This window comes from Triticum dicoccoides, chromosome 2A (genome assembly GCF_002162155.2).
Source record: "Triticum dicoccoides isolate Atlit2015 ecotype Zavitan chromosome 2A, WEW_v2.0, whole genome shotgun sequence".
NCBI lineage: Eukaryota > Viridiplantae > Streptophyta > Magnoliopsida > Poales > Poaceae > Triticum > Triticum dicoccoides.
The window spans coordinates 694,742,473-694,803,966 of NC_041382.1; the positions used below are offsets into that span (position 1 = coordinate 694,742,473).

The 61,494-nt window shown below is 44.0% G+C and overlaps 4 protein-coding genes and 1 pseudogene across 4 annotated transcripts; 2 read left to right on the forward strand and 3 right to left on the reverse strand.

The window, feature by feature from the left end:
- Positions 1 to 1,868: 1,868 nt before the first annotated feature.
- On the forward strand, positions 1,869 to 4,096 carry LOC119351930. Its single transcript, XM_037618701.1, has 3 exons — positions 1,869 to 2,010; positions 2,276 to 2,366; positions 3,678 to 4,096. Exons 1-3 carry the CDS (start codon positions 1,941 to 1,943, stop codon positions 3,814 to 3,816), a joined length of 300 nt encoding a protein of 99 aa, XP_037474598.1. The 5' UTR covers positions 1,869 to 1,940; the 3' UTR covers positions 3,817 to 4,096.
- A 650-nt stretch (positions 4,097 to 4,746) lies between these two features.
- LOC119351929 (flavonoid O-methyltransferase-like protein Os11g0303600) lies at positions 4,747 to 6,588 on the reverse strand. The gene is made up of 2 exons (XM_037618700.1): positions 5,752 to 6,588; positions 4,747 to 5,257 (listed from the first exon to the last, which is right to left on the reverse strand). The coding sequence occupies exons 1-2, from the start codon at positions 6,544 to 6,546 to the stop codon at positions 4,955 to 4,957; spliced, it is 1,098 nt and encodes a 365-aa protein (XP_037474597.1). The 5' UTR covers positions 6,547 to 6,588; the 3' UTR covers positions 4,747 to 4,954.
- A 29,565-nt stretch (positions 6,589 to 36,153) lies between these two features.
- On the reverse strand, positions 36,154 to 37,851 carry LOC119351931 (flavonoid O-methyltransferase-like protein Os11g0303600). The gene is made up of 2 exons (XM_037618702.1): positions 36,936 to 37,851; positions 36,154 to 36,627 (listed from the first exon to the last, which is right to left on the reverse strand). Exons 1-2 carry the CDS (start codon positions 37,743 to 37,745, stop codon positions 36,325 to 36,327), a joined length of 1,113 nt encoding a protein of 370 aa, XP_037474599.1. The 5' UTR covers positions 37,746 to 37,851; the 3' UTR covers positions 36,154 to 36,324.
- Positions 37,852 to 38,376: 525 nt separating this feature from the next.
- LOC119356337 lies at positions 38,377 to 52,387 on the reverse strand. The gene is made up of 16 exons (XM_037623282.1): positions 52,132 to 52,387; positions 51,312 to 51,378; positions 51,116 to 51,165; positions 49,855 to 50,994; positions 48,967 to 49,774; positions 48,279 to 48,774; positions 47,431 to 47,582; positions 44,028 to 47,342; positions 43,674 to 43,886; positions 43,056 to 43,259; positions 42,764 to 42,967; positions 42,192 to 42,341; positions 39,712 to 40,062; positions 39,163 to 39,571; positions 38,978 to 39,059; positions 38,377 to 38,892 (listed from the first exon to the last, which is right to left on the reverse strand). Exons 3-16 carry the CDS (start codon positions 51,163 to 51,165, stop codon positions 38,673 to 38,675), a joined length of 7,794 nt encoding a protein of 2,597 aa, XP_037479179.1. The 5' UTR covers positions 51,312 to 51,378; positions 52,132 to 52,387; the 3' UTR covers positions 38,377 to 38,672.
- A 4,233-nt stretch (positions 52,388 to 56,620) lies between these two features.
- On the forward strand, positions 56,621 to 59,105 carry LOC119356338 (annotated as a pseudogene).
- The last annotated feature ends 2,389 nt before the right edge of the window (positions 59,106 to 61,494 follow it).

A 61,494-nucleotide genomic window follows, 5' to 3' on the forward strand; every position in this document is an offset into this window, starting at 1 on the left:
AACCCACTCCTAAGAACCAGAGCAGACTAGATACAAGTATGAGTGTTGAAATATCTTATTCACCCTTATTCATTATTTTTTTACTTTTTGATAAATTGTTTGGTGCGTGAAGTAAATACAAAATGAGGGCTGATGGCCCCATGAGGCAGAAGGGCAAAAGGACATTGACCGGAGAAGGAGATAAAGAAACATGCTTAGTCCAACAGTAAATAGAACAAAGAAATCCGATAAAAAAAACAAGCTTTAGTGTTAGATACATCCGCATCTACACAATTAATCTGGAACGGAGGGAATTTTTTTATAACAAAGTTAAATAAATATTGAGTATATAATGAAAAATATACAAATTGGTCAGTTTTAAATAAAATAGAAAGTGGCATTGTCAGCCAATACATTTTATATGTAGCAAATATATAACTTTTGAAGTATTATCGAATTATTAATCATCAATCTATGAAAACATAAGAGCATATCTACAGCCGGGGGGCCCAAACCCTTCTAAAACGTTCGGGTGGCCCGCTCGGTCACTGGCCGGTCACGATTTTTTGACCCAGATGGACGCCTCAAACAGGCCTTAGACAACCGGGCTGACCGACACCCCTCATATCCCTTCAAATACTGGGCAGATATAGGGACGTCCCAGCACGCCCGCCACGTCGAACCCGACCAATGCTGGGCCGACCCACATATATTCGGCCCCATCCACTCACCAGACCAAACCCCTAACCACTTCACTCCACTCCCCTTCGCCATCCGAGCTCACCTTCGGCCTTCTTCGGTACGGCAGGCAGCGGATCTGACTCCGACCAGCCCGGATTCGTCGACTGAGGCGTCATCCAGTGCGGCTTGGAGGAGGCAATGGCAGTCCGGATTGCACTTCGCCGCTCCCGGGAGGACAACGTCCCGCTGATGGACGAATCGGTCCGCCGCGACTCCATAGTGTCGGCTCAACGGGCGCTCGTGTCCTTTCGCAGTCCCGGCAGCCAGAACCACTCTCCTTCCCCATCACCGGCCGCGCAGACTATGAGTCCCACCGGGAACGGGCGGCCCACCGTGAGAAGGAGAGGGGGCCGCTGAGGCCCGTATCACAGCGAAGAATGGTGGCGGCAGAAGCGGCTGATGCGGCGGTGCGGGTGTCCGCAGAGGAGGAAGCCATCCGCGCCCATATTGTGAAGAAACGGCAGCGAAGGAACACGCACGCCCGCACCCGAGAGCATAATCGGGCGGTCCGTGACATGGGCGGACTGCCACCGAAGGAGGAAAAGGCGGACAGTGACAATGACGAGCAGATCCGGCTCGATCCATACTGCGTCTTCGACCGTTACTTCCGCGAGAAGGACGGCAAGGTCACCGGGAAGGGCAAAGGCAGCCATGGATGAACTCCACCATAGCCAAACGTGCCAAATTTGGTAGTTTGATGTCATGTAGTTAGTAGTGATGGGGTAGCCGAACGATGTGTGTGCATCGACATAGTTGCATGAGTTTATATGGATTTCTGATATGATAATTGAGGTGTCCGGATGTGATTGCATTATTTGAGGGGTGCCTGGTCAGTGCCTGCGGATACACCCGTACGTGTCCGTTTGACATTTGAGGGGCTGGATTTGCCCATCATGCTCTAATTACACCGGAACCAATTTAGACGCGGAGAAGCAGACACATTTTGAGAGAGAAAACGTACACCACCCTTTCTTCCGTTGCAAGAAAACGAGCCCGACATGTCACATGTCACATGTCACATGTGAAACGGATCCAAACCATGTGCGGGTACTAAACGAATTCCAGATTTCTCCGGGGGCCAAACCAGCAAACAGGCCCACCTATATAAAGCAGAGGCCGACGAACCTCCCAGATTAAATCGAGAAAACAGAGAGGGAGAGAGAAAGCGAGCGCCTAATAAACTTCGAACGCGAACAGCGGAAACAGAGGCGGCGAAGCAAATGGCGGAGGCCCCGAGCAAGATCGAATCCATGCGGAAGTGGGTGGTCGATCACAAGCTCCGAGCCGTAGGTAATCCCCTCCAAATTTCTCCGTGGGGATCTGGTTTTCTTGGTCCGGATCTACATATTTCGAGTTTGTTTCCTTGTATGCCGATGTTTCGATCGTCGGCCGAATCCCGGCGGCGATTATTCCGAGTTTCACCGCATCTGATTTGATCTCGCGATTATGCTTCAATGTATTCATTCGGTGGCTCTAGCGGGGGACTCCTTTTGCCCCCAAATTCAGGCCTATGTATTTTCTAATCTATGACATCCTTCTTTTCCGGCGAGGGCAGGTTGCCTGTGGCTTAGCGGGATCTCCAGCTCCATCGCGTACAACTGGTCGCGGCCCAACATGAAGACTAGCGTCAAGCTCATCCACGCAAGGTTTGCCCATCTGTCATTTATTTACGTTTCACCCCATTCTTTTTATGCTTCTTTTGATTTGAGATTGGTAGTTTCAGTCTCATTTGTGGGAGAATTACCGGCTATCTTGATTTTCATCTTGACCAATTTGCCTTTGTTACTAATTTGGTGCATGGTTGTGCTTGTACGACGCAAACTGTATACTTAAGTTAGGTGGCCTCTTATTTCTAATTTTGCTAAGGCTAAAAGAGGATCATGTTGTTGCTTGTTTTTGCAAGTTTTTAGGTTTCAAATATATCTCTGTCATTTGTGCATCAGTATGTGGGTGGTAGTATCACAACCAATTTCATCTGAAGAAATGGTGTTTGTTTCAAAATTCGACCATTCTTTCCCCATGTGATTCCCCCTGTTGCTGCCAAGTATTTTGTGTTCTAGTTGTAGCCCCATCTTGCCGCATGCCTTTGGTTGCAGCCTAATCTCCCTTGGCAGTGTATTGGTAATTGATACGTGATCACATATGTATGGGCTTCGCGTTGTATACGAGTTTTTTTTTTGGCTGACAGCGAGCTCTGCTTCGACATGTCCTACACTGCCACTATTGCAGAGTAGGCAACATTATATAGAACATATTGAAATACAGGTCGCTGTCAGCCACCAATCGAGCCTTCGCTTCTGGATCAGCCTAACATTGTAAACATTTTCTTGTAAACCTCTCATGTTAGGATGACCATAAGCAAAGGCTCAATTGGTGGCTGACATCCAGCTCTGTTTCAACGTGTCCTATACTGTCACAATTGCAGAGTAGGCAACATTATAGAACATATCAAGATATGGATCGTGTCAGCTACTAATTGAGCCTTTGCTTCTGGACCAGCCTAACATTGTAAACATTTTTTCATAAACCCTCATGTTAGGGTGACCATAAGGGAAGACTCAATTGGTGGCTGACAGCGAGCTCTGTTTCGATATGTCCTATACTGTCACTACTGCAGAGTAGGCAACATTATAGAACATATTGAAATACAGGTTGCTGTCAGCCACCAATTGAGCCTTTGCTTCTGGATCAGCCTAATATCTTGAGTATTGCAGTGACTTTCCCTAGGACTCATGCTTAGTCGATGATGTTTGTCTGCCAGTTGCAATTAGGTTTGACTAGAGTTTGAAACCCTAGACAGTATTTTTACCTTGCAACTATATAGACGCTGGTTGTGTTTAAAACTCTACATGGGTTTGGCTAGATTCCAGAGGACTGTATCTATGAATCTGATTTGCACAATGCCATAATTCAAGAAGTTGCAATCATATCATCTAAAACTCTGTTTGACCTTGCAGGTTGCACGCGCAAGCTCTAACGATCGCTGCCTTAGGTAGTTGTGCATTAGTAGAGTACTATGACCAGAACTACGGCTCTTCAGGACCAAAGGTGGACAAATATACAAGGCATTACATGTCACACTCGCATAAAGATTAATTATCTGCATGGTCGGTGCTGGATCCTGGATTAGTTTTAGGTTCTTTCCTGGGCTCCATCAAAGGGGTCTCCCAGGATTGTTCCTTTAAGTCTTCTTTATTGCGAAACGAAATGATACTTGCCAGGTCCTGTCCTGAGCAATGAGGGTGTTATACACAATTGCATATATGATCTGCATAACGTGAATGTAAGATTCATTCTGTAACATTATGTTGTATCTTTATATGATGTTGCACTGGACATAACAACAGTGTTCCGATGTTGCACTGGATTACCTGAGATCCTGTCATGTGGTACCTCATGTTCATGGCTCACACATGATGTGCCTCTTTCTTTCTCTGCGAAATTGCTAATGAGCAATGAAAGGCAGTTTTGTGTCTAATGGTTGGACCAAATTTATACGAAAGAGTACCAACACCAAATAAGCACCCACTAATTTTGTGTCCCAAAATTTGACAACAAAGAAAAATAACTAGAAAGCGATATTAAAAAGATCACAACCTTCTCAAAGTTTCGAACACTGGAGGCATCCAGAACTTAATGTGGCTGCATCAATCAACTGAAAACCGGCCTGGAGTACACATTCATACCAGGAGTTGCTCGTGATGCACATTGAACAATCCAACAGAGAGATAAAAACAGAGTTGTTGGCTATGTATCCACCTGGAGTGACCATACACGGCCAGAAACAAAGGTCCATGAGAGAGACTCAGAGGCTCAAGTGACCAAGAAGATGAAGACCATGAGGGCGAAGAGGAACATAATAAGAGTGTGCATGAAAATAATGGATATGATGATGAAGAAAGTGTAATGGTGACTAAAACGAACTATTATATGCATTTTTAACTTCAAAAACATCTCTAGTCTTATGGTCCTACCTTTCAGGGTCCTAAACATGATATTGTTGTTGAAATATATTTGTCCGTTCTTTTGAATGAAGTACATAACTATTACATATCGCTGTCGAATTCGGACTTTTGAATGAAGTACATAATAAATTTAATAATTATTACATATCGCTGTCGCATTTGAATCTTTTGAATGAAATACACAAATTTAATAATTATTACGTATCACCTTGGAAGCGGAAAGTATATATAAATGGAAAGTATATATAAAATGGATAGTGCAATATGAGCTATGGGTAGAGTTGGATGATGGATCGCATCCCTAGGACGGGCTGTATTTTGTAATGACTAAACCCTGCTTCCATGAATATCTTTTGCCAGCTGAGTTCCTCACGTTCTTTGCTCATGAATAGCATCATCATTTGCATATCCATCAAGACTTGAGCTTGAAGTACTTGCTGTGAGTGTGAAGGAGATCCAACAACAGCATCGATGATTATCACCTTCCCTGCTTTCGCTCCTTGGGCAATGGCCTCTCTGCATTTTGTCAGGATCTTCACGCAATCCTCGTCGCTCCAGTTGTGTAGCACACACTGCCAATCGAGCAAGTCAAAAATATCAGTAATAAATCAGGCAATACATTTATACGTTAATATTTATTTTTTTCTTTTTGTCGGATGCATCCGTTTATTCTCGTTAGGCGCTCACTTGTTTTGTGGGGCTGGTTGTAATAGGAAGTACTATCATATACTAGTATCATGCATATGATATTAGTGTACGATACTATCTTCCGAATGCATAGTATCATATATTAGTATCATGTAATATTATATTTCATTGCCATGCATGACACATAGTAATATAGCATTTATTATGATACGGTATCATGATATGATATGATACTCAACCCTCTATTTCTTCATTTAATTATATGATATCTTATCAAAATTGGCTAGTTGGCATGCATGATATTAGCTATGATACTATTATTACGACCAACATGAGGAATCGGTATAAATGTGAACGGGAAGTTGCTAGAATGTGCCTTTCTTACTACTGTAAATAAATTTTTAAAAATAAATTATACCTTAAGCAGAACTGCATCAGCTGGTGGAACGTATTCCATCATGTCGCCGGCAGCAAACTCAACCGACTCATGTGTCGAGACGACGCCTTGTACAACATGCGGGAGGTCCAGCACCGAACACTTGACATGCGGGAAGGCCTTGGCGATGGCCGTCGCCATGGTGCCGTTCCCGCCGCCGACGCCGACCAGCGACGTCACGCCCGTGAACACCTCGCCGCACTCGCGGACGACGAGCTCCGCCATGTGTCGGCTGTCGGACCCCATCGCCTCGTTCACCAGCGCGTTGAACTCCGTGTCATAGCCGGCCGCGCCGTAGGGGCTCTCGCCGTGCGCCATGGCGAACGCCGGCTGATCACCCTGGCCGTCCCTCTGGAACCACTGGTGCAGCCGGAGGGAGGCCTCCAGGAACAGCGGCGAGGTGCCCATGAGCACGCACGGCGACAGGCACGCGCCGCTGCCGCTGACAAGAAGGCGAGACACCGGGTTGAGGCCGTACCGGACGCTGCCCTCGCCGCCGCTGGCGGTAGGAACGTCCACATCCACAGCCACGGCCGTGAAGATTCCTTCCACGGCTAGCATCTTCATGAGCCGGGACAGGTACGGTCGTTTGCTGCAAGGGAGGGCGAGGGTGGAGGACAGGTCGGGCAAGGAGGCCGCGCCGCCGCAGCGGTGGAGAGCGTCGGGGATTCCGAGCTTTACCGCGCTGTGCAACGCCATGGACTTGAGGTAGCCTAAGGAGTGGCGCACGAGCTCTGCCTCAGCTTGCAGAAGCTCCGCGCTTGAGGTGGTGGCCATTTTGGCCCTGCTTTCTTCTCCTATTATGATCTTTACTAAGAGTTTGAGTAATACTGGTGTGGTCTGAGAATCAAATCTCAGCTAGGGATGATTTATAGGTCCGATACCAGCAACGGTGCACGTGTTACGAGGAGAGGGTCTGGTACCATGCCATGTTTAATGTCTTCAAATCAAAATAAAACAGGGTATCCACTCATAAGAGCATCTCCAACGCCGACCTCAAACCGTCCAGACCCATTTTGCCATCAAACACGATACTCCGCAAACCGGAGACAATTTGTGAGGAGAGAGGGGCTTTGCCGCAGTCCGGACCGCCGCCACGTAGGACTCCAACACCTCAGGCCAACTCAAATCCCCTCTCGATCCACTTTTCTTCCAATCCACCTCTGCTTTCCTCTTGCTTTGCATATGCACCTTCCTCGTCTGATGTCGCCGCGGCTGTACATCTCCGGCCGCCGTCCAGGTATCATAGGACGTCCACAACCCCACCAATGCGCATGCCCTCCTTGGACTACGCCACCGTCCACCCAGGATCCCTCCGCCCCTCTGCCGACGATGTCCATGGCGGATACCACGCCCGACAGGTGTTCGGTCAAATTTCATTGAGCTTTTTTGTCGAACTTCTTGTTGTTTTCTAGAGTAAAGCACGATGACGAGGTACTCGGTGACCGACGATGAGTTGTCACGTGATGCGTGGTCGGCCGTATCTGCGGACTTCGTAGGAAGGAACTCTAGGGGCTCGATCTTTTGGCAGCAGGTGCATGCTTTCAGGATCCTGAAAATTGTAGCCGGGATCCAAAGGGTCAATAGCTAGGACAAACAAGTTCCTCGAGCACCAATGTAGCATTGATATTGTTTGTTGAAATATATTGTCCGTTTTTTTGAATGAGGTACACAAGTTTATTAATTAATACATGTCCCTCCCGAATTCAGACTTTTGAATGAAGTACCAAATTTAATAATTATTACATATCCCTGGCGAATTTGGATCCTTTGAATGAAATGCATAAATTTAATGACTATTACGTATCCCCGTGGTAGCGGAAAGTATAAAATGGATAGCGCAATATGAGGAAAAAGGACTATCCATGGATAGGTGGAAAAGCCGCAAGCTGGAACTTTGGCAAAAAAAACCCGGGGGCTCCCGCGATCGCTATGGCGATCTGGCGACCACGGAGACAGTGCGTGAGGGATCCCTGGCAGGTGAGTTCCTTCCTACTATTGATGCGGGAGTTTCGATCCGGTCAAGTAAGACAAAGATACCAAAGGATCTGGTGTTGGGCGCTTCTTTGGAAGCCGTTGATTCAGACTCTGCGGACTGCCATATGGAGCCGGTGCCTTTGGCAGGATATCCAATTTTCTTAGGAAATAGGGAGAGGAATCAGGGGGGAGCGATTGTAGCTTCGGATTTGATCGGGGGAGATGTTGATTTTAATTGTAATGGCAAAAAAAGAGGGAGTTCCATTGGAATTGTTAGGAAACGGACTAATCAAGGGCATTTAATTTTTGTTAATTGTATCAATTATGGATTGGAGGATTTGAGGGTGGGGGACAAGAGGTGCTATATCTATGGCAACAGGGGACACCCATGTTCCTCGCATACGTAGTTTCTCGAATCAGTCTTCTCTGCATACAGTTTCCTCGCACTTGAGCTCGGGTTCAGTGGTGAACACCATGGCTGATGGGGGTGAGATGAAAGAGAGGTCAGTGGAGGCGGTGATGGAGGGTATGGTGAGCGCGGGAGGGGTGCTTGCCGCGGTAGAGGAGCTGTGATCTCAACCGGCAATGATCGGGGCTGGGGTCTCCCTGATCCAGCCTTCTCCGGATCGGCTAGGGAAGATGGTGTCGAGGCGCTCCCATGGCAACAGCACGCCTCTCGTCATCGACATGGAGGCGGCTCGCAAGGCCGTCAGCGGTTTTCTGGTGGTCAGGCGCCTCCTCTCCCCCTTCAAGGTTAATCCAAAGGGTCATTGTCGACGACCTTCGGAACACGACTTGGAAGAACCAAGGGGTCATCATCATCCAAGAGGTGGCCAGCGACGATGGGAGGTTCATTCTCAACTTAGCCGCTGAGAGTGACTGCCGGTTTGTGCTTAAAGCGCAGCCATGGCACTTCAAGCGGGACGGCCTCATCTTCGCCGAGTTCGACGGCAAGGGCGACCCGACGGAGGATGACCTTGGCGTCATGACCATGTGGTTCCAGGTACGCGACCTCCCGTTCGAGCTCAAGACGGAGAATGTAGGGTGGTCTCCTGAGGATCAACTGGGAGAGGTGCTGGAGGTATCGCATCGTAACCATATTATTGTTGAAAAACATTTGCGTGTGCGGGTGAAGATTTTATTGCATGAACCTCTGAAGAGCTCTGTAGTGATTACCCCTTTAGGCAGCTCGAAGATTCTTAAATTTGATGTAAAGTATGAGAAGCAACCTTTGTACTATGAGTGTTGTGGGATAGTAGGTCATACTTCTGAGAGATTTTGTAAAATCCCAAGTGAGGAGAGAGTAGTTTGCTTCTCAAAAAACCTTAGTGTTGAGCCTTACTGGAAGAGCCAAGTGGTGTCTACTACATAACCTTCTTCTTGTAGACGTTATTGTGCCTCCAAATGCAGAGGTTTGTAGGACAGTAGCAAATTTCTCTCAAGTGAATGACCTAAGGTTTTTCAATCCGTGGGAGGTGTAGGATGAAGATGGTCTCTCTTAAACAACTCTGCAACCAAATAACAAAGAGTCTCTTGTGTCCCCAACACACCCAATACAATGGTAAATTGTATAGGTGCACTAGTTCGGCGAAGAGATGGTGATACAAGTGCAATATGCATGGTAGATATAGGTTTTTGTAATTTGAAAATATAAAAATAGCAAGGTAACTAATCTATACCAATATAAAAAGACCCAAAGGGGCAGATCCGACGTATCTCGACCATCGAACTAAGTTAATCCAACGACCTTGACTGCTCCAATGGTGAGCGTTAAACGTGTTTAACGTGCAATTAATATCATACCAAATATCACACTAATCACAAGATTAACACACAACTAGCATACCTTATATCCGCGTGGAATTAATATATTGCCTAAATATTAACGTGCATTGCCCATGCGCATTTACTAGTGATAAAAGTGAGCGAAAACGGTATTGTAATGCGTTGAAACAAAGCCTAGGGTTCATACTTTCACTAGTGCAAGTTCTCTCAACATAATTGGATCATATAACAATCCCTCAACATGCAACAAAGAGTCACTTCAAAGTCACTAATAGCATAGAACAAACGAAGAGATTATTGTAGGGTACGAAACCACCTCAAAGTTATCCTTTCTGATCGATCTATTTCAAGAGTCTGTAGTAAAATAACACGAAGCTATTCTTTCCATTCAATCTATCCTAGAGTTCATACTAGAATAACATCTTAAGACACAAATCAACGAAAACCCTAATGTCACCTAGATACTCCAATGTCACCTCAAGTATCCGTGGGTATGATTATACGATATGAATCACACAATCTTAGATTCATCTATTCAACCAACACAAAGAACTTCAAAGAGTGCCCCAAAGCTTGTACCGAAGAGTCAAGACGAAAACGTGTGCCAACCCCTATGCATAAGTTCACGAGGTCACCGAACTCGCAAGTTGATCACCAAAACATACATCAAGTGGATCATGTGATATCCAATTGTCACCACAGATAAGCACATGCAAGACATACATCAAGTGTTCTCAAATCCTTAAAGACTCAATCCGATAAGATAACTTCAAAGGGAAAACTCAATTCATCACAAGAGAGTAGAGGGGGAGAAACATCATAAGATTCAACTATAATAACAAAGCTCGTGATGCATCAAGATCGTGTCGAATCAAGAACACAAGAGAGAGAGAGAGAGAGAGATCAAACACATAGCTACTGGTACATACCCTCAGCCCCGAGGGTGAACTACTCTCTCCTCGTCATGGAGAGCGTTGGGATGATGAAGATGGCCACCAGAGAGGGATTCCCCCCTTCGGCAGGGTGCCGGAATGGGTCTAGATTGGTTTTCGATGGCTACAGAGGCTTGCGACGGCGGAACTCCCGATTTAGGTTTCTTTCTAGAAGTTTGGGGTTAAATAAGAGGTGTTGGAGTCAGGAAAAAATCAGGGGGGTCCTCGAGTTGGCCACGAGGTAGGGGGTGCGCCCAGTGGGGTTGGGCGCGCCCCCACCCTCGTGGTGGCCTCGGGACTCTTTTGGCCCATCGCCGATACTCCGTGGGCTTCTTCTGGTCCAAAAATGATCTCCGTGAAATTTCAGGTCAATTGGACTCCGTTTGATTTTTCTTTTCTGCGATACTCAAAAATAAGGAAAAAACAGAAACTGGCACTAGGCTCTCGGTTAATAGGTTAGTCCCAAAAATCATATAAAATAGCATATAAATGCATATAAAACATCCAAGGTTGATAATATAATAGCATGGAACAATCAAAAACTATAGATACGTTGGAGACGTATCACCAAGGTACTAGTAGGAGGGGTCTCCTCTTCAGGAACTACTCTCGCGGTGGCAAGCATATGTCTACAGGCATCGTCGACAAGAACACCGCCAAACCCGCCGACGTCGTCAAGGTGGCCACTGCCGTGGGTGGTCTCACGATCTCCGATAAGGAGGTCGGCTCTTCCGTCAAGACGACCACCGGCCAGGAGGGCCGAGCTTGGGGGTCTTACCGCCCGCATTGGAAGGCGCGTCACTTGGTTAGGAGGACCAGGAGGGCGCGATGGCTGCTCTTGCCGGGCGGGACCATGAGGTCCAGGGCCAAGTAGCCGCGGAGGACTTGCGCCAGGAGGGGATGCAAGACCAGTAGCTGCAGGCTACTGTCGACTCGGTCCAAGCCCTCCTGGCGGGTCAGATGGTCACTTGCACTCAATCACAGGGGATGCCCAGCCAGGTCCCAGCGCCTGGGGGTGATAATGGCAGCCTCCTCTTTCGGCCGGGGGTGCTTGATACGTCCATTTTGCATCATGCTTTTATATCGATATTTATTGCATTATGGGATGTTACTACACATTATGTCACTATACTTATGCCTATTCTCTCTTCTTTTACAAGGTTTACATGAAGAGGGAGAATGCCGGCAGCTGGAATTCTGGGCTAGAAAAGGAGCAAATATTAGAGACCTATTCTGCACAACTCCAAAAGTCTTGAAACTTCACGGGAGCATGTTTTGGAATATATAAAAAATATTGGTGAAAGAATTAACCAGAGGGGGCCCACACCCTGGCCACGAGGGTGGGGCGCGCCCTACTGATAACCCACAAGTATAGGGGATCGCAACAGTTTTCGAGGGTAGAGTATTCAACCCAAATTTATTGATTCGACACAAGGGGAGCCAAAGAATATTCTCAAGTATTCGCAGCTGAGTTGTCAATTCAACCACACCTGGAAACTTAATATCTGCAGCAAAGTGTTTAGTAGCAAGGTAATATGATAGTAGTGGTAACGATAGCAAAAGGTAACAGTAGTAAAAGTAGTGTTTTTGGTATTTTGTAGTGATGATAGCAATAGCAACGGAAAAGTAAATAAGCAAAGAACAATATATGGAATTCTCGTAGGCAATGGATCAGTGATTGAGAATTATGCCGGATGCGGTTCATCATGTAACAGTCATAACCTAGGGTGACACAGAACTAGCTCCAATTCATCAATGTAATGTAGGCATGTATTCCGAATATAGTCATACGTGCTTATGGAAAAGAACTTGCATGACATATTTTGTCCTACCCTCCCGTGGCAGCGGGGTCCTAATGGAAACTAAGGGATATTAAGGCCTCCTTTTAATAGAGTACCGGAACAAAGCATTAGCACATAGTGAATACATGAACTCCTCAAACTATGGTCATCACCGGTAAGTATCCCGATTATTGTCACTTCGGGGTTAACGGATCATAACACATAATAGGTGACTATAGACTTGCAAGATAGGATCAAGAACTCTCATATATTGATGAAAACATAATAGGTTCAGATCTGAAATCATGGCACTCGGACCCTAGTGACAAGCATTAAGCATAGCAAAGTCATAGCAACATCAATCTCAGAACATAGTGGATACTAGGGATCAAACCCTAACAAAACTAACTCGATTACATGATAAATCTCATCCAACCCATCACCATCCAGCAAGCCTACGATGGAATTACTCACGCACGGCGGTGAGCATCATGAAATTGGTGATGGAGGATGGTTGATGATGACGATGGCGACGAATTCCCCTCTCCGGAGCCCCGAACGGACTCCAGATCAGCCCTCCCGAGAGCTTTTAGGGCTTGGCGGCGGCTCCGTATCATAAAACACGATGAATCCTTCTCTCTGATTTTTTTCTCCCCGAAACCAAATATATAGAGTTGGAGTTGAGGTCGGAGGAGCTCCAGGAGGCCCACGAGGTAGGGGGCGCCCCCCCCCCCCCACCCTCGTGGACAGGTGGTGGGCCACCTGGCCTTCATCTTTTGCGAGGATTTTTTATTATTTCTGAAAATTTGTTCCGTGAAGTTTCAGGTTATTCCGAGAACGTTTGTTTCTGCACATAAATAACACCATAGCAATTCTGCTGAAAACAGCGTCAGTCCGGGTTAGTTCCATTCAAATCATGCAAGTTAGAGTCCAAAACAAGGGCAAAAGTGTTTGGAAAAGTAGATACGACGGAGACGTATCAACTCCCCCAAGTTTAAACCTTTGCTTGTCCTCAAGCAATTCAGTTGATAAACTGAAAGTGATAAAGAAAAACTTATACAAACTCTGTCTGCTCTTGTTGTTGTAAATATGTAAAGCCATCATTCAAGTTTTCAGCAAAGATTATGACTAACCACATTCACAATAACGCTTAGGTCTCAAGTTTACTCATATCAATGGCATAATCAACTAGCGAGCAATAATAATAAATCTGGATGACAACACTCTCAAAACAATCATAATATGATATAACAGGATGGTATCTTGCTAGCCCTTTCTGAGACCACAAAACATAAATGCAGAGCACCTTTAAAGATCAATGACTGACTAGACATTATAATTCATGGTAAAAGAGATTCAGTCAAGTCATACTCAATGTAAACTAACAATAATGAATGCAAATGACAGTGGTGCTCTCCAACTGGTGCTTTTTAATAAGAGGATGACGACTCAACATGAAAGTAAATAGATAGGCCCTTCGTAGAGGGAAGTAGGGATTTGTAGAGGTGCCAGAGCTCGATTTTGAAATAGAGGTGAATAATATTTTGAGCGGTATACTTCCATTGTCAACATAACAACCAAGAGATGGCAATATCTTCCATGCTACACACATTATAGGCGGTTCCCAAACAGAATGGTAAAGTTTATACTACCCCTTCCACCAACAAGCATCAATCCATGACTTACTCGAAACAACGAGTGCCTCCAACTAACAAGAGTCCTAGGGGGAGTTTTGTTTGCAATTATTTTAATTTGATTTGCATAAAGCATGGGACTGGGCATCCCGGTGACTAGCCATTTATCTCGTGAGTGAGGAGCGGAGTCCACTCCTCTTGAGAATAACCCGCCTAACATGGAAGATACGGACATCCCTAGTTGATACACGAGCTATTCGAGCATACAAAACAAGATATTTATTTGAAGGTTTAGAGTTTGGCACATACAAATTTACTTGGAACGGGCAGGTAGATACCGTATATAGGTAGGTATGGTGGACTCATATGGAATAACTTTGGGGTTTATGGAGTTGGATGCGCAAGCAGTATTCCCGCTTAGTACAGGTGAAGGCTAGCAAAAGACTGGGAAGCGACCAGTTAGAGAGCGACAACAGTCATGAACATGCATTAAAATTAATCAACACCGAATGCAAGCATGAGTAGGATATAATCCACCATGAACATAAATATCGTGAAGGCTATGTTGATTTTGTTTCAACTACATGCGTGAACATGCGCCAAGTCAAGTCACTTAAATTATTCAGAGGAGGATACCACCCTATCATACCACATCATAACCATTTTAATAGCATGTTAGCACGCAAGGTAAACCATTATAAGCTCCTAGCTAATCAAGCATGGCACAAGAAACTATGATCTCTAGTTGTCATTGCAAACATGTTTATCCATAATAGGCTGAATCAGGAACGATGAACTAATCATATTTACAAAAACAAGAGAGGTTGAGTTCATTCCAGCTTTTCTCATCTCAGTCAGTCCATCATATATCGTCATAATTGCCTTTCACTTGCATGACCGAACGATGTGGATAATAATAATAGTGCACGTGCATTGGACTAAGCTGAAATCTGCAAGCATTCAATAAACAGGAGAAGACAAGGCAATATGGGCTCTTTTGTCAGATCAACAATAATGCATATAAGAGCTACTTCAACAATTTAATTATGATCTTCTCCTATCGACCCCCAAAGAAAAGAAAAAAAATAAAACTATTTACACGGAAAAGCTCCCAACAAGCAAAAGAAGAACAGGAAATCTTTTTGGGTTTTATTTTTAATTACTACTACAAGCATGGAAATTAAACTAATTAAAAGCTACAACCATTTTTTTGGTTTTTCTTAAGGTTTATTAAACACACAAGAAGAAAGCATAAAAAGGAAAATAAACTAGCATGGATGATACAATTAAAAAGTGTGAGCACCGACATCTAGCGATGAGTGTGTGAACATGAATGTAATGCCAGTGAGAAATACGTACTCCCCCAAGCTTAGGCTTTTGGCCTAAGTTGGTCTATGGCCATGGCTGGCCTGGCTGATATCCATAGTAGAAGTTGGGGTCGCACTGAGATGCAGCGGCTATCGCCTCCTGAGCTACAGCATGGCGGCGAGCGGCCTCCGCCCTCCTGTCGTACTCATCTGCCTCCTCTCTGGTAATAACGTATCTTCCATTTGCCTGATAATCAAAGAAGGCAGGAGCGGGGAGAGTAATACGGACAACACGACGTCTGCCAAACATTAGGCGATACTTGAGAGGTGATTCATTCCTCTCGACAAACTGGTGGTGAACCATAGCATTAAAGTCTAGATAAGCAGGGGGTAATTCAATATCATCTTCGCGTATGGCTACACCAAGAAAATTAGCTATGTGGGTTGCATAAATTCCACCAAAGAAATCTTCATTAAATCTATTAAGATGCAACCTACATGCAACAATGGCTCCCAAATTATAAGATTTGTCTCCTAACACAGCACTCCTAAGAATACTGAGGTCAGGGACACACATGTGACATGCCTCATCCTTACCATTAATGCATCTACCTATGAAGAGAGCAAAATAATGTATAGCAGGAAAGTGAATGCTCCCTATGATAGCTTGTGTTATATCTCTAGATTCTCCCACAGTTATACTAGCAACAAAATCTCTAAATTTAGATTTGCGAGGATCCCTGATACTACCCCATTGTGGAAGTTTGCAAGCAGTGATAAAGTCCTCTAAGTCCATAGTGTAAGAATTTTCATAAAGATCGAACAGGACAGTTGGAGAATTACGTGAAGATGAAAATTCAAACCTCCTCACAAAGGAACCAGTGAGATGGTGATACTGGCTGCACTTCTCTTCCTCGAAGTTCACAAGATCAGCGTTACGCAAATATGCATTAAACTCTTCCTTAATCCCCGCTCGATCCATGAAGTCTTCTGAAGGCCATTCACAAGGATGCACTGGAGCGTCTCTTGGTGGTTCTTCATCTGCATCACGCATTGCAAGCCTGGGTCCTTGCTTCCTTGAAGAACCACCTTGGAACATTTTCCTAAGCGTATTTCTTCCTCTGAAAAATTTCTGAAATTTTTAGTAACTTCAAAATAAAAGTAAGCCAAACTCAATAATATTGATAGCAACTACTCCTACAAGTGCCTAGAGCCTATATCATGCATCAAAACTACTTTTGACCATATAAATTTGACATGCAAGCTAAAAAACATGGTCACCTAGGCAGCATAAATTTGCAATGAATAAAGCACTAGAACAAAAACTAATTGGACCAATGGAGGAGTCACATACCAAGGAACAATCTCCCAAAGCAGTTTTGTGAGAGGTGCTTTGAGCAAGGAGATCGAAAATGGCAGCAAAATGAGCTAGAACTCGTGCTTGAGCTGGATATTCGTGTTTGTGGGAGGAAAAAGGAGTGTGTGGGTGAAAGGATAAGTGGAGGGGGGCCACCGTGGGCCCATGAGGCAGGGGGCGCGCCCAGGGGGGTAGGGCGCGCCCTCCACCCTCGTGGCCAGGTGGATGACCCCCCTACTGTGTTCTGGGTGCCAAATATTCTCAAATATTCTAGAAAAAATCATATTTAAATTTCAGGGCATTTGGAGAACTTTTATTTTCGGGTATTTTTATATTGCACGGATAATTCAGATAACAGACAAAAAAATACTATTTTAATTTTATTTAATATAAATAATAGAAAGTAAAAGGAGGGTGCAGGAGGTTGTGCCTTCTAGTTTCATCTATCTCATGATCATCAAAAGGAATCCACTAACAAGGTTGATCAAGTCTTGTTAAAGAACTCATTCCGAATAACATGGAACCGGAGAAATTTTGAATAACACTATGTTACCTCAACGGGGATATGCACATCCCCAATAATAAGAATATCATATATCTTCTTGACAGTAGGAAGAGGAAATTCAAAACCTCCAAATATAATCGATGGAATTTTTCCAATAGAGTTGATACTATGAACTTGAGGTTGTTTCCTCGGAAAGTGTACCGTATGCTCATTACCATTAACATGAAAAGTGACATTGCCTTTAGTGCAATCAATAACAGACCCTGCAGTATTCAAAAAGGGTCTTCCAAGAATAATAGACATACTATCGTCCTCAGGAATATCAAGAATAACAAAGTCCATTAAAATAGTAATGTTTGCAACTACAATAGACACATCCTCACAAATATCGACATGTATAGCAGTTGATTTATCAGCCATTTGCAAAGATAGTTCAGTAGGTGTCAACTTATCCAAATCAAGTCTACGATATAAAGAGAGAGGCATAACACTAAGACCGGCTCCAAGATCACATAAAGCAGTTTTAACATAGTTTCTTTTAATAGAGCATGGTATAGTAGGTACTCCTGGATCTCCAAGTTTCTTTGGTCTTCCACCCTTAAAAGTATAATTAGCAAGCATGGTGGAAATTTCAGCTTCCGATATCTTTCTTTTATTTGTAATAATATCTTTCATGTACTTGGCATAAGGATTGGTTTTGAGCATATCAGTTAATCGCATACGCAAAAAGATAGGTCTAATCATTTCAACAAAGCGCTCAAAAACCTCATCATCCTTTTTCTTGGATGGTTTGGGAGGAAAAGGCATGGGTTTCTGAACCCAAGGCTCTCTTTCCTTACCGTGTTTCCTAGCAACAAAGTCTTTCTTATCATAACGTTGATTCTTTGATTGTGGGTTATCAAGATGAACAAAAGGTTCAATTTCTATATCATTATCATTACTAGGTTGAGCATCATCATGAACATTATTACTAGTTTCAGGTTCATTACCAGATTGTGTTTCAGCATCAGAAATAGAAATATCATTTGGATTCTCAGGTGTTTCAGCAATAGGTTCACTAGAAGTATGCAAAGTTCTATCATTGTTCTTTTTCTTCCTTTTAGAAGGACTAGGTGCATCTATATTATTTCTCTGAGAATCTTGCTCAATTCTCTTAGGGTGGCCTTCAGGATACAAAGGTTCCTGAGTCATTCTACCACCTCTAGTCATAACTCTAACAGCATTATCATTATCCTTACTATTTAATTCACTGAGCAAATCATTTTGAGCTTTAAGTACTTGTTCTACTTGAGTGGTAACCATAGAAGCATGTTTACTAATAAGTTTAAGTTCACATTTAACATTAGCCATATAATCACCCAAGTGTTCAAGCATATTTGAATTGTATTTCAATTGTCTACCAAAATAAGCATTAAAATCTTCTTGCTTAGCCATAAATTTATCAAACTCATCTAAGCATGGGCTAGCAAACTTGGTAAATGAGATTTCAGCTTTATCATATCTATAGAGAGAATTTACCTTTACTACATGTGTTGGGTTATCAAGATCATGTACTTCTTCAATAGGTAATGGAGTAAGATCATATGTTTCTTCAACAGGCGGTAAATTAAGACTGTGTATTTCTTCAACAGGAGGTAAATTCTTAACATCTTCAGCTTCATTACCTTTTTCTTTCGTAGATTTCTTTGCCTCTTGCATATCTTCAGGACTGAGAAATAGAATACCCCTCTTCTTCGGAGTTGGTTTAGGAATAGGCTCAGGAGCTGGCTCAGGAAGTGTCCAATTATTTTCATTTGCCAACATATTATTCAATATAATTTCAGCTTCATCCGGTGTTCTTTCCCTAAAAACAGAACCAGCACAACTATCCAGGTAATCTCTGGAGGCATCGGTTAGTCCATTATAAAAGATATCAAGTATTTCATTTTTCTTAAGAGGATGATCAGGCAAAGCATTAAGTAATTGGAGAAGCCTACCCCAAGCTTGTGGGAGACTCTCTTCTTCAATTTGCACAAAATTATATATATCCCTTAAAGCAACTTGTTTCTTATGAGCAGGGAAATATTTAGCAGAGAAGTAATAAATCATATCCTGGGGACTACGCACACAACCAGGATCAAGAGAATTAAATCATATCTTAGCATCACCCTTTAATGAGAACGGGAATATTTTAAGGATATAAAAGTAACGAGTTCTCTCATCATTAGTGAGCAGGATGGCTATATCATTTAATTTAGTAAGATGTGCCACAACAGTTTCAGATTCATAGCCATGAAAAGGATCAGATTCAACCAAAGTAATTATATCAGGATCAACAGAGAATTCATAATCCTTATTAGTAACAAAGATAGGTGAAGTAGCAAAAGCAGGGTCAGGTTTCATCCTAACATTTAGAGATTGCTTATTCCATTTAGCTAATAACCTCTTGAGTTCATATCTATCTTTGCAAGCTAAAATAGCTAAAGAAGCTTCTTTATCAAAAACATAACCCTTAGGAATAACAGGTGATTCTTCATCATCACTTTCATCAGTATTATCAGATTCAATATTTTCATTCTCTCTAGCCCTAACAAGTTGTTCATCAAGAAATTCACCAAGTGGCACAGTAGTATCAAGCATAGAAGTAGTTTCATCATAAGTATCATGCATAGCAGAAGTGGCATCATCAATAACATGTGACATATCAGAACGAATAGCAGAAGCAGGTTTAGGTGTCGCAAGCTTACTCAAAACAGAAGGTGAATCAAGTGCAGAGCTAGATGGCAGTTCCTTACCTCCCCTCGTAGTTGAGGGATAAATCTTGGTTTTTGTATCTCTCAAGTTCTTCATAATGATAAGCAGATATAAATCCCAAGTGACTCAAAGAATAGAGCTATGCTCCCCGGCAACGGCGCCAGAAAATAGTCTTGATAACCCACAAGTATAGGGGATCGCAACAGTTTTCGAGGGTAGAGTATTCAACCCAAATTTATTGATTCGACACAAGGGGAGCCAAAGAATATTCTCAAGTATTAGCAGCTGAGTTGTCAATTCAACCACACCTGGAAACTTAATATATGCAGCAAAGTGTTTAGTAGCAAGGTAATATGATAGTAGTGGTAACGATAGCAAAAGGTGACAGTAGTAAAAGTAGTGTTTTTGGTATTTTGTAGTGATGATAGCAATAGCAACGGAAAAGTAAATAAGCGAAGAACAATATATGGAAAGCTCGTAGGCAATGGATCAGTGATGGAGAATTATGCCGGATGTGGTTCATCATGTAACAGTCGTAACCTAGGGTGACACAGAACTAGCTCCAATTCATCAATGTAATGTAGGCATGTATTCCGAATATAGTCATACGTGCTTATGGAATATAACCTGCATGATATCTTTTGTCCTACCCTCCCGTGGCAGCGGGGTCCTAATGGAAACTAAGGGATATTAAGGCCTCCTTTTAATAGAGTACTAGAACAAAGCATTAGCACATAGTGAATAAATGAACTCCTCAAACTATGGTCATCACCGGTAAGTATCCCGATTATTGTCACTTCGGGGTTAACGGATCATAACACATAATAGGTGACTATAGACTTGCAAGATAGGATCAAGAACTCTCATATATTGATGAAAACATAATAGGTTCAGATCTGAAATCATGGCACTCGGGCCCTAGTGACAAGCATTAAGCATAGCAAAGTCATAGCAACATCAATCTCAGAACATAGTGGGTACTAGGGAACAAACCCTAACAAAACTAACTCGATTACATGATAAATCTCATCCAACCCATCACCGTCCAGCAAGCCTATGATGGAATTACTCACGCACGGCGGTGAGCATCATGAAATTGGTGATGGAGGATGGTTGATGATGATGATGGCGACAGATTCCCCTCTCCGGAGCCCCAAACGGACTCCAGATCAGCCCTCCCAAGAGGTTTTAGGGCTTGGCGGCGGCTCCGTATCGTAAAACGCGATGAATCCTTCTCTCTAATTTTTTTCTCCCCAAAACCAAATATATAGAGTTGGAGTTGAGGTCAGAGGAGCTCCAGGGATCCCACAAGGTAGGGGGGCGTGCCCTAGGGGGGCAGGCGCACCCCCACCCTCATGGACAGGTGGTGGGCCCCTGGCCTTCATCTTTTGCGAGGATTTTTTATTATTTCTGAAAATTTGTTCCGTGAAGTTTCAGGTCATTCCGAGAACGTTCGTTTCTGCACATAAATAACACCATAGCAATTCTCTTGAAAACAGCGTCAGTCCGGGTTAGTTCCATTCAAATCATGCAAGTTAGAGTCCAAAACAAGGGCAAAAGTGTTTGGAAAAGTAGATACGACGGAGATGTATCACCTACCCCCTGGGCGCGCCCCCCTGTCTCGTGGGCCCCCTGACAGGCCTCCGGTGCCCATCTTTGGCTATATGAAGTCTTTCGTCCGAGAAAAAAATCATAAGCAAGCTTTCGGGATGAAACTCCGCCGCCACGAGGCGGAACCAATCTAGGGCTCCGGCGGAGCTGTTCTGCCAGGGAAACATCCCTCCGTGAGGGGGAAATCATCACCATCGATCCTCTCAACGGGAGGGGGTCAATCTCCATCAACATCTTCACCAGCACCATCTCATCTCAAACCCTAGTTCATCTCTTGTATCCAATCTTTGTCGCAAAACCTCAGATTGGTACCTGTGGGTTGCTAGTAGTGTTGATTACTCCTTGTAGTTGATGCTAGTTGGTTTACTTGGTGGAAGATCATATGTTCATATCCTTTATGCATATTAATACCCCTCTGATTATGAACATGAATATGATTTGTGAGTAGTTACGTTTGTTCCTGATGACATGAGAGAAGTCTTGCTATAAGTAGTCATGTGAATTTTGTATTCGTTCGATATTTTGATGAGATGTATGTTGTCTTTCCTCTAGTGGTGTCATGTGAACGTAGACTACATGACACTTCGCCATTGCTTGGGACTAGAGGAAGGCATTGGGAAGTAATAAGTAGATGATGGGTTGCTAGAGTGACATAAGCTTAAACCCTAGTTTATGCGTTGCTTCGTAAGGGGCTGATTTGGATCCATATGTTTCATGCTATGGTTAGGTTTACCTTAATACTTCTTTTGTAGTTGCGGATGCTTGCAAGAGGGGTTAATCATAAGTGGGATGCTTGTCCAAGGAAGGGCGGTACCTAAGCACTGGTCCACCCACATATCAAATTATCAAAGTAGCGAACGCAAATCATATGAGCGTGATGAAAACTAGCTTGACGATAATTCCCATGTGTTCTGGGGAGCATTTTCCTTTATATAAGAGTTTGTCCAGGCTTGTCCTTTGCTACAAAAAGGATTGGGCCATCTTGCTGCACCTTATTTACTTTTCTTACTTGTTACCCGTCACAAATTAACTTATCACAAAACTATCTGTTACCGATAATTTCAGTGCTTGCAGAGAATACCTTACTGAAAACTGCTTATCATTTCCTTTTGCTCCTCGTTGGGTTAGACACTCTTACTTATCGAAAGGATTACGATAGATCCCCTATACTTGTGGGTCATCAGTGCTAGAGGCGCTGTCCAACACGGTGGCCGCAAGGATCGATATGGCAGGTGGTGGTACGAAAAATAATGTCGTACGCTTTACATTCAGTGCAACTAAGAACTCTATGCAGGGCAACTCAAAAAAGAAAGACAAAAAAGGGGGGAAAAGAGAGCTGAGGATGCCCACAAGCAAGCACTAGGGGAAAAAAGGGGGGCATTCTTTTGGGATTCAGCCGACGGGTAGTGACTTAGAGTTTTCCTTTGAAAAGGAGATGGATAGCTATGAGCGCATGTTATCTTGTGATGTAACCGTCTCATCCAAACGGGTGTGTACGGGTAGAGTTGTAGCTGTCCAGGACGAGGAGGGCGGGGTTACACACGTCGCAAAGGAGACCGACGAGAAGGAAGAAGAGTACGTTCTGTAGGGAGTGGAATCGGTTGGCGAAGAGAAAGACAAGATTGGCACGTCAGCGGCCTCCGAGGAGGAGGATCGCTAGGACAAATGAAAATCCTAGGATGGAACTTCCGTGGTATGCTCTCCAACACGGTAGTTCGTGAGCTTCTGGACCTACAGGAGCGTACAAGGGCATATTTAATTTTCCTTTCTGAATCCCATTTGAATAATTGTAAAGCCGATGAGCTTCGTCGTAATTTAGGTTTTGATTCTATGTTTGTAGTGGAAAGCGATGGTAAGGCTGGTGGCCTAGTTTTGTTTTATCATAAGTTGGATAAAATCGAGTTGAACTATGTCTTGCCCCACTTTATTGATATTGTTTTTATGAATGAGGAAGTGGTTCACTGGTGGTTCATGGGTTTCTATGGTCGTCCGAAATGGAATGAGCGCCATCTTTCTTAGGACGATATTCGAAATCTATATAGTAAGGGCAATCACCCCTGGCTTGTTTTGGGGGACTTCAATGAAATTTTATACCCGTTGGAAAAAGAGGGTGGTATGGCTAGACCACTTGGTATGATGAGAGAATTTAGTGAATGCCTAATGGATTGCGGGTTGGATGACCATGGTTATACGGGTGACCTGTGTTGGGGAACGTAGTAATTTCAAAAAAATTCCTACGCACACGCAAGATCATGTGATGCATAGCAACGAGAGGGGGGAGTGTGATCTACATACCTAGTAGATCGACAACGGAAGTGTTTGGTTGATGTAGTCGTACGTCTTCACGATCCGACCGATCAAGCACCGAAACTACGGCACCTCCGAGTTCTAGCACACGTTCAGCTCGATGACGATCCCCGGACTCCGATCCAGCAAAGTGTCGGGGAAGAGTTCCATCAGCACGACGGCGTGGTGATGATCTTGATGCACTACAGCAGCAGGGCTTCGCCTAAACTCCGCTACAGTATTATCGAGGACTATGGTGGCTGGGGGCGCCGCACACGGCTAAGGAAAAGATCACGTGGATCAACTTGTGTCTCTCTGGGGTGCCCCTACCTCCGTATATAAAGGACTAGAGGGGTGAGGCGGCCGGCCAAGGAGGGCGCGCCAGGAGAGTCCTACTCCCTCTGGGAGTAGGATTCCCCCCAATCCTAGTTGGAATAGGATTCGCGGAGGGGGGAAAAGAGAGAGAGGGGCTGGCCCCCTCTCCTTGTCCAACTCGGACCAAGGGAGGGGAGGGGCGCGCGGCCCATGTAGGGCTGCCTCTTCTCTTTTCCACTAAGGCCCATCATGGCCCATTTAGCTCCCGGGGGGTTCCGGTAACCTCCCGGTACATCGGTAAAATCCCGATTTCACCTGGAACACTTCTGGTATCCAGACATAGGCTTCCAATATATCAATCCTTATGTCTCGACCATTTCGAGACTCCTCATCATGTCCGTGATCACATCCGGGACTCCGAACAACCTTCGGTACATCAAAATGCATAAACTCATAATATAACTGTCATCGTAACCTTAAGCGTGCGGACCCTATGGGTTCGAGAACAATGTACACATGACCGAGACATGTCTCCAGTCAATAACCAATAGCGGGACCTGGATGCCCATATTGGCTCCTACATATTCTACGAAGATCTTTATCGGTCAGACCGCATAACAACATACGTCGTTCCCTTTGTCATCGGTATGTTACTTGCCCGAGATTCGATCGTCGGTATTCCAATACTTAGTTCAATCTCGTTGTCGGCAAGTCTCTTTACTCGTTCTATAATACATCATCCCGCAACTAACTCATTTAGTTGCAATGCTTGCAAGGCTTAAGTGATGTGCATTACCGAGAGGGCCCAGAGATACCTCTCCGACAATCGGAGTGACAAAACCTAATCTCAAAATACGCCAACCCAACATGTACCTTTGGAGACACCTGTAGTACTCCTTTATAATCACCCAGTTACGTTGTGACGTTTGGTAGTACCCAAAGTGTTCCTCCGGTAAACGGGAATTGCATAATCTCATAGTTATAGGAACATGTATAAGTCATGAAGAAAGCAATATCAACATACTAAACGATCGGGTGCTAAGCTAATGGAATGGGTCATATCAATCAGATCATTCTCTTAATGATGTAATCCCGTTAATCAAATAACAACTCATTGTTCATGGTTAGGAAACATAACCATCTTTGATTAACGAGCTAGTCAAGTAGAGGCATACTAGTGACACTTTGTTTGTCTATGTATTCACACATGTATTATGTTTCCGGTTAATACAATTCTAGCATGAATAATAAACATTTATCATGATATAAGGAAATAAATAATAACTTTATTATTGCCTCTAGGGCATATTTCCTTCATTCTCCCACTTGCACTAGAGTCAATAATCTAGTTCACATCGCCATGTGATTTAACAGCAATAGTTCACATCACCATGTGATTAACACCCATAGTTCACATCGATATGTGATAAACACCCAAAGGGTTTACTAGAGTCAATAATCTAGTTCACATCGCTATGTGATTAACACCCAAAGAGTACTAAGGTGTGATCATGTTTTGCTTGTGAGATAATTTTAGTCAACGGGTCTGTCACATTCAGATCTGTAAGTATTTTTGGGAATTTCTATGTCAACAATGCTCTGCACGGAGCTACTCTAGCTTATTGCTCCCACTTTCAATATGTATCTAGATCGAGACTTAGAGTCATCCAAATCTGTGTCAAAACTTGCATCGACATAACTTTTTACGACGAACCTTTTTGTCACCTCCATAATTGAGAAATATTTCCTTATTCCACTAAGGATAATTTTGACCGCTGTCCAGTGATCTACTCTTAGATCACTATTGTACTCCCTTGCTTAACAAAGTGTAGGGTATATAATAGATCTGGTACACAGCTGGCATACTTTATAGAACCTATGGCTGAGGCATAGGGAATGACTTTCATTCTCTTTCTATCTTCTGCCGTGGTCGGGGTTTGAGTCTTACTCAACTTCACACCTTGTAACACAGGCAAGAAACTTTTCTTTGACTGTTCCATTTTGAACTACTACTTCAAAATCTCGTCAAGGTATGTACTCATTGAAAAACTTATCAAGCATCTTGATCTATCTCTATAGATCTTGATACTCAATATGTAAGCAGCTTTACCGAGGTCTTTCTTTGAAAAACTCCTTTCAAACACTCCTTTATGCTTTACAGAATAATTCTACATTATTTCCGATCAACAATATGTCATACACATATACTTATCAGAAATGATGTAGTGCTCCCACTCACTTTCTTGTAAATACAGGCTTCACCGCAAGTCTGTATAAAACTTATATGCTTTGATCAACTTATCAAAGCGTATATTCCAACTCCGAGATGCTTGCACCAGTCTATAGATGGATCGCTGGAGCTTGCATATTTTGTTAGCACCTTTAGGATTGACAAAATCTTCTGGTTGTATCATATACAACTCTTCTTCAATAAATATATTAAGGAATGCAGTTTTGTTTATCCATTTGCCAGATTTCATAAAATGCGGCAATTGCTAACATGATTCGGACAGACTTAAGCATAGATACGAGTGAGAAACTCTCATCGTAGTCAACACCTTGAACTTTGTCGAAAACCTTTTGCGACAGTTCTATCTTTGTAGATAGTAACACTACTATCAGCGTCCGTCTTCCTCTTGAAGATCCATTTATTTTCTATGGCTTGCCGATCATCGGGCAAATCCATCAAAGTCCATACTTTGTTCTCATACATGGATCATATCTCAGATTTCATGGCCTCAAACCATTTCACGGAATCTGGGCTCACCATCGCTTCCTCATAGTTTGCAAGTTCGTCATGGTCTAGTAACATGACTTTCAGAACAGGATTATCGTACCACTCTGGTGCGGATCTCACTCTGGTTTACCTACGAGATTTGGTAGTAACTTGATCTGAAGTTACATGATCATCATCATTAGCTTCCTCACTAATTGGTGTAGTAGTCACAGGAACAAATTTCTGTGATGAACTACTTTCCAATAAGGGAGCAGGTACAGTTACCTCATCAAGTTCTACTTTCCTCCTACTCACTTCTTTCGAGAGAAACTCCTTCTCTAGAAAAACTCCGAATTTAGCAACAAAAGTCTTGCCTTCGGATTTGTGATAGAAGGTGTACCCAACAGTCTCCTTTGGGTATCCTATGAAGACAGATTTCTCCGATTTGGGTTTAAGCTTATTAGGATGAAATATTTCATATAAGCATCACAATCCCAAACTTTAAGAAACGACAACTTTGGTTTCTTGCCAAACCACAGTTCAGATTGTGTTGTCTCAACGGACTTAGATGGTGCCCTATTTAACGTGAATGCATCTGTCTCTAATGCATAACCCCAAAACGATAGTGGTAGATCGAAAAGAGACATCATAGATCGCACTATATCTAATAAAGTATGGTTATGACGTTCGGACACACCATTACACTATGGTGTTCCAGGTGGCGTGAGCAGTGAAACTATTTCACATTGTTTTAATTGAAGACCAAACTCGTAACTCAAATATTTTACCTCTGCGATCATGTCGTAGAAACTTTTATTTTCTTGTCACGATGTTTTTCCACTTCACTCTGAAATTCTTTGAACTTTTCAAATGTTTCAGACTTATGTTTCATCAAGCAGATATACCCATATCTGCTCAAATCATATGTGAAGGTCAGAAAATAACGATACCCGCCGCGAGCTTCAACACTCATCGGATCGCATACATCAGTATGTATTATTTCCAATAAGTCAGTTGCTCGCTCCATTGTTCCGGAGAACGGAGTCTTTAGTCATCTTGCCCATAAGGCATGGTTCGCAAGCACCAAGTGATTCATAATCAAGTGATTCCAAAATCCCATCAGCATGGAGTTTCTTCATGCGCTTTACACCAATATGACCTAAACGGCAGTGCCACAAATAAGTTGCACTATCATTATTAACTTTGCATCTTTTGGTTTCAATATTATGATTATGTGTATCACTACGATCGAGATCCAACAAACTATTTTCATTGGGTGTGTAACCATATAAGGTTTTATTCATGTAAACAGAACAACAATTTATTCTCTTACTTAGATGAATAACCGTATTACAATAAACATGATCAAATCATATTCATGCTCAACGCAAACACCAAATAACACTTATTCAGGTTCAACACTAATCCCGAAAGTATAGGGAGTGTGCGATGATGATCATATCAATCTTGGAACCACTTCCAACACACATCATCACTTCACCCTTAACTAGTTTCTGTTTATTCTGCAACTCCCGTTTCGAGTTACTAATCTTAGCAACTGAACTAGTATCAAATACTAAGGGGTTGCTATAAACACTAGTAAAGTACACATCAATAACATGTATATCAAATATACTTATGTTCACTTTGCCATCCTTCTTATCTGCCAATCACTTAGGGTAGTTCCGCTTCCAGTGACCATTCCCTTTGCAGTAGAAACACTTAGTCTCAGGCTTAGGACCAGACTTGGGCTTCTTCACTTGAGAAGCAACTTGCTTGCCGTTCTTCTTGAAGTTCCCCTTCTTCCCTTTGCCCTTTTCTTGAAACTAGTGATCTTGTCAACCATCAACACTTGATGCTCTTTTTTGATTTCTACCTTCATCGATTTCATCATCATGAAAAGCTCGGGATTCGTTTTCGTCGTCCCTTGCATACTATAGTTCATCACGAAGTTCTACTAACTTGGTGATGGTGACTAGAGAATTCTGTCAATCACTATCTTATCTGGAAGATTAACTCCCACTTGATTCAAGTGATTGTAGTACCCAGACAATCTGAGCACATGCTCACTAGTTGAGCGATTCTCCTCCATCTTTTAGCTATAGAACTTGTTGGAGACTTCATATCTCTCAACTCGGGTATTTGCTTGAAATATTAACTTCAACTCCTGGAACATCTCATATGGTCCATGACGTTCAAAACGTCTTTGAAGTCCCGATTCTAAGCCGTTAAGCATGGTGCACTAAACTATCAAGTAGTCATCATATTTAGCTAGCCAAACGTTCATACGTTAGCATCTGCTCCTGCAATAGGTCTATCACTTAGCGGTGCATCAAGGACATAATTCCTCTGTGCAGCAATGAGGATAAACCTCATATCACGGATCCAATCCGCATCATTGCTACTAACATCTTTCAACACAATTTTTCTCTAGGAACATATCAAAATAAACACAGGGAAGCAACAACGCGAACTATTGATCTACAACATAATTTGCAAAATACTACCAAGACTAAGTTCATGATAAATTGAAGTTCAATTAATCATATTACTTAAGAACTCCCACTTAGATAGACATCCCTCTAATCCTCTAAGTGATTACGTGATCCAAATCAACTAAACCATGTCCGATCATCACGTGAGATGGAGTAGTTTCATTGGTGAACATCATTATGTTGATCATATCTACTATATGATTCACGCTCGACCTTTCGGTCTCCGTGTTCCGAGGCCATATCTGTATATGCTTGGCTCGTCAAGTATAACCTGAGTATTCCGCGTGTGCAACTGTTTTGCACCCGTTGTATTTGAACGTAGAACCTATCACACCCGATCATCCCGTGGTGTCTCAGCACGAAGAACTTTCGCAACGGTGCATACTCAGGGAGAACACTTCTTGATAATTAGTGAGAGATCATCTTATAATGCTACTGTCAATCAAAGCAAGATAAGATGCATAAAAGATAAACATCACATGCAATCAATATAAGTGATATGATATGGCCATCATCATCTTGTGCTTGTGATCTCCATCTCCGAAGCACCGTCGTGATCACCATCGTCACCGGCGTGACACCTTGATCTCCATCGTAGCATCATTGTCGTCTCGCCAAGCTTGTGCTTCCACGACTATCGCTATCGTTTAGTGATAAAGTAAAGCATTACATCGCGATTGCATTGCATACAATAAAGCGACAACCATATGGCTCCTGCCGGTTGCCGATAACTCGGTTACAAAACATGATCATCTCATACAATAAAATTCAGCATCATGTCTTGACCATATCATATCACAACATGCCCTACAAAAACAAGTTAGACGTCCTCTACTTTGTTTGTTGCAAGTTTTACGTGGCTGCTACGGGCTTAAGTAAGAACCAATCTCACCTACGCATCAAAATCACAACGATAGTTTGTCAATTTGACTCCGTTTTAACCTTCGCAAGGACCGGGCGTAGCCACACTTGGTTCAACTAAAGTTGGAGAAACTGTCACCCACAAGCCACCTCTGTGCAAAGCACGTCGGGAGAACCGGTCTCGCGTAAGCGTACGCGTAATGTCGGTCTGGGCCGCTTCATCCAACAATACCGCCGAACCAAAGTATGACATGCTGGTAGGCAGTATGACTTATATCGCCCACAACTCACTTGTGTTCTACTCATGCATATAACATCAACATATAAAACCTAAGCTCGGATGCCACTGTTGGGGAACGTAGTAATTTCAAAAAAATCCTACGCACACGCAAGATCATGTGATGCATAGCAACGAGAGGGGGGAGTGTGATCTACATACCTAGTAGATCGACAACGGAAGCGTTTGGTTGATGTAGTCGTACGTCTTCACGATCCGACCGATCAAGCACAGAAACTACGGCACCTCCGAGTTCTAGCACACGTTTAGCTCGATGACGATCCCCGGACTCCGATCCAGCAAAGTGTCGGGGAAGAGTTCCGTCAGCACGACGGTGTGGTGATGATCTTGATGCACTACAGCAGCAGGGCTTCGCCTAAACTCCGCTACAGTATTATCGAGGACAATGGTGGCTGGGGGCGCCGCACACGGCTAAGGAAAAGATCACGTGGATCAACTTGTGTCTCTCTGGGGTGCCCCTGCCTCCGTATATAAAGGACTAGAGGGGGGAGGCGGCCGGCCAAGGAGGGCGCGCCAGGAGAGTCCTACTCCCTCTGGGAGTAGGATCCCCCCCCCCCCAATCCTAGTTGGAATAGGATTCGCGGAGGGGGGAAAAGAGAGAGGGGGGCCGGCCCCCTCTCCTTGTCCAATTCGGACCAAGGGAGGGGAGGGGCGCGCGGCCCATGTAGGGCTGCCTCTTCTCTTTTCCACTAAGGCCCATCATGGCCCATTTAGCTCCCGGGGGGTTCCGGTAACCTCCCGGTACTCCGGTAAAATCCCGATTTCACCCGGAACACTTCCGGTATCCAAACATAGCCTTCCAATATATCAATCTTTATGTCTCGACCATTTCGAGACTCCTCGTCATGTCCGTGATCACATCCGGGACTCCGAACAACCTTCGGTACATCAAAATGCATAAACTCATAATATAACTGTCATCGTAACCTTAAGCGTGCGAACCCTACGGGTTCGAGAACAATGTAGACATGACCGAGACATGTCTCCAGTCAATAACCAATAGCGGGACCTGGATGCCCATATTGGCTCCTACATATTCTACGAAGATCTTTATCGGTCAGACCGCATAACAACATACGTCGTTCCCTTTGTCATCAGTATGTTACTTGCCCGAGATTCGATCGTCGGTATTCCAATACTTAGTTCAATCTCGTTGCCGGCAAGTCTCTTTACTCGTTCTGTAATACATCATCCCGCAACTAACTCATTTAGTTGCAATGCTTGCAAGGCTTAAGTGATGTGCATTACCGAGAGGGCCCAGAGATACCTCTCCGACAATCGGAGTGACAAAACCTAATCTCGAAATACGCCAACCCAACATGTACCTTTGGAGACACCTGTAGTACTCCTTTATAATCACCCAGTTACGTTGTGACGTTTGGTAGTACCCAAAGTGTTCCTCCGATAAACGGGAGTTGCATAATCTCATAGTTATAGGAACATGTATAAGTCATGAAGAAAGCAATAGCAACATACTAAACGATCGGGTGCTAAGCTAATGGAATGGGTCATGTCAATCAGATCATTCTCTTAATGATGTAATCCCGTTAATCAAATAACAACTCATTGTTCATGGTTAGGAAACATAACCATCTTTGATTAACGAGCTAGTCAAGTAGAGGCATACTAGTGACACTTTGTTTGTCTATGTATTCACACATGTATTAGCTTTCGTAAATTCCATTCTGTAGCGAACTAGCCCCTGGATCAGCTCTCATAGTGGCTTGATTTGCAATCTTTCAAGACGATTTTCTTGTAGCTGTTTCCGGTTAATACAATTCTAGCATGAATAATAAACATTTATCATGATATAAGGAAATAAATAATAACTTTATTATTGCCTCTAGGGCATATTTCCTTCAACCTGTTCACTTGGAGAGGCGAAATACGTGAACGTCTTGATCGGAGGGTCTGTAATATAGCATGGGCAAACAAATTTCCACGAGCGGTAGTAATCAACAAAGAACATGTTCATTCTGACCACCGCCCAATCGTACTGGATACGGATTACTTGGATGAAAAAAACTTTAAACAACCAGAGGGGCAGGTTAAACAGTTTGAGATGAGGTGGTTGAAGGAAGAGACGGTCACTGAAATTGTTAAGGCATCTTGGGAGAAAGCAAGACTTGCTGGTATTGGACCATCACTTGTTGATCGTACAAGAGCAATACATGCCGATCTACATACCTGGGACCGGGAAACTCTAAAGGGACCAAAGGTGAGAATTAGGAAATTAAAAAAAAGAATTGGAGAGACTAAGGCGGGGCCCATTAAATACGGAGTCTCAAGGTCATCGGAAGGAAATTATTGTGCTAATTGAAAATATCATGGATCAAGAGGAAATTTTCTGATTACAAAGAGGACGAGCGAACTGGTTGATGCACGGGGATCGTAATACGCCTTTTTCCCATAATGCTACCATGGCTAGGAAAAAAGATATAATATAAAGAAACTATTAGATGAGTCTAGAAAATGGTTAACAGAAAAGGATTTGATGAATCACATCACTAAATATTTCACAAAGCTGTTCACATCGGAAGTTCAGCATCCGAATCAAGAAGTTTTATCACTTGTGCGTAAGAGAGTGTCAAACGAAATAAACAATGCTCTACTTGCTCCTTATACCGTGAAAGATGTCTGCAAGGCTTTATTTGATATTGGAGACTTGAAAGCTCCAGGACCAGATGGACTCCACGTTATCTTCTATAAAAGGTTCTGGCCGATGCTAGGGGAAGACCTAATTGAGGAGGTTCTGAAAGAAATCAACACATAAATGGTTGGAATGATATTGCAATCGTGATGATTCCTAAGATTAACACACCAGAAAAGGTATCCCAATTTAGGCCAATTAGCTTATGTAATATGGTATACAAAATAATTGCAAAAATGGTGGCCTCTCGATTGAAGAACCTTCTACCAGAAATTATTAGTCCAACACAAAATGCTTTTGTACCAAGTAGATTGATAACGGATAATATTTTAGTGGCCTACGAATGTTTTCACACAATCAAGAATAAAAGAGAGGGTAGAGAGGGCTTGTGTGCTATAAAACTTGACATGCACAAAGCTTACGATAGAGTCAAGTGGGCTTTTCTAAAGGAGATTATGCTAAAAATGGGTTTCCTTCAAGAGTGGGTTAATTTGATTATGCAATGTGTCACAACAGTAGAATACAAAGTATGGATAAATGCAGAGGAAAGTGAGAGTTTTAAGCCTACTAGAGGGTTGAGACAGGGGGACCCGCTATCACCATACCTATTCCTGTTGTGCACGAAAGGGTTGAATGCCTTGCTCTCGCATCCTAATTCTGTAGAACGGGAACATATCAGGAGTTAAAGTCTGTAGAGATGCCCCACGAGTAACTAATCTCCTCTTTGTGGATGACTCGTTGATCTTGATGAAAGCCAACCAACATAATGCGACGGCCCTAAAATCAGCACTAGATTTATATTGCGGGCGTCGGGACAACTGGTAAGCGTGGAAAAGTGTGGTATTTTCTTTAGCCCCAATACAAAGGTAGAGGTCAGATAACACTTGTGTACAACGCTCAATATAATGATGGAGGCCCTGAATGACAAATACTTGGGCTTGCCAGCAAATGTGGGTGTTGATAAAATAGACTACTTTAAATTTCTAATCGAACATATTGTTAAGAAAATTAGTGGTTGGAAGAAAAAACTACTATCTGCCGGGGGGAGGAGATCCTGCTCAAGGCTGTGATCCAAGCCATACCTACATATGCAATGTCGGTCTTTAAAATTCCTAAAAAACATTGTAAAGGAATCATTGACGCAATAACACATTTCTGATGGGGAGACGAGGAGAACCAGAGGACGATGCACTAGATGGCCTGGTGGAAAATATGTGTACTAAAAACCCAAGGAGGAATGGGATTCCGTGACATCCATTGTTTCAACCTGGCTCTGCTGGCCAAACAGGCATGGCGTCTCCTTGATAATCTTGATTCCTTGTGTGCTACTATTCTAAGGGCCAAGTACTACCCTGATGGCGATTTGCTGAATTCCAAGCCAAAGCATGGTGCTTCCTTCACCTGGCAAAGCATTATGGCAGGCGTTACTACTCTGAAATGTGGCTATATTTGGCGAGTGGGAAATGTACATAACATCAATGAGAGGTGATTTCCTATGCATGGTGATACCTATGCACGCATGGATGGCAACTACACACCCTTTAGCATAAGTGCCTTTTTTATATATGAGGTGTCAGGTTTCTTATGGCATTGGCACAAGTGCATTTTTGTTGTATAGAAATGACTTTTTCTCATTTCTCTTTGTCTTTTTGTTACCTTTTTGACAGTGCCTTATCAATGTGTAGAAAGGGTCTTTTCTCACTTTTCTCAGTCTTTTTGCTTGTCTTTTTGGCATAATTTCCTGTTTGTTTGCCTGGCTGGTCCAAAGTCACGATATTTTTGTCATAGAGTTAATTTTCATAGTCCAAAATAACTAGAGATAAAAATTGGGGTTGTGCGTAGCTACCACCATGGGTAGCAAATTATTTCCGTAACATCAATATTTGAGAAGATACATGGATCCCAAATTGTGCCACTAGGAACAACTCCTAGGATGGACAATTGTTATCAAGAGTGGTTGATCTGATTGACCCTGTTTCCAATAATTGGGATGAGGACCTGATTAGACAAACTATGTAGCCCATTGACGTTGAACGGGTTCTTTCAATCCCACTTTCGCAACATAACATGTCAGATTTCATTGCTTGGAGTTATACAAAAATGGTATGGTCTCTGTACGGTCTGCTTATTCCGTGGAGTGGAATGATCAGTATGGGAGTAAACTATAACACTCCAACGGGACGGGGTGAACCACACCTAACCCTATTTGGTGCCAGATATGGAAGTTATCCTGTCCGGCAAAAGTCAAAAAATTTATATGGCATACGTTACATGGCACTCTCCCATACCGGGCAACACTTGCTAATAGGCACATGAAGACCTCGCCCCTTTGTCCTACTCCCTCTGTTCCAAAATAGATGACCCAACTTTGTACTAAAATTAGTACAAAGTTGAGTCATCTATTTTGGAACGGAGAGAGTACTTGCTATCAGGGTGTAGAAGACACGAAGCACATGTTTTTTCTATGTACTAAAGCAAAGGAGGTTTGGAAGAGGCTAGGGATAGATGAGATTATTGATAGAGCTTGTGAGGTTGATCGTGCTGGATAGGCGATACTGGAATACCTTTTAGTTCTCCCAAATCAAGATTTGCGTATTATGGGGTACCAAAATGTACGAGAAATTATAGCTATTTCAGCTTGGTATCTATGGTGGGAGAGACGAAAATTAATGCACAAGGAAACAATTGAGAATGCAACTCAGATATGAATGAGGATCATAGCCCTCACATACAATTTTGTAAATGCATCATCTTCAAAGGCGTCCATGAAAAAGGAGGGTTGGCATTGTCCCCCTAGGGGTTTCGTGAAACTCAATGTTGACGCCTCTTTTGATCAGGACATACTGAAGGGTACGATGGGGGCGGTTTTGCGAGACGACAAAGGTAGGTTTATTGCAGGAGGAAATGAAAAGATTGACCATTGCGCGGATGTTCTGATGGCAGAAGCTTTAGCCCTCAAATTTGGGCTAACACTAGTGCAAAGGGCGGGGTGCAATCGCCTAATCTTCAACTCAGATAATCTAGAGGTGATTGAGACCATGCAGGACGGAGGACAGTCAACGGGTGCGGCGGCGGCAATTTTCAATGACTGTTTCCACTACGTATGTGATTTCATCATGACTAGATTCGAACATTGTAATAGAGAGGCTAATAGAATAGCACATGAACTTGCTAGATTAGCTAGATTTTCATCAACTTCGGATTGGTTCGAGGAGCCTATCAATGAAATTGTACTCATCCTCGTAAACAATGTATTGGTTATTTCTAATGAATAAAGTTTCATTTAAAAAAAAAAGACTATCCATGGATAGGCTATGGGTAGAGTTGGATAATGGATCGCATTCCTAGGACATGCTGTATTTTGTAATGACTAAATCCTGCTTCGGTGAATATCTTTTGCCAGTTGAGTTCCTCACGTTCTTTGCTCATAAACAGCATCATCATCTGCATATCCATCAAGACTTGAGCTTCAAGTACTTGCTGTGAGTGTGAGGGAGATCCAACAACAGCATCGATGATTATCACCTTCCCTGCTTTCGCTCCTTGGGCAACGGCCTCTTTACATTTTGTCAGGATCTTCACACAATCCTGGTCGCTCCAGTTGTGTAGCACACACTGTCAATCCAACAAGTCAAAAACTATCAATAAGATAGCACTACTCTAACCATGTGACACATGTGGTAAGCAATCTAAACTATTCAAAAAAAAAGCACTACTCCACCCGTTTATTCTTTTCTTTTTGTCGGATCCACTCGTTTATATTCTTGTTAAGCGCTCACATAACATAATCTGCCAATTCATGTCGTGCCTTTCATTCTTTGAGGAATTAGTTTTGTGAGGAATTGGTATAAATGCGAACGGGAAGTAGAGTGTGTCTTTCTTACTGTAAATAAATCTGAAAATAAATAAATTATACGTAGTACCTTAAGCAAAACTGCATCAGCTGGTGGAACGTATTCCATCATGTCGCCGGCAGCAAACTCAACTGACTCATGCGTTGAGACGAGGCCTTGTATAACATGCGGGAGGTCCAACACTGAGCACCTGACATGCGGGAAGGCCTTGGCGATGGCCGCCGCCATGGTGCCGTTCCCGCCGCCGACGTCGACCAGCGACGTTACGCCCGTGAACACCTCGCCGCACTCGCGGACGACGAGCTCCGCCATGTAGCGGCTGTCGGACCCCATCGCCTCGTTCACCAGCGCGTTGAACTCCATGTCATGGCCGGTGGTGGCGTAGGGGCTCTCGCCGTGCGCCATCGCGAACGCCGGCTCGCCCTCGCCGTCCCTCTGGAACCACTGGGGCAGCCGGAGAGAGGCCTCCAGGAACAGCGGCGAGGTGCCCATGAGCACGCACGGGGACACGCCGCCGCCGACGAGAAGGCGGGACACCGGGTTGAGGCCGTACCGGACGCTCGGCGCGGTGGCGGCGCCCTCGCCCTCGCCGGCGGCGGGAACATCCACGGCCGTGAAGATTCCTTCCACGGCTAGCATCTTCATGAGCCGGGACAGGTATGGCCGTTTGCTGCAGGGGAGGGCGAGGGCGGAGGACAGTTCCGGCAACGAGGCCGCGCCGCCGCAGCGGTGGAGAGCGTCGGGGATCCCAAGCTTCACCGCGCTGTGCAGCGCCATGGACTTGAGGTAGCCTAGGGAGTGGCGCACCAGCTCTGACTCAGCTTGCAGAAGCTCCGCGCTTGAGGTGGTGGCCATTTTGGCTCTGCTCTCTTCTGCCATTACCTACTCCGCTAGTGTTATCATCTTACTTTGAGTTTGAGTAATGGTGAAAACTAACAGATCCGAACGATTCGCTAGGGGCACGATCCATCTTCCCCCGAGTTTACCGAGTCGTCCGACCCTCCCGTGGATCGCTGATCGCTGGAGCCGAGGAAGAAAAATAAAGCCCCCGATGATGGGGATCGAACTGAGGCCTACGGACCAAGTCAGAGATCATCAACAAAGGAGTCCATGATCTTCATCGAGCTTCTTATGTTTCTTCTAGTGGAATGGCGATTAACCAAATTCCTACTGGCATGTGTGCCAAAAGGGAGGCAGTTCCACTCTCAGTTCGAAGGCCATGGTGTGCATAAGCTGTGACTACGGCGATTTCGCCATCCCAATTGGTGCGGACCCAACAACGAGGTTCAACCTGGAGATTGTGTTCTTTCTCTTTGGGTCCAGCTGAAAAATGCACTGCCCCACGGCTTTGTCGATGCAGTACTGGGTTCTTCGTGCCGCTTCTTGTGTAAAAAAAAAAAAAAAAACTCCAACTCCTTTGGCAACAGAGATGACCCCAGGAAGCAATCCCAGAAAAAGGAAGGTAATCGCCACAAGTATCAAAATCCAAGTTCAAAGCAGAGAAAATTGCTGAAAACAACCACATTTTTCTTCATCATCTCATCTAAACGCAGATCACAAGCATTTTTCTTCCAAACAGATAGATCAGTCGCACAAGTACATGCACATGTTCAGTTTGGTACATCTAAAACCCAAAATCACCAACTGAACCAGCCATCACTTTTTTAAATAAATATAAATCATACAAACGATGAGCCCGCTGTATAAATTGTTTGATTACCCTCGTGAATTCACTAATTTCTCCAGCCTAGTAGTCAACTTCCCGCAAAAAGAACTAGCCTAGTCAACTGCAAATCAGTCGACGAACTAAGCGCGAGGCTGCTCAACCACCGAGTCTCTTTCCCACTGGAACAGCCCAGACTTCTCAATGTCACCAACTGACAGCACCGGGATACCTGCCGGCAAGCCAGCAGCGCTCAGGGCATTAGAAAACATGATCAACAGGCTTCGGCATGACTGCTCTACTTCCATTCGCTCTGTCGCAGTGTGCTGCAAGGTAGGATCTCTCCAAGGTTGATAATAATGCCTGATACAGAATAAAAAGAAGATTAATAAATCACCTGCTCATGGTCACAAAAAGCATATGCAAATAATAAGACTGCTACACATACCATCTCCATGCAGGATTAGATTCGGCGGGGCAATGTATCTTTGAGCAAAGCGTTTCGATTTGTCCACGGCCATCAACCAAAACTGATTCACAAAAGGTTTGAAAATAGTTAGCAAACTCATATAGCAACTTTGGAGATATAATGAAACATCTTATAGTATCATAACGCAACAGATCCAAGCGTACCTTGTTCGCTGCATCTGTCAAGAAGTAACAAGCTAAGAGCCGTCACGACTGACGGCAAAGTATCACTCTTCTTTTTCATGTGACCTTGTAGGTAAAGTATAATGGCAGCCAGCGCCTCATCCGCAACGTGACTATCCACCATTTCAACGGTTTCAGATGAATGGTTCAAGAAAGACTGAAGAGTTCCGGGACTATTTGTGCTCGTGGCAAGACCTCCCCTCTTTTCAGGAGAGATGCGGGAGATTTTGCCAAGGATTACAGAAGCCACTAACCAACGCAATATCTTTGATAGTAGACATTCGTTGTTTAGCGGCTCTTCACATGACATTTCAACTGCAGACTTTTGTTTACACAACCAGAAGATATTGGAAGTTACCCATGAAACAACCATCACAGCTCTTGACTTATCCTGTCATTGCAAAACAAAAGTAGAAAATGATTATGAAGATTTAGATACTGATCACAAACAGAAGCAATGAACACTTAGATTCAGATTCTGATCGCAATACTAAAGCAGTAATTAAGTGAATTCAGGGCACAAAAAAGTACCGTTTCAGAACTAATTGGCAGAGGACCGTTCATAAGGACGACATCAGTACCAAGTTCCATTGATAGCTTAAGTTCGATGCTTCTTGAATTGCCATCAATAGCTTGGCACAACTTAAATATGCCATTGAGGGACAAAGTAAAATGCGGTTGGTATATCTTCCTTTTCATAGACAACCTCATTGTAGATGCAATAATATTTAGAATTGAACTCAACATGGTGATATCCCCTTTCAATAATTTTCCATCTTCAACTAGCAGATACAGATATTGAGATATTTCCGACAGTTGTTCAAGTGCAGTTTCTTGGAGCCATTCCGTAATGAATCTTGATAAGATCAAAGCATCGAGTACCTGAACAAAGCACACAAAAATTAGAGACAACGAGAGCATAGCTTTCATAAAACTATTGTAAAGCATATATGTCATAGAAGATAGAACATCACAAGAAAAAATCATATAGAAAATGTTAGTTCTCAAAACCATAAGAAACCATGTGCCAAAGCTGGTCATTCACAAAGGATTGTACCCGGAGCAATTTAAGCCTGTTAAGTGTCTAGCTAGCAAAGTAATCCTTGGTAGTTCAAAGCATGTTGGGGAAGATATGATAATATGTATGTGCTAGTAGTATGCGAGTAATTTTGATAGTTGAGGGGTGCCTCCTTACCTGTTTTGGAGTTCAGGGTAAACTCCAGCTATAATTCAGGGGTGTAATGTGAACTTATCTCTCCCAAAAACCTACTCCAATCCGGATATGTAGGGCCAAATTTGTATCTCAAGATTGACTTTGACCATCGGTAAGATGAATATTATATGAAATGTATGCTATAAAAATAACACCGTTGAAAACTCCTTTCAAATATGAATTGAATGGTATATTTTCTGTGGGATACACCTCATACATTATTGCTCTTATTGATGGTCAAAGTAAATCTAGAAATATGTACTAGGCTCTATATATCCGTATAGATGGACTATATCAATTGGAATGGTATTTAATGTAAAGAAACATCATATGGCCAGTACCATATTCAGCCACCAAACTATAAAACTAATTCAAGAACAGGTGGCTGAGATGACACTTTTTTGCCCTTTAACTCTTCCTCTCCTCCTTCACTCTACCATGTGCTCATTCAACCTTGTGTTCCACTCAATCTTTTGTCCCCGAACCTCCAGCCTAATAATCTGCTATAATCCGCCCAGCTATCCTCACACAACCAGGAAAGATTGGCATCCCCTAATCGATTCCCAGCCACTCTCACATAGACGTCAACTCCCGTATGCAGGGTGGGATTATGGGGTCCGTCAGCGCAGCAAGGAACCCGGCAGTGCTGGCGCCCCATGCCCCAACCTCACTAATAGGCCAACCTTACTAATAGGCTCCCTCTTGATACGAGGCAGGCAGCGGACTCCTCTTGCTCAGTACTCCTGTCACCATATCACTCCACTGTCGATCTGCTCTTCTCATGGGCTGTGAAAGACGAAAAAATCTCGTGACAGCCCTGCCCTGCAGGTGCTTGCAGGATGACAAGTCCACGTCAGCCAGATTGTGGCACCGTCGCACCACACAATTAGTCAGAGTATAGTGGGGGCTAGGGGCTAGGGATTAGGGAACTGAAGTCTATTGACTGCTTGATTTTCTAGGACAGACTAGCCCAACTTAGGGGAGTTTAACTTCGACTGTAAACGCAAACCTGTCCAGCTATGAATATGAAACCTATTCAACTAGGAGCTTTTACCAATTAGTCACCACCCTAATATGGTATGACTGAAGGGCTTCCTGCGGGTACCAATCCTTACGCGAGGTAGACTTCCCGGCCACTTGCCCCAGCTTGGCCCTGCCCTCCACTGGAAGGTTATGGCCCCCATAACAGAGGACCTTGAGCGGCAGTTGCCGCAACTCGTTTCGACACTTGCATCAAGAGCTTCAACTTTGATCATTGCCAGCAGCGGATACTTTCACAGTATATGAAATATCGATTGGCAGTTCAAGGCTGCTGCCTGCTAGTTTTGTAATGCTCCTGACTACCAACTTGGAATGTGGAGGGAAGGATGGACCCCGAATCCCATGTTGATGGGGATGAGAGTGAGATGCACGCACCCTGGGGGTTGTCAGGCTATTCTCTCACTGATTTTCCGGTAAGTATTTTTCTATCCAGTAATCGTTTGCAGCATATGATCCCAAAATCATAACGCAACTACGCGTAGTGAAGTTCTTGTGCTGGAGCCGAGGCATTAAACTAGCAGTGTCTAATGAAAAATATACCAGTCGTATTTAACACAGAAAGCAGCACCTAACAATTGGTGTAACAAAAAACTGATGTTATCAATGATTCTCATGTTCACAAACAGAAACCCCGTGATATAATTGATGGATTACGAGTTAGTCAAGATTCACAAGAAAAATGGAAGAGCATATACTGAATTGTTGCTTCTAAGAAAGGTGTGCACCATAGTTGAGATAGTTTAAAACAGTCGCTTACCTCCAATGCTAACCCAACTATTCTGGAACTAGAGCTGTTGTCCAGTCCTTTGCCATGAGTTGAAATAACAGAGGATATCCACGACAGAAGGCCACAATTTTTTACTAAATGCTGAGCTAGAACTGGCAGCTTCACACACTTCTTTAGCACCTACATGCAAAGGGAGCATTCTAAATGGGATAATACTGATTTATTATATTTCAGAAGACAAGAGAAATAGCACATGTCACAGGAAAAGATCATACATGCCAATATGGACACGATCAAATCAAATAACAGTACAAAATATGCATGAAATGTTGCTTAATGTCAAGTGCGGCACAGAAAGGTATACTGATGTTTGGAAACAACTCTATTTATCACACATTGCTATACTTCTTAAGTTCTGTATTTCAGGGTGTGCTTCAGCTCTTGGCACATACAAAAGTAAGACAGGATAGTAAGTATATAAAAGGGTCCTTGTACTGCTGCACACTAACTCCTTAACGTAACGCACATAGTAACTTTGAAGTTTAGTGCATCATCATACACATCCTAAAGTCAAATATATGCTAATAAAAAATTAGTGTTACCTGAAGGATTAAATGCTTTGATTCAGAATCTGAAATAGCTGAAGAACAAAAGGCAAGAGCAAGCTCTAAAATACTTTTGTTCTTGCATATCGTAGCATCATCAGCTAGATTTGATCCAGCGTATAATAAGCGAAGCATCCACAATCGATCAGCTTTGAAATGCACAGAACTACTCTTCAATAATGTTGGAAATAATGGAATGCTCTGCAAAAAAGAAGTGGTAAAGATAAACGTAAAATGATATTCATAGCTCAGGATAGTTAATATGTGCAAGGAAAAATAACCGACCCACCTGCATATCGACAGAGGCTGAATTCATCAAATATTTGCTTATGGTATTGAACTGAGTATGCGAGCTATCCAGCAGTGTCAATGATGCTTCTGCGGCAAAAATAGCAATAATGGAAGGTATCCTCTGCCATGGTTTGGATATTCCATTCTGTAGATATGTCAAAAGAAGCTGGAGCTGCCATTTTTCCTTGCTTTTCTGAGAAGCCTGCACATGTCACAGGTGTACAACATAATATAAAATGGACTTCCCAAATAAAATTACGGGCACAAAATTTGTTCTGTACTCGAGCATTAAATTGCTCCCAGAATGTTGATAAAGATAATCTTTCACAGCAGTTCGAATGCACCAAGAAAATGTGAAGTACTGCTGGAACATGGATATATTGATGCAAGAACATGATTTTGTTTATAAAAGTTAGAGCAATATAACGGCTATAGATTATGAAATTTATATTGGAAACCCAAGCCAAATTTTATACTGATGCTATAGCTGGCAACTAAGCAAGTAGAACATAACTGACAATCACAGGCAGAGCAGGGTAATAATTGATGAGATACTTAGAATCAATAAACAAGTGAACTGATAAATATCAGGATCTTCAAACTAGCACAGCATTACCTCGAGTGATTTTTTGAATGTATTTAGAGATTCATAACCCAGCTTTCTCAATTCTTCATCAGGAGATGATATGCAAACAAGCGTAATGGCAAGCAGACCAACTCGAGAGAACTCAGCAGGCTCAATGTAACCCATGAGAAGAGTATGAATCGAGAAACGCAAGATAAACATAGGATCATAAATCCGAACCATATCCGTGCTTTGAGATGTTGTCTGTCAATCAATGTTAAGAGTGGTTTAGTACCATGAGGTAACATGTGAAGCCGGGTGGACAAAAATAGTGCAACCACGAAAGCATAAAAAGAACAATAATGAAGCCAAAACCCTAATTGGAACCACTATTCAACAAATTACCTTCAAAATATCACCAAATTTGTCCAGACGAAGCTGTTCTAGTGAGAACACACAAGTCCTTGTAGACCTTTTGTAGCAAAATTGCAAGACTGTCATGACACAGAGCTTAGAATCAATTGGTATGTTCTCCCGAAATAGAGCCCTTCGCCTACTATTACTTTCTGTGTTCTCTGTTTTGTGGATTTCTGATATTGAAGAATCTAGTTTCAGTTCTTCTCTATATTTAACAGCTGCACTCCCCCATAGATGATCCATTTCAGCGATAGTTTTGCACTCATGTGACTCTATCTCATTCATAAGATTAAATATCTCCAGATCTGTTTCGCTAAGAGTTGCACCATAAACAGATAAAAGCAAGAAACTTAGCTCTTTTGATTCATTCAATAGGCCATTACTCTGTTGTCTACTCTTAATATCATACAGTATCCTGAGTAATCTGATGATTTCTATTTTTCTCTTTTCTGCTATGCAAATATGGAACTCGTTTTCTTTAGTGAAAAGAGAATCGACTGATTTTAAAATGCCTGGTGCTGGCTGTAGAAGGCTCCCTGTAGCATTAAATGCAGATGAATATTCAGAAACTTCACTGCAGGTTATTGATGACAGAAAATGGGAGTGGCCCAGTATGAGCTCAAGAATTTCATCAGCAGGAAACTTCCCTTCTGATAATACAACAAGAACACATCGAATTGCTTTTAGAGTGACATGATCATTGAACCTGTGCAAGAGAGATGATCTGATGAATTGGTTAAGGAAAGGTATTGACTTCAATTGGTTCAGATGAGTTTGAATCTCTGAAGACAGTTCGATAATATTCTTGAGAACTGTATATTCCAAAGAACGGATGACCCTTTGTTGTTTATCAGAGTGTGATAAGCCATCACAGCGGGGGAAATTCCTGAGTATTTGATCCAAAGTTCTGACCAAGATGCTTATGAAATTCAGCTTAGCATTGCTCACTCTCTTGGACTCCCTGTCTGATGCTGTTGATGCTGTCTCATTAGACGACAATCTTCTGGGAGGAGACAGCAACAACCTAATCAATGATATCTTTGCAAGCAATTCATTAGTAAGCTTCACATGACCTTTGTGAGAGTCAGGATTAATATCATTGACATCAAAATCTAATAGGCCAGAAGATTGTGGACAAAGTGAAGCAACTATTTCCAAGCGTTGCTTCCGGGGCATTTCTTTTAAAGACAAGCAGTAGTGCAACATGGTAACAGACTTCCCCAAGAGAGTGTCACTGAAATGATCCATCATATCTGGAACTGATTCATGTTGAAAGTCACCAAAATTTTCCTCAAAAATGGTCCTAGTAATAAAACTTTTCCAACATGGAAACCCATTATCACCTAACAGCATTTCACAGTAAAATTTTGCAAGTGGCTCAAGGAATTCAGCACACTGCATATGGCCATCACTGTGATGCCTCATGTATGACAAAGCAGCAGGCAGCAGAAGTATAGAGCTATCCGCATGAGCCCATGAAGAATCAGAATTGTAATCCATGCCTTGCAGAATAGAAGTGTCTTCTTCTAGAACTTCCATCAACATCTGGCCAAAAAAGTTCATGTGTATAGGGCTTACTTCCAAAAGCAACCGTAAAACTTTTGCTTTAACCTTAGATGTGGGAAACATACAGTGATGAAGAATTCTAAGGGGAGTGTTGGTGGCCATGGTAGATAACATCATGTGGAATGCAGTATATTCAGTGTTCTGTCCTGCAGATCTTTCTGCATTATGGATACGAATCAACATCTTCAGCAAGCAAACATCAGCAGATTCAAGATTCAGTTTAGCAGTAAAATGGAGAATGAAATGATATACTCGCTGAATGGTGGCAATATCTGAACTTCGAATCTCCAAGCCCCATAATTGACAGGATTCTGATCTCTGATCAGTTTGTTGTAGATAATCATACAGTAATTCCATGGCAATATCAGCAACAGATAGACATACAAAAGCAGCAGGGGCAAATGCAGCTGAACAACTCGACCCACGACTTTCTAACTCTGAGAACATCCAATTTACAAGTTCTAGAAGTCTGACAGGGGACATGAATTTTTTCAATGCCCGAACCATGTAGGAATTTGGCAAAAGCAGTCCAAAGTTTCCATTGTCCATGCAGACTTGAAATTTATCCTTGAACAACAGCAGTATTTTTCCTAGCATGGCCTTTGGGGAAGCAAACAGCGACTCTAAGGACTGACCATCATTTTCAGCCAACAGCAAAAGGTCATATAGTTTACTAAGAAGATTCACAACAAAACCATCTACAAGGTGCAGATTTTCCTTTGAAAAACTAGTAAATGCTTCTTCCACATGTTCCGCACTCCCATCTGTCAAGTCCGGGCAATTGGATAAGGAACATGGCAGGTCAATAGTAGGATGGTGGAGAACTGATTCAACAATATCTTGGAAACATTCCGCTGAAGCATTCAAGTCAGCAGTATCAGCAGCCAAAACTCGGATGCGCTCAAATATGCTATCAACAAGAGTGGAGCATACATGGCAAAGTTCTTCAAGAACATTTGAACCCTTCCTAGTGTATGACAACAGCAAGCGATGGCTCCAGAATAATATGACTCTCAGATTAAATGTCAACTCACTGATTGTGCTTTCATAAAGCTTAGCTCGAATAAGTCGGACAAGTGCATCAAGTAGCAATGCATGTGCCTCCCCAGTTTTAGCTGGCCCAGAGAACACAAGGCTTAATACTGAAGGTAAGAGTGCACAGAACGGAGTCACATTTAGGAATGTACTCAATGCAGTCAATTCTGCAGAAATTGAGTGGTTTTGACATTTGCCCTCATCAACATCAAGATTACCCTCGATCTGTCTGAGACTACAGAAGAAAATATCCGGCCAACAAGTAGCAATTTCAGCTAGGTAATCATGTTGCAGATAAAGAACTGACGACAAGAATTGCATATGAGAAGGACAGTGTGTTTTCACAACATCAAGAAGCTCTGGAAAGCTACAGATAATGTCCTGTGGAGCTGCACACATGATTGAAAATAAGAATGCAGTCGCTACATCATCTGGCAAATTAGTGTGTTGCTGGCCTAACATTTCTTGAACCTTTCTAATCACAGAGGACAAAGAGTTTGAATGAAGTTCAGAAGAATGTTCCACAGCTGTGAACAAACTAGAATTTTGTTGGTCCAAGATATTCCTAGAGATATGCAACAAATTAATGAATGGCCTCCATTCAGCAATATAAATCCTAGACTGTAGTTCTTCCGGTGAAAAAATATCAAATTTCTGATTCAGAACAGCACCAATAAGGTCAAGCAATAATTGAGCATCTACCTGTTTGATCATCATCGGATCAGTCACTTGAACATGCAATTATTAGGGTAAATAGGCAAGAGAGCTGTAGGCAACATAAATGATATACCTGGGACTGCAGAATAAGGTAGATTGTGTTGCACACATATAATGAAATTGTCGACTTCTCATGTACTTTCATACCTCCAGACTCAGAGTCAAGTAGCCTAAGGCATTTCTGAAGAACACAAATAACCAGAGGACTGAAAGCTGGAGAATAGACTACAAACCACACACAGAAAAAAGGTGAGAATATGAATGACTGAATGAACTAGATCTCATTAGGGAATTGTTTAAAAGAAAAGACATGATAATAAGTATCAAAGGAAGACTACGTAACTTAAAGTCAAAGGACAGGTGCAATAAAGTAACACATTTATGATCAGGAAGTGCTAAAGAGTGATCATGAATTTCAAAATGAAGTACAGAAGTCCAAGAAAAGAAGATCTGGTTGCAGCATAGTATAAACAAAACAACCATGAGACCAGCAGACAAGTATTTAAGTAAATTTGATGATAACATGATCAGATGATGAAGGGATGCTGGTACAACATAGTGCATAGTACAAACAAGCAACTGCAAGACAAGCAGCCAAGCATTTTGGTAATCTGATGATTTTACATGATCTGATCATATACACATGGAAGACTTTGCGCCCTTGAATGTAGAAGTGTGATAGTTATGCTGTGTTTCAGGTGGGGCGTGAAAGGTTTACTGAAAATCAGTCGTCAATTTTCCATGTTGTTTTGCACCGCGGCCTACAGGTACCGGTAACATTTATATATGGCATTATATCAGATCAAATGGAACCTAACGACCAAGGAAAACAGCTAATGATAGGTAAGAATGTTAAACAGTATGGCATGAATTTCAGAAAAGTGTAATGGCACTCATTCATGTCATGAAGGAAAATAGTACCTTCAAGCTGGCCTGATTTAGAGATGAACTTCCGCATGTAATCTTGGTATTTGTACAAATTGCTCCCAACCATTGAAACAGCATCGCAGAGGAAAGGGATCACAATTTGTGACAATTTATTAGATACTCCAACTCCTAGGCTCTCTCTTACACACCATTTGGCTTCATAACCAGGCAAGAAAACTAACCATGCATCAATCTCCGCAAAGTTCTGATCAAACGCACCAGAACTTGCTAGAGCAGCTTTAACTAAAATGTATGCTTGCTCACAGATGATCTTAACTGGTGAGTGCAACATGATGTCAATCAGTGGTTGCAAATGCTTGTACATTGATTCTGGAACTCTCTCTGGGTCCCAATGTCCCTCGTGTTGCCCTGAATACTCAACTAAAAGTGACAATAAGGAGTGCTGCTCATCCTTGGATAGATCCAACGGATTAGGTGGTATAACCCTAAAGAAGTCAAATGATCCATCAAATGAGCTGGGCATTATCCTCTGAAAGAAAAATTGAAGATAATCAATGCACAGAATTAGATTAGAATGTCAAGGCTATAAGTTGCATTAAAAAAAACACATCCCTTAAAAGTAGACACAGACAACGAAGACAGAGGCTAGGATAGTTGAATGATGAAGTTTATACACATTAAAAGGTATAGAGGAAGCATAATAAAATATAACTATACCTACCAAATAGAGCCGGAGAACATCAAGCAACTTCGAGTGGAAAACACTGTCTACCACTTCTGCATCTTTCATCTCCAGATCTTGCTTATCTAAGCCCCATATCTCACACAGAGTGGTAGCATGATCGCTTGCCAAGTCTTGGTCTTGCTCTTCAGATACATCCTTGGCCCACTCAACATCAATTCCACCAATAATAATATCATCGTCCTCATCGATAGCATTACATCTCTGTTTCTTTTGAGGAGGCTCAGAAACCTGAGCACGTCTCTCAAGTCTACTCTGAGAACAATTTTGGTGTTTCTGACTGGCAGAAGAAAGTAACTTCAGAAGGACCTGTGGATCAGGAATAGCTCCGCGCACTTCATCTTGAATGTATTCTCTCAGAGATATCCACCTCTTGACACGCATTTGGCCTCCCTGGTTAAGTTTATCTACCAAGAATGCACCCGTTGCAGTGGAACAACTTAATCCTGGGAAACTGTTCATTCTGATTTTCACTTTTGTTGAGCTACTGGATTCTGATGTCGATCCCACACTTGATACCACACCATTGATTGCTTCAGTAACACAGCACAGTAGGTTCACTGACTCAAAAACAAGCCTCAGAGAACCATGCTTCACAAGATCATCAGAATGCTGCAATCCCCTATTTATCACTGCTCGAGAGCATACATGGGGCACGATGCACTTCAGAACTACCTGTACTTGTTCATCATCGACGGATACCAGATCATGTGACAGGAAACTATGAAATATGCTATCAGTTTTTGCTGAAGATATTATATCCGCTGCTAGGGAGATGGCGGCAAACCTGCAAAACGGCAATCAGGCAGAAATAAGTGCACTGTACTCAAAACAAATTAATTATATACATATGCTAAAAGAACTAACCAAGAGGGGGATGGCCGTGGTTCAATATTGTAAGGGAACTCATTCATGTATGCCGCGCAAAAAGAAAGCCTCTTACTCACAATAGCCAGCAACAGATTCTTGTGGTGAACGCTCTCAGTAGACTTCAACTTCTTCATCAGATCCAGCAAGCGTTTCTCGTTACCTCTCAAATGTGAGGATGGCATTAATCCATTTTTTGGATCAGTGCAGACCATGACCAGCACTTGATGAGCAAGGTCAGCTGCTTCACCTGCATCCAAATTCCCCGATATCAAGCTCAGCTGTTCCAATGTGGCACTTCCAAAAAGGACACTGCGGAGCCCTGGTGGGACAAGTGACTCCTCTACCAAAACATTATCCCGCAGTGTTGAGAGGACATACACAACAGTCTCAGCATCATCTTCTCCAATCCCGCGTAGCACCCCTGAGTAAAGCTCCCTCTGTTGAAGGACCCATCTTAGCAGCTTCGGGTTCCCAATCTCAAGGAACGACATGGCAAACCCAACAAGTGATCGCCTTGTAGAGCCAAAATTAGCACCTTTTTTCTGATTCCTCCCATCCCTGCCCCCTCTCTTCTTCGGTATCCCTGCCAGTTGCGTCACAACAGCCATCTTGAAATCAAAGCTCTCGGCAACCTCCGACGCCAGCCCCGCACCACGCCTGACAATGGCAGCAAGCAAATCCAATGCAGCATTCTGGCGCCGGAACTCGCCACTGTTGAGTTCACGGTACACATCCCCCACCTTGTCCTTATCCTCCAGTATCGTCCTAGCAACGGCGTCCAAGCACTTCTTAGAAAAAGCATGCTGCCGCGACTTGCCACCGGGGTTGCCCAGGACAGTGGCAAACAGGGAAAGTATGTACGCCATCCCTGGCTTCTCCCGGTGCAGCCGCCATGCCTCCATCAGCTCCACGAGCCGCGGGGACTGCTGGACATAGTCCCGTAGCACCTCACCACCAGAATCACCGTCCAATAGCTCGATGAACTCCCTTGACGCGTCTGAGTAGATTTTGACCTCCGAAGTGTGGAGATTCTTAAGGATATGGACAAACCTGATCTTATAGGATGCACCGAATGACTGGTTCCAGGTGTCCATTCCCACCTTTACCAAGTTTTGCTCTCGTTTTGGCTCCCCCACCCTAAAATGCACCAATACGGACGTAAATTAGCCATTTTGGAAAAGCGCCGATAAGGGGATACGTTTTACTATTTTTTAATTCACCAAAAAATATATGTATAGAAGCCAGAAACAGCAGATACCTTTTTGTTTGCTCTCCTGAGGATGCCGAAGCAGCTCCAAGCCACTCCATCTAAAATGCACCAATGCGGATACGTGTATCAGTATCGGGTCGGATACATAAATTCGGCATTTTGAAAAGCGCCAACAAGGGGATACGTTTTACTATCTTTTAGTTGACACAAAAGAAAATTATAGAAGCTAGGAACAGCAGATTACCTTCTAGTTTGCTCAACTGTGGATGCCGAAGCAGCTCCAAGCCCCTCCAAATGACAATGTTAATGCCCTGTTCCAACTCCAAGTTCCAAAGGGGTAGAATTAGACTTTTACTGAGTGTAAAATGAATATGGAGCATCAAATCAAATCATTAGTTAGTTGTACATCTATCATGGCATAACACGAAAGGTGGAACCTGAAGATCAATCAGCTAACATGCAAAAGGAGAAACAATCACTTTAAATGGTAAGGTCTGACTGTTAGAATCAACAACACAGCGTGATAGTACCACTATATTCCCAATCATAAACAAGATTTGGGACATCTATCATGCCAACAATACCACTAGTACTAATGTGTTAACCAATTTCGGCCAGTGTAACCAAGACAAAGCTCCTGCTCTCCCAAATTACATGTTACTGCTAAGCTATGACTTCAGGTCAAGACAGTGCAGATAAAACAGCTTAATCTTTTCATTTTCATATATCGCCAATCATTGCACGTTTAAACCAAACCATTTGCTCATCTGAAACAAGTTCGAACTACAATAGTAAACATTTGCCCCTACAAACATTATCACAAACACCTATCAAGCAAAATCCTTTCACATGTAAACCTGAACACGCGCTGGAAAAATCAAGCAGCAGGTACTCATCAAGAAATAATCATCATTATGTTCTCACAATATCGAGTCTACAGCAAAGTACTCGTCCAATACAAAATCAGGAAAAAAAATTGAACAAACAGAGGATGCAAGAGGAAGGAGGGAGGGGGTGAGGAAGGAGGGAGGACGAAGGACGAAGGACGAAGGAGTGGTCGCTACCTGCCTATGGACTGGTCGCCGGCGTGGCTCAAAGCGGCGCGTTGCTGGGCGGGAGCGGCTGCTCCAGAGAGGGAGGCGCTGCTGGGCGGGAGCGGCTGCTCCAGAGAGGGAGGCGCTGCTGGTGGGAGCGGCTGCTCGACGGAGGGACGCGCTGCTGGGCTCCCGTACCGGCGGCGGGGCAGCGGAGGCTTCGGCCGGCTGGGCGCGCCGCGGCGGCGGGCTGGCAGTGGTGGAGGCAGGCCGGCGGCGGCTAGCCCTACCTGTCGCGGGAAGGACTCTGCTCGTTCGCTCGGGCTTGAGGGCTGCAATAAAGGACACACGAAACGGGGTTTTTTTTTCAATTACGGGTCTACGAAACGGGCCGCTATTTACGTCGAGTGGGCCGGCACAGTTCGGGTTCTTTCTTTATTTTTTCTATTTTGTTTCTTTCTGTACGTTTTTCTGTTTTGGTTCTTTGTTTTGGAGTTTTTCATTTATTTATTTTTCGGTTTTTTCTTATAAAATGATTAGTGTTTTAAAAAAAAATCAGAATTTCAAACAAGTTCATTCATTATTATAAAAATGTCCAATATGTATTTTAAAAATGTTTGTCATGTATTATAAAATGTTCATCGTTTATTTAAAAAATGTTCAATATTTATTTAAAAATTCAAAATATATTAAAAAAATGTTAGATTCACCATATATTAAAAAATGTTCAGTTTGCATTTAAAAATGCTCATCGTATATTAAAAAATGTTCATGTATACTAAAAAGATGTTTAAAAATTTCAATTTTTTGTTCAAAACTTTCAAAAAATGAATGTAAATTACAAAAAATGTTCTCTCATTGTTCAAAAAGTTTGTATTTTAATATGCAACACCTCTTAGAGAGACATGACTAGGGTTGTTACCTTCAGCGTCGAGGGGCCTGAACCTATATACGTCTTTCATCCCTCATTGCTTCTTGATAGATCAAGCTCCTTTCTCTTACCACTCTTAATGTCATACTTTTTTCACATCATGATAGTTAGAGTAAGACTGTTCAAATTCACTATCGTGTGCTCTGAAACATGCGTGACTTATGCTATGAAGGTGTGTGTTAGACACAATCGAGGTTGAACCACAAGAATATGTAGGTCACGGTTGCAATGCACGAGCTCTTTTGCTAGTTCAATCTAAATATCAAACGGCCAATGTAAAAAATTTACTCTAATAGTTATACTCCCGTAAAAATCTGCTAAAAGTCATTTGAATCAATGAGGCCCTTGGGGTATTTCCTTAGCGCTTGCTAACATTATAGTTCTACAGTGCTCGTTTATCACTTGAGAAAGGCCTGGAATAAACCTTCAATTTATACCCTCAATCTAAATCAAACTTTGACCTCAAAATCCCTGGAATTGACATCCCGTGCTCTCTAATCCCGGTCTATCCCAATTGATTTATGCTAAGTGCTCCTTTGGTGCACTGCGGAAAAGATGATCTCAGGCAGGGTCCCACACCGCTCTCAATGACTATATAGGCCCATGTGTCATACTTGTCTTCCTCCTTCACACACCCTCTCTCTCTCTCTCTCACACACACACACACAGACACACACACACACTTGCTCTCGTGTAACAGATCCAAGCCTCTCCCTTTGTCGTGGTCGTTGACGTTGTGCTCATCTTGTCTTTCCCCGCGCATGCTCCTTCCTGAGCTCCTCCTCTAGTTCGTCCGGTGTCATGGTCACCGACTCCCTTGATTCCCTGTTTTTTTGGTAGCGGTACTACTTAAGCTCGTACCATGTCTCAGCGTAGGTCGCCAATAGAATCAAATGACATAACTCATCACATGCAACTACCAATACCTCGCATGCACTTGGATTTCATCCATCGCGTCAAGATGGCAGGTGGTCATCCGCGGAAAAAAGATGGCAGGTGGTCGATAGAAACCTCCTACGTGGCATCTTCACTTTGCGGCACGTGCACAACGGGTTCACCACCGGTAGCGCGGGTTGGGGGCGTCCACGACAATGAAGCTGATAACCTCTGCACACCGGGCGCTCCTGCGTGGCGAGGTCATGGAGATGAATGGATGATGTCTAAGCCCATGCAGTCAGTGAGATAAGTGTGTGATTTCCATCAGGATTGGCTTTTTCCCGCCGCGACAAATAAGTATTTTTTTTCACGAATAGCGACAGATAAGTATTTAGTACTCTAGAAATCAACCCGAATAGACTGGGATTAGAAAGTATAGGGTGCCAATTTAAGCGATTTTAAGTTCAAGGTTTGGTTTAGATTGGGAGCGTGAATTCAAGGTTTATTTCAGACTTTCCCTTATCATTTCTCTCTTTTTTTAAACTGATTTCGACGTTTATCGGAGTGGAGCGGGCCCGTCGCCTCGGGCAGCCGGTTGCGGGCTGCGAGTCAAACGAGCCGCGCTGGCGCGAATATTCCAGCGACATGTCGCCGCCGTCTCACTCGCTCCGCGGCTGGGGTCGGGTCCCGTCACGGGCTTCCACGTGGACCACGGAATATTCCCCGCGCACGTCGACACGCTCATGCGCAGACGGAAGGAAGCTGGCGCTTGCGTGCCCCCGCAGCCACGGCCCGGCCCGACGCGCCGCTCGGAATCATGTTTTTTTTTCTTTTTTGAACGGAGGAATCATGCTATTCCTGACCAAAAGAATCGTCCTCTTCTTTTTGCCACCACTCCCACTGTACGCTGATACGAAGCTGCAGTGTCGGTTCTCCAGATGCACTGATTAACCGAGGACGAGGACGAGGGCGAGGGCGACTGTCTCAGATGTTCCGTCGGTGAAGGTTCTCCGTTCAGGAACAAAACGCAAAGGCGCGCGCAGAAAGGAAATCGATCCAGGTCGGCATTGCGTTGCGTTGCATCGATCGTGCATGCGTAGTGGCTGTCGCCTTCTCTCGATGAATTTCGGAGCCACCCCGGAGCACCGCCTGTTCGGTTGGCATCGATCGACGCGAATCTGATAGCAAAGGATAAGCCGCGAGATTCGCTTTTCACGTAGCTTTCCCATTTTGGCCGCGGCAGGTCGCTGGCCTAGCGTAATATCCTTTGCCAACGAATCTCGAGTAGGCGTCCGTCAGGTCAATAGGCCACACTACGACGAGTGGCGAGGGGCATCTTCGATGCTCACCCTCAAACCCATGTTATCCGTTTGGATTGTGCGATTTAGACGTGTTTTGCCATCTAACACGGTTCCGCATCCGTGCATTGGCTGGTCTAGACGTTCGTTTTTTCGCAAATCGGGAAGGGGGAGGGGGGTGCGGACATCTTCACCGCTGCCATGCACGTGTCCGACACCTCGGACCCACCTAAAATCCTCTCCCGCCTCTTTCGCGCTTTCTCTCGAACGGATGCGTCGCTCCCTGCACCGCATTCATGCCGACCGAGGATAGGGCGGCAAGGCAGGAGCGGCCGCCGCTTCGCGTTCGTCAAGTCGGACAAGGCGCTAGCCTGGGTCCGTGACGACCCCGACCTGATAGTAGCCTGGGTTCTTGACCAGCCCGTCACCACCGCGGAGAGGGCTGACCTCCGTTGTCGTCGCCTCGATGGGAAACTCGTTGGCGAGGAATGGTAGCCAAGCGACACCTTCGCTAATGCCGCCGCCAGGGCACCGCGACCTGGGCTCTCGACCAGTCCGTCACCATCGCGAAGAGGTCCGACCTTCGTCCCCGTCGTCTCGACAAGGAGCTCATTGGCGAGGAATGGTCGCCAAGCGACACGCCCACCAATGCCGTTAGGGCCAAGGCCGCCGCTAGGGCACCGCGGCCTAGGTTGGCATTGGTCGCGGCGGTCGTCCACACGGCACAGGAGAAAGCGGAATGGCTCCTCCATGAGTGCCTGGCGGCGGCCGGGCAAGGCGGTTGCGGCCTCGCGCCCTACGGCCGTTGGAATGATGACGACGATGGCATAGACGGCGATGGCGGTGCAGCCGGCCAAGGCGGCCACATGTACGAGGTCGTCGTCCGCTACAAGTTAGTCTCTTTTAGATTTCAGTTGATCGGTTGAAATATGGTCCATTTTATGTAAATTATCTTCAAACTATGCTGAAATCTGTTTTGATAAGATCTGTCCGATGTATTCAATTTTATTTTGAAATGTGTGCATATATGGTTAGATAGTCGGCTCGAGCATCACTTTTTCCGGACTGATTTTCACCGGTCCGCGGACGGACACGGTGTCCTATCCAGGGATCAACGTCGGAGATGCCATGAGTGGTGAGCGGTGACAGATGCTATGGGATGTGCTACCTACGACTACGAGGCATGTGTGCAGCGTCACACACTACGTACGTAGGACGTACGCAGCCACAGTTGGTTACCGTCGGCGGCGTCGTGCTGGATCGACCGTCACAGTTGGTTGGGCGTGGCGTGTCGCCGTCGCCGAGATGCCCGGCGTAGTCGACCGGCTTGTCGTCTTGTTTCTTGTGGCGTCTGCGTGCGCTGCACCCACCAGCCACAGCCGGGCCGAGCAGATTCCGTTCCGCGCACAGACACATGACATGATACCTTGCACCCCCTCCCCGCGCCACCATCTCCGCTACCCCCTCTCGTCGTCTTGCGCTCCGGATCGAACATCTCTCCCCCTCCCGTCTCCTTGTCCTCGCGTAGGCTTCACACTTGCACAACGTAGCTTTTCTCCCAGCACCACCACCTCAGTCAGCAAGATCGCGTTATATGCTGGTAAGGAGGAGCTCATCTTGCTTGATCTTGCGAGCACAGGGGAACGGCCGATCGGGTCAAGATGTTTGAAGGGGTGGAGGGGATGAGCTACGGCGGCGGCGGTGGTGCTGGTGCTGGTGCTGGGGCTGGGGCGGCGGCGCTGTCGTCGCGGGACCCCAAGCAGCGGCTGCGGTGGACGCCGGACCTCCACGACCGCTTCGTGCACGCCGTCGCCAGGCTCGGCGGCCCCGACAGTGAGTAGTCTTCTTCGTTTGCTCCTCCTTCCCCCTGCTCGTCAGTCGTCACGCCGCAGTGCAACGCCGGCGATCATGTGCCTGATTCATCAGCTCACTATCACTTTAGCTTCTTTGAGCATCAGCTTAACTATACTGATTATTATTGTTGCCTGCCAACAGAGGCGACGCCCAAGGCAGTGCTGAGGCTGATGGCCATGAAGGGCCTCACTCTGTACCACCTGAAAAGCCACCTTCAGGTTTGTTGTTCAACAACTCTGCTCCACTCCTGCTCTTCGCTCATATCTCTTGTCTTCTCTTCCCTTTTGCAGTCCAGTCCAGTGTAGTACAGTACCACTCACGAATTAACACAGCGCTGTTTGTTTTATCTTATCAGAAATACAGGCTGGGAAAGCACACCAAGAAATCCACAGACCTGGAACTAGCCAACAATGGAGGTACACACATATAGTACCTTGCAACTGCTACAGCCAACGCCAAAATGCAGTCAAGCCAACGTTTCCCCTTCTAAACTCCAAGCTTGCCATCTTTGCTTTTACCAGAGTTTACCTCGCAAGACATCAGCTTCCAAATCGGCGCGCCTCTTGCTGTTCCTGCTGGACGCGACACCGCAAGGTAACTGGCTAGACATTTCTCCTCTCCCTCTGAACATATCTGAGAGCAAAATACCTGTTTTTTCTTTTGTCTACTGGGAGAGATTAAAAATATACGTACTAGTCAATAGCGAGTAACAGTATTTTATGAGCTTATCTCGAAGATGCGCGCCACCCCGCTGCATTCTGTTTAGTCAACTAAAAGACATCATGTGCTAGAGCTTAACTTCTCAGAGATCATCAGGAGTCTGGAAATGGAGCATTATTGTTTTTGCCTGCATCACTGCATGGGACTGTGAAAGTATGGATAGAACAAACTCACACCAGAAATTGGGACCAGATAGTCTAGTAAGTATAACTGAAAAGTGAGATCTGATCAGTAGTTATACGAGTACAAGTTAATAGCAAGTACTAGCTTTTCTTGGCTGTAAAAATAATAATTTTGCCATTCCAAAAGTCTATATGCAAAGTTTCTTATACAGAGGCACTAAGTTGAAATCCTATTCCTACTGATTACTTACTGTCAAGCGTCTTCTATGTGTCTTTTTTCTTCAGTTGGGATTGTATGATGATTTGACTAACCATTTCGAAAACATTTCTTATGTGAATCAGAGAAATGCCGCTTGAGGATACCCTCAGGTATCAAATTCAGGTCCAAAGAGAACTGTGTGAACAGCTTGAGGTTAGACAAGCTCTGCATCACTGCTTATACTCCTAAACTCTGTATCATGTAGGTTAAAAATGCTTATATATATATATATCTCTACGATCAGGTGCAGAAGAAGCTGCAGATGCGAATAGAGGCCCAAGGGAGGTATTTAAAGGAAATACTAGAGAAGGCTCAGGAAAACATTTCCTTTGATGCAAATGGATCTGCTGGCCTAGAAAATACCGGATCACAGCTCACGGACTTTAACCTGGCTCTTCCGGGCTTGTCGGAGAATGGAACACAGGTGTATGAAGAAAGCAGTGAACAGTTGGTGAAACATATGTCTGATGACAATCTTCATGATAATAATTTGGATTTTCAGCTCTACCGTGTACGAAGTCAGGAGGCTAAGAGTGTCAAATGCACCCCAAAAACTGAGGACCTGCTCCTCTTAGACTTGAATATAAAAGGAGGATATGACCTGTCTTCGAGAGGAATGCAAGGGTGAGTTAAATCTGAAGATTAACCAGGAGAGGAAATAGAGATGTGTTTCAGCATGCTGACAGTTTTGGGGAGTTTCACTGTTTGCTATTAGAATTTGTTTCCCCGTGGCAGTGCTTAGAATGCTTGGTAACAAGTTTGAATTCCTCTGTGATAATGTTAAATTTGCTGAAGAAATTCATGAACGCTTGAAGCCTGGTAGTATATGCATCAGGGCCGTTCCTGATATTTCGGGGGCCCAGGGCGAAATTACAACCCAGGGCCCCTACTATAAAGATAAAAATAATAATATCATTTCTTTTTAGATTCATTCCTTTACCTAACTTATTATTGTCTATTGTTCCAAAATAAAACAAAATTGTAAATAGTGTATGTTAAACATCATCATGTCAGTCACGATGACTTGTGTCACGTAGCTTCGGCAGGAGGTAGTTAGGAGATAGTTTAGATTCTCCCTAAACCGCATGTACTTATCTCTATCTCTTATCTCTTTCTTGCTCCTCAAGATGTAATCTCTCCAAACTACTTGTATGCATATCCAGGGATAAGCCCCTGACTATATAACACGCAGGCGCAACCCTGATCAGGGGACGACGCTTCACGCCTTTCGCACATGGTATACAGAGCCCCTTTTCTTCATCACGTCTAGTTCGCTAAGGTTTTTTTCCTACCACCAAAGCTCGCCGCCATGTCCTCCTCTTCTGCAGCCAACTCCAACCTCTCCTGTCAAGTTACCGAGAAGCTACCCCGCACCAACTATGTTCTCTGGTGCACCCAGATAACCCCGCAGATCAGAGGAGCCGGCTTCTTCGGATACGTGGATGGAACCACACCGGAGCCGGCCAAGCACGTCGTCACCAAGTACAAGGATGGGAAAGAAGAAACGATTCCCAATCCCCTCCACTCGGTTTGGATCCGAGAAGATCAACAGGTATTAGGCTATCTGTTGAACAATCTGACAAAAGAAGTACTAGTGCAGGTCACATCTATCGATCATGCACATGAGCTCTGGGCAGCACTAGCGGGGATGTTTTCCTCGCAGTCGTTGTCTAGGGTGAACAACATCCGCATCGCGCTCTCTCACGCTCAGAAGGGAACGCAGTCCGTGGCGACGTACTTCGCATATATGCGGCCGCTCTCGGACGAACTTGCCGCTGCGGGCAAGCCTCTTCAAGACGGCGATCTAGTCTCCTACATCCTCGCCGGCCTCGACATGGAGTACCAGCCCCTCGTCTCCGCCCTCGACGCGCGCACACAGCCGGTCACCATCGACGAGCTCTTCTCCCAGATGAGCAACTTCGACCAACGTGTTGCGCTCTTTCAGGGGAACGTCGGCTTCAAGTCGTCGGCCAATGCTGCCACTCGTGGCCATGGTGGCGGCGGCAGCGGCGGATCACGCTACCGCGGCCCACCGCGGAAGGGCAAAACCAGCAACGGCGGCGGCGGTGGCAACTTCAACAGCAACCCCCGCGGCCCCGGCAACAACAACGGCAGTGCACGGCCCTCCTACACCAACTCCAAGGGCCGTCGCAACTTCCCCAGGTCACGCCCTGACACTATTCGGTGTCAAATCTGTGGAAAACCGGGGCACTCAGCAAAGGATTGCTGGTATCGCTTCGAAGAGGATGAATGTAACACCCTCGATGCGGCTATATCTCCCACGTGTCGAAGCACGACTTAGAGGCATAACCGCATTAAAAGCAATGTCGCAAGTGAGGTAATCTTCACACAACCCATGCAATAAAATAAGGGAAAAGGATACATAGTTGGCTTACAATCGCCACTTCACACAATTACATGAATAAAGCATTACATCATCCAGATACAATCAAGGTCCGACTACGGAACCAAAATAAAAGAAGAACCCCAAATGCGACAAAGGTCCCCGATCGACCCCAACTGGGCTCCACTACTGATCAACTTAGAACGAAACAACACAAAGGGCAAGATCTTCATCAAGCTCCTCCTTAAGCTTGGTTGCGTCCCCTGCTCGGTAACATAGGCACCTGCAAACTGGTGTTGGAAGTATCTGTGAGCCACGGGGACTCAGCAATCTCGCACCCGCGAGATCAAGACTATTTAAGCTTATAGGAAGGATGGAGTAATGAGGTGGAGCTGCAGCAAGCGACTAGCATGTATGGTGGCTAACATACGCAAATGAGAGCGAGAAGAGAAGGCAAAGCACGGTCGATAAAAGTATGATCAAGAAGTGATCCTATAGCAACCTACGTCAAGCATAACTCCAACACCGTGTTCACTTCCCGGACTCCGCCGGAAAGAGACCATCACGGTTACACACGCGGTTGATGTATTTTAATTAAGGTCAACTTAGGGTTTTCTACAATCGGACGTTAACAAATTCCCATCTGCCCATAACCGCGGGCACGGCTTTCGAAAGTTCAAATCCCTGCAGGGTGTCCCAACTTAGCCCATCACAAGCTCTCACGGTCAACGAAGGAATAGACCTCCTCCCGAGACATTCCGATCAGACTCGGTATCCCGGTACAACAAGACATTTCGACAGGGTAAAACTAAACCAGCAACACCGCCCGAATGTGCCGACAAATCCCGATAGGAGCTGCACATATCTCTTTCTCAGGGCACACTCAGATGAGACTAGCTACGAGTAAAACCAACCCTCAAGTTTCCCCGAGGTGGCCCCGCAGGCAGCTCAGTTCGGACCAACACTCAGAGGAGCACTGGCCCGGGGGG

Bases quoted from the DNA above. Each gene is read 5' to 3' on its own strand.
- LOC119351930 (XM_037618701.1), top strand. From the start codon at position 1,941: ATGGCGGAGGCCCCGAGCAAGATCGAATCCATGCGGAAGTGGGTGGTC. The intron at 2,011-2,275 runs GTAATCCCCTCC...CGGCGAGGGCAG, and splicing joins TCACAAGCTCCGAGCCGTAG to GTTGCCTGTGGCTTAGCGGG. The intron at 2,367-3,677 runs GTTTGCCCATCT...TTGACCTTGCAG, and splicing joins GTCAAGCTCATCCACGCAAG to GTTGCACGCGCAAGCTCTAA.
- LOC119351929 (XM_037618700.1), bottom strand. From the start codon at position 6,546: ATGGCCACCACCTCAAGCGCGGAGCTTCTGCAAGCTGAGGCAGAGCTC. The intron at 5,258-5,751 runs GTATAATTTATT...CTCGATTGGCAG, and splicing joins CTGATGCAGTTCTGCTTAAG to TGTGTGCTACACAACTGGAG.
- LOC119351931 (XM_037618702.1), bottom strand. From the start codon at position 37,745: ATGGCAGAAGAGAGCAGAGCCAAAATGGCCACCACCTCAAGCGCGGAG. The intron at 36,628-36,935 runs GTACTACGTATA...TTGGATTGACAG, and splicing joins CTGATGCAGTTTTGCTTAAG to TGTGTGCTACACAACTGGAG.
- LOC119356337 (XM_037623282.1), bottom strand. From the start codon at position 51,165: ATGGAGTGGCTTGGAGCTGCTTCGGCATCCTCAGGAGAGCAAACAAAA. The intron at 47,343-47,430 runs GTATATCATTTA...ATGATCAAACAG, and splicing joins ACCTTATTCTGCAGTCCCAG to GTAGATGCTCAATTATTGCT. The intron at 43,887-44,027 runs GTAATTTGTTGA...ATTGATTGACAG, and splicing joins AATTTGGTGATATTTTGAAG to ACAACATCTCAAAGCACGGA.